This window comes from Nannospalax galili, unplaced genomic scaffold (assembly GCF_000622305.1).
Source record: "Nannospalax galili isolate Female #2095 unplaced genomic scaffold, S.galili_v1.0 scaffold117, whole genome shotgun sequence".
In the NCBI taxonomy this organism is placed as follows: Eukaryota; Metazoa; Chordata; class Mammalia; order Rodentia; family Spalacidae; genus Nannospalax; species Nannospalax galili.
The window spans coordinates 2,588,883-2,646,183 of record NW_008341422.1 but is presented as its reverse complement, the minus strand read 5'-3'; the positions used below and the strand labels follow the sequence as shown (position 1 = coordinate 2,646,183).

The 57,301-nt window shown below is 44.1% G+C and overlaps 1 long non-coding RNA gene across 1 annotated transcript; it reads right to left on the bottom strand.

Moving 5' to 3' along the window:
• Positions 1-10,332: 10,332 nt before the first annotated feature.
• Positions 10,333-43,197, bottom strand: LOC115071026. Its single transcript, XR_003850119.1, has 3 exons — positions 42,655-43,197; positions 11,844-12,014; positions 10,333-11,484 (listed from the first exon to the last, which is right to left on the bottom strand). It is a non-coding gene; the product is annotated as an uncharacterized LOC115071026 (long non-coding RNA).
• Positions 43,198-57,301: the final 14,104 nt, after the last annotated feature.

Here is a 57,301-nt window from a genome sequence, read left to right as displayed (position 1 = left end):
CAGAGGTCAGAAGAGGCTGTCGGATCCCTGGGACTGGAGTTACAGACAGTTGTTAGCTGCCATGTAGGTGCTGGGATTCCAACCCGGGTCTTCTGCAAGAACAACCAGTGTTCTTAACCACTGAGCCATCTTTCCAGCCCCTATATCCTTTCTTTTTAAATATATATTTGTTTTGGTTTTGGGGACACAGTCTCCCTGTAGTCCTATCTGGCCCAGAGTCTGGTGTGTAGATCAGCTTGGCCTCAGTCTCATAGAGATCCACCTGCCTTTGTCTCCTAAGTGCTGGGATTAAAAGTGTGTGCCAGCACACATGACTTTTTAAATGTAATTTGTTGTTATTATTATTATTATTATTATTAGTTAGTATTATTTTGAGACACAGTCTTGTAATCTCAGCTGACCTGGAAGTTGCTATGTAGGCCAGGCTGGACTCAAACTCACAGAGCTCTGCCTCCCAAGTGCTGGGGTTAAAAGAGGGTGCCACCACACCCTACAATTTCTTTTATATATGTCAAAAGATCAAGAGGGTTTGGAGAGAGTCTCAGTCATTAAGTGCACTGGCTGTTCTTGCAGAAGACCTGGGTTCAAGTTCCCAGTACCCACTTGGCAGCTGACAACTACCTGTAATTCCAGTTCCAGCATATCCAACACCATCTTCTGGTTTCCATGGGTATTGTATGTGCATGGTACACTTACATACATGCAGGCCAAACACTTGTACACATAAAATAAAAATAAATTAATTTAAAAAATTTTTTGTCCTTCGGAGGCCAGTTCCAACTGGCCTGGAACCTGCTTTGTAGACCAGGCTGGCCTCAAACTCACAGAGATCCACCTGCCTCTGCCTCCCAAGTGCCAGGATTAAAGGCATGCGCTACCAAATAAATTTCTAAAAGATCAAGAAATGTGTAAATCCTTTCATGATAGTCTAAAACTTCTCCCTGTGTCTTTTGGACTTTGATGGTTGTGTAATATTCCATTGTTAATACTCCATAATTTGTTGTCTTCCATCTCCAGCTACTAAACATTAGACCCCTTCTAGCATTGCGTATGTGTGTGTGTGCGTGCGCACGTGTACACATGTGATCATTAGTGAGAATCCTGCAGCTTTGTAGCTTTTTGCTTCTGTCAGATGGTTTCTTTAGTATAAACCCCAAGAGAAGGATTAGTGGGTCAGGTGAGTGCATCTTCTGATTTCTGTAACAAATGTCTGTACTTCTTTGGTGAAGAATTACACTGATTTAACTCACTGCCCATTACATCTCAGTCTCCATTTCTATGCAGCCTGACCATCAATAAGGGTATTATTTTGTTAGAGACAAAGAAATGTTACCATCTCAAAATTGCTTTAATTTACATGCTTATTTCTAGCAGAAATGAGCATTTCCCCCACTCTTTTAGGACTATTCATTAACAATGTTTTAGGGTCATGTTTGGGGGAGGAATGGGGGGACCACCTCTTCCCATGGCTGGAAGGGTAGGTGGCTGTTGTGGAGGAGTCTCCCTGCCTACGACTTGAGTCAGCTTCAGGGGCATGGAATGTCTGTGTGGCCACCTTCCCAGTTAAAAACAAATAGATAGCTGTCACTTCTGTGGGCAAAAAAGACAGACCTGCAAAGCAACGGCCCCCAAGAGGGCGCACGTTTGTTGTTCCTGTTGTCCTTGTGGAAAGGTTTGAGGAGCTGGCTGGAGTCGCTAGCTCAGGTCTTTCCACACTGAGGCCAACGCATGCCTGCAAAGTGCATGATAAGACCTGTCTTCTTCACTGCATTTGTGCCCTCTTTGTGATTTTCATGTCCTTAATCACTGGTCTGCTACAGACAAGCAGAAGAGGTTTGATTTTGTTTTGTTTTGAGACAAGATCTCAGGTAGCCCAGGCTAGCCTCAAACTTGTTAGGTAGCCAAGGATGACCTTAAACTTTTGATCCTCCTGCCTCTACTTCCTGAATGCTGGAATTACAGGCATGTACCACTACTCTGACCATTTTCTGGGGTGCTGGAGATAGAATCCAGGGCTTTCTGCGTGCTAGGCAAGCACTCTACCAACAGAGCCACAACCCCAGAGAGTTTAAGTCTCTACAAACTCAGGCCCTGAAAGTCCCAGCCCTACTCTGCTGGCCTCCACTAATGTGAATGACAATGTGAAAATTTTGGAATGGGATGGGAAAACACAGAACTCCACCCTCTTTAGGCTGGAAGCTTTCTCTGTCTGGTTTCTTATCACTATGCTAATAAGTCCTTTCCTGCTCCTCTGACTCCCCTCCCCCGCCAGGGAGGCAGGCAGGCAGCCAGTGGTTATATAACTCTGACTTAACACCGTGGCCAAGTTGATCACTTGCTCAGTTCACTGAGCTGTGGAAAGCTGCTTCTGTTCTCCTGTCCTGCTCTTGCCTAGGAAGAGCACAGTGAGAGGGCAACTCACTGACTTGAGTCACAGAAGCCTCTGCACGGGGCTCTTTGAGCCTCTGTGAGCTACAGCAGCACTGGGAAGCTAGCCAGGCACAGTCCAGCCCCGGGACTGAAGTCAGCTGCTCTCAGGTACCCGGTGGAATTCTAGCAAGTAGAGCCCTGGCTGTTTGTGGTTTTTTACTTCCCCCTCATAGGTGTGGTCTCAAAGGTGACAGCCAGAAAAGCTGCCCAGGCTGCTTGGACATGCAAGTTCAAGGGAAGAGGAGTCCTCAACCACAAAGTCGACAGCTGCAAACCTGCTGAATTCACACTCATCTGGAGCAGCACTGACCACGAGAGGGAAAAGATGGCTTCAATTCTCCTGACCCCACCCCAGCACAAACAGGCCAGCCTGAGCACCCCACATCCTGAGCACCCCAGACCTTCTACACACTTAAGCAGCATGCAAAATGGGTTATAGTATTGGCCTGCTGAATCTAAAGGACTCAGCATGCCTCTTCCCTGAATTTGTAACATTTTTGCATATGTATGTGTACTGTACATGCATGTGTACATCCATGTTCACATGTGTGCACATGGAGGCCAGAGGATGATGCTGGTGTCTTCCTCAGTCACTCACCACTTTATTTACTGAGGCAGGATCTCTCACTGAATCTGGAACCCACCGATCCCTCTAGTCTAGCTAGCCAGTTTTCTGGGATGGGAAAAATCCCCTGGCCCAGTGGAGCTGCCCAGAATTTATGTGGGTGCTGGGGATCCAAAATCCCCCAATTCACGATTGTGCACCAAACACTTTACCCACTGAGCCATCTCCTCTACCACCTAATCTTGTAACTTTTGAGAAATGACTTATGCCTTCTAAGATTAGGGTTCCCCTTCTATAAAGTGGGCACAATAATAGAACCTATCTAATAAAGTTATTAGGAATATAAAATGAGACGTAGACCCAAAAGCCCTTGTAGGATTGTATGACCCATGGTAAGATGCAAATTTAAAAGCTTGTTTTCTTGTTCCCTAACCTCTCCCTCACCATTATGAGGACATATAATAATATAATATATATAATTAATATAATATTAATAATAATATAATGGGTACCATTACCCTTTAGGTACCATGTCCACTTCGTGGCTAGCATGCAATTCCCAAGGCACAGGGTACCCTCACCTTAGTGGATGGACTGTTTCGTGGATGTAGACAACCCATAGAGTGGCATAGTTTTTGTTTAGTTGTGTTTCTACTTTTTTCATTTTCAGTTATTTCGGGGTCTGTGATCTATCTCTGCTCAACCATCAAGCAAATTATTTTGAGTCCATTTCAATAAAAATGATAATGAAGGTTTTTTGTTTTAAAAATGGTTTCTTATATAAAGTCTCAAATAAAATCAAATTCCTAACTGAACAGTTGTGCTGTTGCAAGCAATTGCCCAGGGAGAAGCTTACCTGGTGGGTCCTAAGGAACCATCTCTTCCCCTGATGGACAGCATGCCTCTCATGTTGCTGTTCACCGGCTGCACTCTGTTCTGTAGGTCAGTCCCGTGGCTCCCAGGCCTGTCTCCACAAAACAACTGACTATACCCCAGTTGCAAAGAGCCAGATTCAGTACAGCTCAACTAGACAGGAGTTTGATGTTGATAGTTCACTCATTCTCTGTGCTGGGGAGATTGCTGTTTGGATCCCAGTTCTCCAAAGTGACCCTAACAAGTAGATCTGCCAGGCCAAATCTTTCCATTCCCTGTATGACAATTAATAAAAAAAAAAAAAAAAAGAAAACTTTCTCCCTCTGTTTTTCTATAAATTCCTTATGTTCTCGGCAAAAACTCCTCCTCCCTCCATCTTCCCACCTAACGCCACTTCAGGTGTGTTCTGTGAAGTGTGAGTGCCGTTGCTTCCCAGTTTCTGAGATATATAAAGATTTTCTTGCAACCCTAATGAGTTTAGGAAAGATACGTTGTTTGTTATGGATAAGGGAAGGCTGAAATCCGAGTGTCATTGCTCTTCAGCTGAAGCACCCTCCCTGGTGCATGTGAGCCACAAAGATAAATCCATCCAGGTCTCAGTTGACAGTGCCATGACGTTTCAATCCACGGAAAGGATATACAGGATTATCAGTTTAAAGCAATTCCTGGGGAAAAGATAGAACCATTTCCAGGTCACGGGAAGCGCCAAGGCTAGGGTCGGGTTGAAAAAACCTTGTACAGTTTGCTACAAAGTGAGTAGCACCTTGCCTTTTGTAAAAGACACATGGACTACTAACATTACAAACTATTTTTTTATTTAAAAATTTTTATTTTTATTTTGTGTATGAGTGTTTTGCCTGCATATATGTAAATGCACCACATGCATGCGATGCCTGAGGGGGCCAGAAGAAGGCATTAGATCTCCTGGAACTGGAGTTATGGACAATTGTTAGCTACCATGTGGGTTCTGGGAACTGAACTTGGGGCCTCTGCAAGAGCAGCCAGTACTCTGAACTACTGACATCTCTCCAGTCCCAGAAAACTATTTTTTTTAATCTCTTAATTTTTTATTTTTGGTGTGTGTGGGCATGTAACTGTAGTATATGTATGTGTCTGAGCAGGTGTGTACATGCATGTGGGTGCATATGCCCATATATGTGCATCCATGGAGGCCAGAGGTCAACAGGTATCTTTTTTATTGCTTCCCCATTTTGAGACAGGGCTTCTCAAATCTGAAGCTCACTGATTGGCTAGGCAGGCTGGCCAGTGAACTTCGAGATCCACCTATCTCTGCCTTTCAGCTCTGAGGTTACAGACACATACTAATGAACCCAACATTTTTACGTGGGTAATGGGAATCCAAACTCAAGTCCTCATACTTTTGTGGTAAGCACTTTACTGACTATGCCACCTCCCCAGCCCTAGCAAACTAATTTATGTAATGAAAATTTACAAAATGAGTTGGTCCATTAGCCAGTCTCTCTCTCTCTCTCTGTCTCTCTGTCTCTCTGTCTCTGTCTCTCTCTCTCTCAATACACACACACACACGCACACACATACACACACACATTTGTATGTATTCATATGTTATTTGAGCCACACCACACTCTTACAGTCCTACCCTCCTGTCTTGGCTACAGGTATACTGAATGACCAAGTTTACAGATGACATACCTATTAGGCTGGTCAAACCCAGGTCTGCATTCAGGGCGCTCTTAGGCAATAAGCAGGAAGCCTTGGTCATCTAACTGACCAGTTGCGAGCCCTTGATCTGCTCTCCTCCTGGTTGTCTTGGAAGAAGGCAATCCCTTGAGACTGGAAAGCTACGAAAAGGTAGACATGGAATCAACCTGGAAGTGACCATATTAACCACTGTAGGCATACCAGGCAGCTCTCTTCCTGGTCCTATCATGGTGGTGGGGGACTGACTACACACAGAAATCCAGCTAGCTCATGCCTTCCTCCACATAGACTTGAAGCAAGTCACACAGGCTCCCCACCTCACCATTCCCATCTATAAAATGGAACTAATTCATACCTCACACAGTGTTGAGAGGGGGAATTGATTAATTAATGTTTACAATCCACTTTGAACTTGCAAAGACTTCCCGGGAAGTTGTTATTAAGTCTGTATCATTTTTACTTTGAGTTCTGGGGATGTCTGAACCTGAAACTCAAAGGGATTCTGCCAGACTGTCACAACTTCCCCTCTGAAGGAGAGTAAGAAGTAATAAGATTGATGCCCACACTCAGGAGAACATGGCTAGCCTTCCACCAGTAGGCAGGGTGCTGTTCATGAGACCCTAGACAAGGGACCGCAAAGCAAGAAAAGACCGAGAGTGACCAGCCATCTTCCCCAAGCAAAGCAGGAAACATCTCTTCCAACTCTGAAGGGCTGACCATAGGCAGATTCTGTTCTTTGTTAAAGAAATCCATCAGTTCTCAGAAAATTCAGCATTGATCCTTTGCCTTTCCTTAAGTCAGAGTCTGTGAGGCAGAAGAGTTTAGGTGTAAGGCACTAAAGAATATTCAAGGCTGAGGAGATGGCTTGGTTTGATAAAGTGCTTGCTGTACAGACACGAGGACCTGAGTTCAGATCCCCAGAACCCATGTAAAGAAGCTGGGTACTTGTAAATGCAGCACTGTAGGTGGAGACAGATAGACCCCTGGCACCAGCCTGTCTAGCCTAATGGGCCAATGAGAGACCCTCGCTCAAAACTAAGGTGGGTGTCTCCTGAGGAATAACGCCCAAGGTTGTCCTCTGGCTTCCACACCACCAGTACACATGTACACATGCTCCTCTATACATTATAAGCACCTGCATGCACACAAATGTCATTTTTTTTAAAACAGAATATTCAATATAATTTTACGTGCAGCTCTGCTGGTTTAACCTGTTTTCTTGCAGTAGTAAGACAGCTAGAAACGTAATTGTCCCCAGCCTGGTAATTGGGCTGTGTTCTGGTTTAGGTTTGACACATCACCCAAGGGTATGCATGGCTGAGAGGCCTTCACGGAAGGTGGCTCTATGGACCTGGAGGTGTTTAGTTTCTGTCTGAATGTGGAAACAAAGGTATAGTTCCTTCAGCATGGGGAAAAAAATCACAATAACCTAATTTCATTAGAGAACCATTACAACTTATGCAGATAACAAGCTAGAGCCTAGCTCTTCAATAAGTCAGATCCAAAAATTATTAGCCACTTTGATCTCAGAGCACTGACCATTCCTACCAGATGCAGTTTGGGATAATTGTTTCTTACTGAAGAATCGCCTAGCTGTGATGTGTATTGAACACCAGGCCTGCACGGTGGGTTAGATTGTTCTCGCCCGAGGCAACGGCTTGAGTTTTAACTCAGTGGAGTCTATACAACAGGAGTATGTATTGACTATTGGATTAAACAGCGAGTCAATTTCCTTCCCTGGGTTCAATATTCAAGGTTGCAGGAGAGCAGCGAGACCCTCCAGATGTGCTTTCGTGAGGCCGTGGTAACCCACTTTCGCCTTAGCGATGCTTCCTAAGCCATTTGCAACAGCATCCGCACACCCCTGGCTCAGCAGTTCAGTGCATGCCTCGACTATCACTATTTCGCTCATTTCTCATTTCCTCGAGATGGCTGTTTGATTCTCGGGTCTCCAACTTGGTTATTAGAGATGCACACCTGGCCTCCGCTCTGTGGAGGGGCTCCCACTACCTCGCCTCTTGGTTTAAATGCCTGCTCTGCTGAGTAAGGATGTTTAAATGGGATCTGTCCAGGGCTCTCTGTAACTAGAGGAGGGAGGGGGAGGCAAGAAACACAAGATTTCCTTTAGTTATTATTTTTTAATTTACATTTCTCTCTCTCTTGCGCTCTCTCTCTCTCTCTCTCTCTCTCTCTCTCTCTCTCTGTAGGTCAGAGGATACTTTGTGGGAGTCCGTTCTCTCTTTCCACCATGTGGGCACTAGGGATCGAACTCAGGGTTATTAGGCTTAGCAGCAGGTGCCTTTACCCAATAAACCCACTCTCTAGTCTAGGAAATGCAATTTTAATTTCTCTCCCACAAACCATCAAACTTAGGTAGTAGTGGGTAGTCAGTCAATATTTGAGCTGAATCAAGTTTAACTTAGATGGAGCGCTGAGGCACAGAGAGGCTTGACGACATCAAGGTCACACGGCCAGTTTGTGCTAAGCTGAGATTTCCTCCAGGGTCTTCTGAAAAGCAGGCCAGGGACTTTTCAGTGATATCACAGAGCTTCTTGTGACTTCTGCCTGTTTTCCTGGCTTTGGTTTCGTTTCATGCTTCCCCTTAACTCAGGATTCCTTGTTGCTCTTGAGGACTGAGGTATGCCAGGCCTTTGCTTTTGTGTTGTTCTTGGTTTGTATTTGCTGCTGTCATAAAGGACCTGTGGCGTCTTTAGGGTGTAAGGACTGCTGTGTGGATGAACAACACCTGTTTCTCTGGTTAGTGTTTCCTCAGCACCTGTGACCAACCAACAAGCTAATAGGGATAATTCAGTAAGATGAACAAGAATCTGGGCCTTAGCGCAATTTATATTATTGCAGGGAGAAGACCAAAAATTAGTAATAGACAGAGGTCAGTCACCTAACTGTGCAGTGTGTTAGAAGGTGATACACCGAGGGTATGAGAAAGGGTGAGCTTGGATAAGGGGAGGCGGGTTTCAAGTTAAACAGAGTGGTCAGGACTGGACTGAATGCCTCCAGAGCTGTTAACTAGAGTTATTGATCCGGTGACTAGGTAGTGGTTGGCACAGATAAAAACTCCTATGCTCTGGCTGGAGCAGCAGCTATGTGCTTGCTGCCCAAGCATTAGGACCAGAGTTGAGATCCCTCAAACCATGTAAATGCTGCGTGGTGGTAGAAGCCCACTGGTAGTTTCAGTCTAGGAAAGTAGTGACGGGGGACTCTCTGAATATGCTGAGCAGTAAGACAAGGCGTATCAGTGAGCTCTATATTCGATTGAGAGACCCTACCTGGATGAATAAGCATGATTAAGGATGATTCCCAAGATCAATCTTGGACCTCCACTTGTATGCGTACACATATGAAGACACCTCCACACACTTGTGCCCACACACATACAGATTTGTGCACACACACACACACACAGAGAGAGAGAGAGAGAGAGAGAGAGAGAGAGAGAGAAAGAAAAACAAATCATGAACTCACAATAACTACCACTCACTCCTCCGAACCTGGACTCAGGCCTCAGAGTCATGCTATTTGTAAGGAACAGAGCTGGTCTCACGCCCTCGTGTCTAAGCTCAGTGTCTTAACCCAGGGATGTACATGGAATTTAACTCACATGTGAACTCTGTTGATTGGTAGTGACTGCTTGAAGTTCTGTGGTGAAAATTTGGGGGCTGCATTAGGTATTAATTGGAAAGAATCCTATCTGTGATCAATTATTAATGTCTGCCATGGATTTAGGAGACCCAGACTGGGGGATAGGACTTGTTCCTGTTCACCTGCACTGAAAAGTAAGCACATTCCCAACTGAACCCAAATTTTATGCTTTGATTTGGGGCTTTCCCCCCATCAGGAGCAGGGAGAGTGGGGCTGAGAGGGTAGGATTTGGTCTAAAGTAGGTCTAGGAAGACTAGCAAGGGAGGAAGAGGAAGATAGAAGGGCACTTACTCCTGGAGGCAGGCCTGCTGTCTTGGCAGCTGTCTCAACTCAGTTCTAACTGAGCCAGCAAAATACCTTGCCCTGCAACAAAATTTCAGGTTCCCATTGAATTGCCTATAGAGATGAAGCCACAGAGTTTAAGTTGAACTAGTTCACATACAGGCATTGCTGACATCTGCAGATCTGACGCCTCCTGGGGCACTTAGGGAGAGATGGAGGCAGAGGGCAGAGAAGTCAAAGCCCACAGTAGGAACCTGTTCCCCTGCAACATCTATTCCATAACGACCCAGCTGTGAAAGGACTGGGTGCTTCACAAGACAATTCTTCATGTCAGTAATTTGAAACCTAAAGAGGTTTGATGGCCCATGAGCATATTCATCTTTCTATGTTTATTAAATTAAGCTCCCCACAAATCGGCAACAACATACTGTTCATTAATAGGACAGAGAGAGAGAGAGAGAGAAAGAGAGAGGGAGAGAGAGAGAATTGTTCTCCTGAGGGAATATGTTGACTTAGATTCGATCATAGGTAGGCATAACTGCATTGTGTGCATGCATGTGTGTGTGCATATATACATCCTGGGAGTGTGAAAACACAGGGGATGACATGAGTAACAAGGAAAAGCTTACACTAGAAATATCCAGAAGGATTTTTATCAGAACTAAGCTTGAGTAGTGCTGGCAGCATGCCTAGCAAGATATTAGTTTTTATAAGGATAAAAAGAAGATGGTAATTGCAGTGTCTCCATGGGGGGCCGGGAAACAGATCTGCTCAGGAGAACGCACACACAAATTTTAAAATGGCTTACATATAGGAAAATGAGGGTGTTTTTTTTTTTCCCCTCTTCTAGCAACATTAACATAGTCAAACAACTGAAGAGAGAATTCTATTAACAAAGTGAGCCCCCGTCAAGTTAAAGCCTCGTAATACTGCCATCGGGCCTCAGTGGGGAAGCTGATCATTTGTAGCTTGGTCTAGAATAATATAGAAATCCCATCCATTCAGACTCATGTTACTGCTAGGGCTGAAGGCAGGTATTCTGGAAGCTGGTTACAAGTGGAGGGAACTTATGAGAGAAAAACTCAGAAGAAAGAAGAGAGTAAACCGGTTTTGGGCAGCCACATGATTCATAGCTGAGAAGCTTCAGGGGTGTGGGATGTCTCAGGTCCCACAGACATCTAGTTTCAGGGACAACATGCTTTTTTCAGAGAAGGTTACAGTAATAGACTCCAAATATCAGTCACAAAGGAAGTTGAGGGAATGCATTCAGTAATCATGAATTGATACTGTAATTACCCTAAATTTTCAGGTTTCCACTTAAAGCCAATGGTTGTTTTGTAACAGAATCTAAGGAACATGGTTATCATGTGGCTTCTACCAAGAGAAAGTTTTCAACCTCAATTCTTGTGCTCAGCTTTAGTATGAAAATAAGATCTCTGTGTTGGGGGTGGAGGTAGACTGGAATGTTCTAGAAAAAAACCCACAGATGACATCTGTCCATTCTGAGATACAGTGACAAAGGAGGCACATCTCAGATATTTCAGGGAAAAGAATAAAAGATAAAGACAGTAGTAAGACATTTGAGTGACCTAGATATGACATATCTCTTGATACTTCTCAGGTGCTACTAAGACAGTGGCTTAGTGAAGAAGGGAGGAGAAGCGAGAGGGGCCACCTCTGTTCTTGGAGCATCTTCCTTTACTAGAAGCAGTAATGCTCACAGCCACCTAGGGAGGGATCCTTGGGAAGAAATGTGCCATGGAATTCAGGGAGGATGCTGGGACTTCTTCATTCCTCCAGGGCATCTCTTAAGAACCTCTCCGCATGAAGCAGCTTCCAGAAATGGCTTTTGGCCTAGGCAGATTCTCAGATGGAGACAGCACAGAATGGGGCTGTGTATTGGATGGTGACTGCTAATGATTTCCTTCATATCGATAGATCCATGCAGACTTAACCATATACCCTGTTGAAATCCATTTGGTCCAGGGAAACTGTGTGGTATGAAACAGAGAAACACTCCATTTAAAATCTCCAGAAATAAGCTAAGTAAATAGTTCCGTTGGCAGTGTTTGCCTTATAATCACAAGGACCTGAATTCAGTCCTCAGAACCAACTTTCAGAAAGCCAGACAGGTGGTGCCTGCTTATAATTCCAGTGCTGGGGAGGCGGAGACAGATGGATCTCTGGGACTTTCTGGTCAGATAGCCTAGCCAAATTAGTGAACTCCAGGCCAAGAAAGAGACCCAGTCTCAAAAAATCAAGGTGGAAGGCAACTGAGAAATAACACTCGAGGTTGACCTCTGGCCTCCACACACACATGAACACACACACAAAAGAAATTTCCAGATACCTTGGCTGTGAGTGTTCACCAGTTCCTGGACTCTGGGTCAGACTGAAGGCACATTCTGATTATCAAAGGACCTTCAGCCATGTCCCCTCTTAGTGATTTTCACATTGTAGCTGAACATCCCTGATTTTCCTTCCCCTGATGGCCATTTCATAAGTGTTCAGGATCGTAAACCTGGAAGAGAAGAGGTATTTTGATGAAAGGGTGCTGCTATCGTCAAGGCTTTACTCCCCATTGCGTAAACACCAAGCATGCTCCTGAAAACAGCGCTCTCAACTCTGCATTTGGAATGTAAATCTGGTGGGCAGATGGCTCTGAACATGTCCAGAGCAGCAGCTGGCCTGACCTCCCTTGGGTCTTTATGTCTATATGATAGACCTAAGCTAGCCCTGAGACCCTGAGTCTGGACTCTTGTCATTGCCTGACCTCTACCAAATTCTGTCTCGTCTCTCAACTGCGTGTGTACAAGATGGGGAGTTTTTTCGCTCTCCATTCCCACCCCTTTGATGATCAGATTCCCCTTCCTCTCTTTCTCTAAAATTTTTATTTATTTGTGTGCCTGCACATGTGCACAGGCATGGTTGTCAGAGGACAATTTACAAGTACTTACTCTCTCTTCCCACCAGAAGGGTCCTGGGGATTGAACTCAGGTTGTCAGGCTGGGCAGTGAGTACTTTTACCCACTGAGCCATCTCACTGACCCTGGTAACCGTATAGTATTGCATACCTGAGATGTTATTCAGTGAAGTAAATTTCAAAGTAAATGAGTGTTGATGGCATACATAGAGTATCCCGAGTAAATTTATGAATTTGATAATTATGGGTATGAAAGAGAATATTCTTATTCTTTAGAAATGCACACGGAGGTATTTAGGGTTAAAGGACCTTACTACATATACCTGACCGACCCTCAAATGATTCAGAAAAAACTGATGGATAGACAGATAGACAGACAACATTCCATAAGTAAATCATTGTGAACAATAACCCAACACCAGGTGCATAGAGAATGTCATCAAAGTTCACCATAGATAAACTGAAAGCCAAGTTCCTGCCAGAAACCTGTGTTCAATGCTTGTCAAGATGATCAAGGCCTTATCTCCCAAACTTCAGGTGCAAATGAGCCGTGCAGGGAGATTGTCAGGGAGCAATAAACAGGCCCGTCCTTGAAGGCCAGAGAGTTTGGGTCTTCCGTTTTCGTCAAGGAAGCTAAGTAGAACTGGTAACCCCAAATATGGAAGGATTCACCCTCCTGGTGATAAAGCAGCTCTAGGGAATTTCTTGGAGGGATTAATCTTAATCGACAATTAAGATAAAGTCTGGGCACATGCTAATCCAGGGTTTATTCGAGGACATTTTAATGTGCTGCTGTAGTGAGGATATAAGATCAGGCTTCTACTAATTGAGCTTGGAATGTGAGTGTGAGGAGAGAGCACATGGCTGACCTGCAGACTCAGTGACAGGAGTGCTGGGCAGTGCTGGGAGGTCAGTACAGACCCCAGGTCCGGCACATGGGTCAACAGTCACCCTACCATCTTCACTGTGGGGCAACAGGAACCACCATGGAAAGCAGGTTCCTAAGGCTATGTGCAGGAGGCTTCTTGCTTCCCAGTCTGTTCTAAGTCCCAATTCACAGGGTGACTCCTCCCATAAGGTGTGGGCATCCATATATGGAAAAGAAAAAGACAAAAGGAAATGTTTTCAAGTTTTCAGAGAAAGAGAAAGCTTACACCATTCCTCTGTTGTTTCCCGCTTAGAAAAAAAAACTTTTCTACTGTTTTGAAATTCAGACCACCATGCCAATATGGTTGGCAAGAGGTATTTCCCAGGGGCCATGACACAGCACCCCAGGTTAGCAAGAGAATCCCACCACCTGCTCACCAGCTGCTTTGCTCGCTGTCATTTTTAAGTCCCTCCTGGTTAGCCGTGATTTAAAGAGTTGATGCTGCTGTTAGCCCTGAAATTCTCATTAGAAAGCTCAGCATCTAGTTTTAAATGGTACACACTTTAGAGAACTGTGTCCCATATTCCTGTCTTCATAGAGAATGCACTTCAGCCACCAGATGCCTACGCTTCTGCAAGACAATGTATGTCCTCAGGATCCTCAGAAATGACGAGGTGCTGGGCCTTCCTTCAAAGGAGGTACTGAGTGTTAGGGAGAGGAAGTGCCTTCTTCACATGATCTGACCTTTGGTTTTGTATTCACGGATCTGTGGGAAATAAGCTGGGCTCCTACACTGGTCATCAGATGTCTGTCTTCCCAGTACTGATGATATGGAGGAAGTCCTGAGTCATCTTCCCGAAATGCAGGAGGAAACACGTGTCAGAAAGCTAAAGCTACCGTCATAAGCTGCTTGTTGACAATCAAAAGTTGCTTTCATTTTATTTTTACATTTTAATATTTATTTAATGAAACAGGGCCTCATGTAGTTCAGACTGGCCTAAAACTTCTAACTTAGTTGAGGATAACCTTGAACTTCTGATCCTCCTGCCTCTGCTCCCTAGTACTGAGATTATAGGCATGTACCACCATGCCTAGTTTACATGGTGCTATGGCTGGAACCCAGGGCTTCTTCCATGCTAGACAAGTGCTCTACAAACTAAGCCACATCCCCAGTCCAAGAGTCCCCTTTTAAATCACTAGGAACTTTGTGATCACCAACTATAGAAATGGCCTAGCCCTGGACTCTGCACACGAGGAGCCATGAGGCAAGATGGCTGCTATGTAAAGGCTGGTGTCCTCTGAGAAGAACAGAGGATGCAAGTGAAATGCTACACACAGCTCTCAGAAGGACCTCTACTCGTACTGGTGCATGGTCCACACAGAAGAGTACTGGAGCAAGCCGTTGCTTCAGGTTGGATGTTCCAGACGGCCTCCCTGAGGAAGCAGTCTTGAGCAATCTAGGGAGAGAAAATGGCAAAGAAATGGGTCAGATGAGAGAATAACCCATGCTTTGTGAGGGAGCAGACTTAGTGCATATGGAGAAAATAAGGCAGAAAGACTAAAGTCATCAAAAGTGCCTCAGATGTTCAAACCTGTATCCATCTGTACTGTGCCAAAGGGTGTCAGAATGCCACATGGAAATACAGGATGGCAAGTTAGCTCTGGATTCTGAATAAATAAAAGGCATTTTTTTTTCCATTTACATATGCCTCAAATATCGTACGAGGCATGCTTACACAAATGATTGTTTATTGTTTATATGAAATGCAAAGGTAGTGAAACCTCTGTGCTTCGTGTGTTATCCCTGACTGTGGCGCTCAGGAAGGTTTAGGGTAAAGGAGTCCCATGGAGCTAAATCTTTCCCAAAGCAGAGTCTGAGACTCAGAGATGAGAAGTGGGAAGCCTCCCTCACCCTGTGCTCTCCTTTGTGGGAGAGCTCCCTGGAAGCCTCATGTCCCATTAAGGGGTTCCCTCCTCCTTAAGGACATATAAGCTAGTTCTTAGACAGATGCTTAATGTGAAAGAGGCATTCCTCACAGTCACAAATGAAGCAGGTGTCCCCAGGAAGGCTGATTACTGCAAAGCTGAACTGGGCTTTGAAAACATCATTTCTTACAAACCCCTGGCTTCTAGACCTTCCACACCTGCCTACATGGCTGGTCAGTCAGGACACACAAAGAGAGACCAGCCATCATAAGTATGCCATAAGAGGCCTAATAGGGCATTTATATTGGTCCGCTATAATTTTCATTAAAACCTTTTTTCTCCAAGAGAAAAAAAGTAATATGTTTGAACATTTGTAATGTTTTAGAATTTAAATGGGCAGCATTCAGAAACAAAAAAAGCCCTTTAACGAAGGTGTAAATTGTGCCTTTTGAAAATGACTTTTCTTCCGTGTCTGGTACCCACAGTAATGAACACTCCTACCCAATCAAAATAGGAAAACAAAATTGGAGCTGTGTCAGCAACTTGGCGGCAAATAAAACTCAAAACAGGTTACAGCACATGCTAGGAATACAAAATAAGGTTAGGGATGATGCTTCAGCTGTGAGTTCTTCAGGCTGCGGAAATAATAGAGCATAATTTAGTAGAAGAGGAACGAGAGAGTCAGCACACATGGGGGGCATAAAAGAAGCAAGAAAGATGCAGGGTGGGAGACGGGGTGGAGGGAATTGGAGGAGGACAATGATGTGGAATCACTGGAGAAGAAAGTCACAGGCTGGTCAGAGGAGGACCCAGAAAGGACAGGGTAGCCAGATTGAGTTTTATATAAACCGTTCCTCATATTCAGTTTTCAAGGTGACTATGTGGACATCCAGCATTGGAGAGGTAAGCCCGCGGCATAAGCATTTGTAACAATGGCCGACTTCCAACAAGACCAGAAAGCAGGATCCAGGGACCCTAGCAGTCTTTTGTTACCAAATGACCAGAACGTTCAAGGACAGTTTATTATTCGGCAACAATCCCCTAAACCCCTAGCCAAACTTGCACGGCATCTCCGTTATTATCCTGGCTTACAGGTACACCTGCCAGCTCACAAGCTTCAACCAAATGGGTCCTTTTACTTTTGTCTTTCTGTAATTTCATCGAGATATTACCAAGTCTGCATTCTCTCTGAGTCTGGGAAGAATGCTTAAGCCTGGTGAATGACAGAAGAGACAAAAACCTGAGCAGGTTTTCTGCCTCCTATTGTATCTGCAAGAAACCTATCGAGCCAGTTATCGCAAATTCCATTTGGCACGTTTACTTCCACTCTAACTCAATTAAAGAATGTTTTTCTTAAATATTTATCACGGAAGTTAATTTCCCTTTGTACTTTACTTCCTGGGGGCTAACAGTTAAGAACCTGTGATTAAGGGATAGGGGTGGCCTTTTTTCCTACAGCTCTGTTCACACTGGGAAAAATAATTCAAAAACGTGATTTTTGCCCATTCACCCATCTTAAATAGGGCACCCGTTGCCTGATAGAACAAGTGAAGTTTCAGAGGCCATCTTCCCTGCTCACATTTTAGAAAGAACCACCCCTGCCGTGCACGCTCCTCGAAGATGTGTTAGAAATGAGAAATGAAGGCACGCATACTGAATCACCTCTCGATGTGTGTCCCACAGCCTCTGCCCCTGTCTCTTCTCTCGAAATAATCACTTTAAGAGAAGCTATGAATTCATTGCCAACATCAGCTCCTCCCTCCCACCTGGTCAGTTCTTTCTCATTTTCTGCATGTGATGGGTTCATTAGAAAATAAAATTCTATTTTATTAGGCCTGCCTTCCCCTCCATCTGTCAGAATACCTCGTGTCCTGTTACCATTTTGTATTCAATCGGGAGACAGATCTTAAGCTTAGGCCCCTGGTTTGCTTCATTCCACACTCCAGCGGCTCTGTATTGTTTGGTGTTTTAATGAGGCCTTCAGTAGGTAGCTGCAGCAGCAATTGTTTTACACTTTCAAAAACTGTGTCAAGGTGGAGAAAAAAAACTGAAAGTTCAGCTGAGGCCCAGTCAATATTTGGGGGGTGTCAGCTTCCCCCACCTGGAGGCTCACCCCTGGGCAAGCCCATTCTTTTAGGCAGGTCCATAAACTCTCATGAAATTGTTCATGTCTTAATTCACTTCACAGCCTGGCCATGATAGTGCAGGGAATGTACATCGTTTCTCGTTACCTATTTGATGTCCAGCAATTTTCTGGTATATCTTAATGTCTGTTTTTAAGACAGGGTCTCACAGAGCCCAGACTGGCCTCAGGTCACTAAGTATCTGAGGATGACCTTCAACTCCTGATCCTTCTGACTCCATTTCCAGCTGGAAATTAGGTGTGTGCCACCACATTCAGCTAGTGTATTTCAAATTAGAAATCCCTCGAAGCACTTATTAGTATATTGTCATCTGGAAAAAGAGGAGTAAATGACAAAGTCCCATTAAACAGAGAGTGGAGTGTGGTGGATAAGTGCGGGTAAAGGCAGGCCTTGAGAAACAAAACGATAATGTTGGTGGAATGTACTGTCCCTCTTCCAATTTGATTATACCTCCCAAGGACACTCAGAGAGAGGTGGCTCAGGTCCCTCCACCAAGAAGGTCACCAGCAATGAATACTTCCTGCGAGTTCCTCAGGAATTCGGCTGGGCTTAGGGGATAGAGCAATGAGGTACTGCCTTACCTTTAAGGGCCTGGCAGTGACATGCTGGAATCTTGCATATGGGCCTTTCCTATGGGTGAGACACTGGGTTAAGAAACAGGCTCTAGGGGCTGGAGAGATGGCTCAGTGGTTAAGAGCACTGGCTGCTTTTCCAGAGAACCCAGGTTCAGTTCCCAGTACCTACATGGTAGCTAACAACCATCCATAACTTCAGTTCCAGAGGATCCAAAGCCCTCTTCTGATCTCTGTGGGCATTGCAAACATGTGGTGCACTTATATACATGCACACAAAACATTCATACATATAAAATAAAAAAGAATTAATCAAAAAAAATTTAAGAGACTGGAGAGTTGGCTCAGTGGTTAGGAGCACTGATCTGCCCTTGCAGAGGACCCGGGCTTGAATTCCAGCACCCCCATGGCAGCTAACAACTGTCCATAACTCTAGTTCTGGGAGATACAATGCCCACTTCTGACCTCCACAGACACTGCATGACATGGGTACACTTCCATACATGCAGGTAATACACTCATACTCTAATAAAATATTTACATTTTTTTAAGAACAGGCTGCAGAAGCTCTGAGGTCGGAGTTTTGGATGTGGGGGTCACATGAATCCTCACCTAGAGGTTAACAAGCCTCCTGGGTCTTTCAGGAGGAGTTTTCAGGTACCGAAGGGAAAATGGGGAGAGAGAGCCCTGAAAGCAGGAGCAGAAGAAGCAAACAGAAGCAGGGATGAAAGGGTCAGTGTAGCCAGACTGGAGCAGAGCCAAGCCCAGGGGAGGGTGGGATGTGAGAGGGTGCCTCTTGTGCCCTTCCCAGAGTCTCCTCACATTGCTGGTTCAACACCCAACTCACCTACTCCTGAGCAAGGCACTTAAAAACCTAGGACCTCGATCCCTCTGCTGACATACAGGGTTTTAGAATCCCAGCTTTGTATTGTCATGAAAATCAAGTGGGAAGACAGGGCTGCTATGTATCCCCTAAATTTGCCAGTTGTGATTTGCCTTTGTGTGTGGCGTCCTTAACATAGGTCACAGACTCAAAAGCCCAGTGGCCCAGCAGGTAACACAGGAATATCAAGAGAGCTAAGTTGAAGGGACTCCATGGTACCCATCACACAGCCCACGTTGAGAAAGAACATAGGCCTGTTTGCACCCGGCCCCCATGGGCAGGAAGCCCCACACAATCACAGCTTTCTGAGAAGTTGGAGGTACAGATTTCTAAGTGAAATTCCTCCAAGTTTTCTGATCTGATATTAAACACAGCACAGGCCCTGGCAGTCCATGTCTCCATGTCTGTGGGCCAGGCCACATACTACCTGGGGGAGGCCAGGTGACAGCCTTTGAGTCTCTCTCCACCCCATGCCATGTTTGAATAGGGCAGGGCTGTGGTTGCTCCTGCTTATCAGGGCTGGCTCCTGGCACATGCCTTGCAGTTGGGGGGTACCAACTAGTCACATACAGACACCAACACCAGAGATGAGGAAAAGCAAGCCAACAAGTTAGGTGTTCGACTGCAGAATTCAGAGTGACCCAATGCCTTCGCACAAACCCAGGAATGAAAACTTTTCAAACTCGGCCCCAGCTAGAAGCTCCTGGGAGAGAAGCAGATCCTTAGGTGGGGTGGAGGGGGGGGGGAATGTGCAGTCTGTGAAGGGCAAGGTTTGGCAATCTATTAAACAGCAAGCTACAATAGGCAAGTGCAGAGATCACAGAGGCAGGGATAAATGTACACACATCTATACGGGAGACTTTGATGCTTTCAAATGCCTCCTCGGCATCTCAGGACCAGGCAGCAGGCATCGCCTACATATTTCACAGCAGTCGACCTGTCTGGGTGTTTGGGCTCGACAGCAGGAAGCTCTTTGAAATGAGGCTGAGGCATTTCAAACACTTCTGTTTGAATATCCAGCTTGTATATTCTACTGATGCCTTAAAAAATAAAAGAAATTGCCTTTATTTTCTAAATTTTTTAAAACTAATTTAGAAATCTCTTAAGCTGGAAGTCTACAAAAGAGCCAATTAAAACGCTAAGGTGCATTTTGACTGTCTTGAGTGAATTAACACACACACACACACACACACACACGCACACACACACACACTGGCTGATATCAGATAGCTCACACACTACCCCATGTAACAAGGAAGGAGAGAAATTAGATTCACAGATCAGAGCTATGTCCACCAACAGCCCAGTTAAAAGTGCCAAATGTTTGAACCATTTGACTCCTGCCCAGATTATTTCATAATGGTTTAGGGAGGGATGTTTACAACTTTCTATGAGTAATAAATAATTTAGAAGCCATTCATTAAAGCCTTCTAAATTACAGACACTGCAGGCAAATTCCTTCTTTTAAGGAGGAAAGGGTGACCTGAAAACTGGTCCCCGGTTCTCACTGTCTTCTCTTTGATTCTCTTCTTTGCTGTTTCTTACTTAGTAAGGAAGGAAATCACAGTTTTAGGAACTTTATACCACCATAAATCCTTGGAACCATAGGGCAGGTAGACATGAAGCAGGGGCCATTCTGGGAGCACACACCTAGAAGCCTAGAATTCAGGAAGCTGAGTCAGGAGGATCTCTGGTTCCAGCTAACCTGTGCTACGTAGTGACATTCTGTCTCAACCCTTCCCCTATCCCCAAATGAGACAGGGATACCCTGGTCTGTTGAATCATGAAGTGGAAACTTGAAGGTAAAAGGCTAGGGAGATGGCTCAGCCTGTAAAGTGCTTATTGTGCAATCATAGGAACCTAAATTTGAGTCCCAGAACCCACGTGAAAAGGTTGGGTGTTATGGCACGCACTTACCATCTCAGAGCTGTGGAGGTGGAAACAGGTAAATCCCTGGGGCTCACTGATTGGCCAGCCTGGCCTATTTGGCAAGCTCCAGGCCAATCAGAGACCCTGTGTCAGAAAAATAAGGTGGATAATTTTTGAACAACATCCAAAGTTGTCTTCTGGATTTCACATACATGCACACACATGCAAAGAAACATGAAGCTCTTAGTTTTATTCTCTGGTACACCTAGGTCTTGCTCATCCTCCCTGTTCAACTTTTGACAGATGAAGCCAATGTCCTGGCAATGAGAAAGAAAAGGGGATTGTGGTCTGTGACTCAGGCCTTCAAAGCTGCCTTATAGACGAGGAGGAGGAGGAGGAGGTGGGGGGAGGAGGAGGAAGAAACAGTCTTCTTTTCCAAATGTCGCTGGAGGTATAGTAGCTTGGCTATCTCTTGTAACACCACATTGATTGTGGGGTGTGGGTATCTTATACAAGACCTAACCAAGCCAGAGAGGATTAGCTTTCATTTCATTCAAAAGCTGTAAGGAGAAGGAAAGTCTGTCAGTGTCCTGAGGCGATGCACAGGAATGAGAAGGACAGGACTGGGCGTAATAACCAGGATTCTAAGCTGATCTCCAGGGCTCCAGAGCCAGACTCTGGGTGCATGTTGAACTTACTTTCATTTGACTTGGTGGGGGATCCTGAGAGCAAGAAGTACTAGCTTGGTTCCTAGACCTGATTGAGAAATCAAAGTGTTGATGTGAATCAAAGTTCCCTTTCACAAATAGCCTTCATGGTGGGGAAGGGGAAGGGAGAGAGGAAAGTGAAGAGGGTTTAGAAAGGTGCCATGGAGGGACTAGGAAATTGCTCAGTGGGTAAGATCCTTGCTCACAAACATGACGACCTACGTTGGGATCTCCAGCACCTGCATACACCCACATACAAAGTTGGGTGCAGTGAAACACACTTGTAATCCCAACAATACAGAGGCCAGTGACTCTCTGGGGCCAGTCATTCTAGCTGAATTGACAAACTCCAGGTTCAGTGAAAGATTCTGTCTCAAAAAATAAGGTGTGTATACCCCCACTCCTGCTATACACACACACACACACACACACATACACACACACACACACATATGCATACACACAAAACAAACAAACAAAAAAATCCCTTGGATTCTGGGATCTTCCCAATACAAAGCCTCTCAGAACCCTAAGGTGGCCAATTCTGGTCCTCAAGGATTTGTCTCTCCCCTGAAAACTTGTCACCAATTTTCAGGCTCGGGCCAAATCAAGGCAACACACAATGCTGTTTTGGGGGCTGGTCTTTTCTCTTTAAGGCATGCCCCCACAAGGGGACACACTTCTGATGCCAGAAGCAGGCACCATCACCAGTTAAATGACCAGCACATTTTTAAGTTGTCTTTTTGAGGTCCTTCTATCATGACAAGGCATTTTAAGCTCAATGTGATAAAGAGACAGGGCACAAGTGCTGGGGACGGAAAGGGAGGTATTGTATGCAGGCAGGGTGTCAGTGCAGTGCTTTATCAATGAGTGGAATTTCCTGTAAGTAGGAAGATAAATGAATTAGTAACTCAGAGTAATTTTTTAAAAAATACATATCCAGATGAAAGCTGGGATTAGTTTGATCGTTTTTAGCCAATGAAGTATGATCTCTAATTAGGTTTCCACGCAGACGGTGCGGGCCCAGAGTACATTTCTGAATCTAGTTGACCTTTTCAGCTGGAAAAGCCAAATGATTTCCATTCCATGATCTTCAATACTGGAGGAATTTCTAATTTGTTGCCAGAGATAAAACCTCACTGCAAACAGGAAAAAAAGTTTGAAGTAGTCCAGAGCTCCATTTATAGAAAGAATATTAAAATTTTAGAGCTGGGAGAACCCTCAGAGACCATCTTCTTCGAGCCATTTATTTTACTGATAATAAAACTGAGGACCAGACAAAAATCAAAGACTTGTCCAAGGTCATGGTGGACTGGAACCCAGAGCTCCTGCTTCCTACCTCAGACTCTCTGCTCAGCTGGCTTCTCAATTTGCCTACTGGGCTTTTTTTTTTTTTTTTTCCACTCCTGCTATACACACACACACACACACACACATACACACACACACACACATATGCATACACACAAAACAAACAAACAAAAAAATCCCTTGGATTCTGGGATCTTCCCAATACAAAGCCTCTCAGAACCCTAAGGTGGCCAATTCTGGTCCTCAAGGATTTGTCTCTCCCCTGAAAACTTGTCACCAATTTTCAGGCTCGGGCCAAATCAAGGCAACACACAATGCTGTTTTGGGGGCTGGTCTTTTCTCTTTAAGGCATGCCCCCACAAGGGGACACACTTCTGATGCCAGAAGCAGGCACCATCACCAGTTAAATGACCAGCACATTTTTAAGTTGTCTTTTTGAGGTCCTTCTATCATGACAAGGCATTTTAAGCTCAATGTGATAAAGAGACAGGGCACAAGTGCTGGGGACGGAAAGGGAGGTATTGTATGCAGGCAGGGTGTCAGTGCAGTGCTTTATCAATGAGTGGAATTTCCTGTAAGTAGGAAGATAAATGAATTAGTAACTCAGAGTAATTTTTTAAAAAATACATATCCAGATGAAAGCTGGGATTAGTTTGATCGTTTTTAGCCAATGAAGTATGATCTCTAATTAGGTTTCCACGCAGACGGTGCGGGCCCAGAGTACATTTCTGAATCTAGTTGACCTTTTCAGCTGGAAAAGCCAAATGATTTCCATTCCATGATCTTCAATACTGGAGGAATTTCTAATTTGTTGCCAGAGATAAAACCTCACTGCAAACAGGAAAAAAAGTTTGAAGTAGTCCAGAGCTCCATTTATAGAAAGAATATTAAAATTTTAGAGCTGGGAGAACCCTCAGAGACCATCTTCTTCGAGCCATTTATTTTACTGATAATAAAACTGAGGACCAGACAAAAATCAAAGACTTGTCCAAGGTCATGGTGGACTGGAACCCAGAGCTCCTGCTTCCTACCTCAGACTCTCTGCTCAGCTGGCTTCTCAATTTGCCTACTGGGCTTTTTTTTTTTTTTTTTAAATGTCATCCATATGTTACTGAATCAAACGTCCCTTGTTGAACTCCACCAACAGACCTGCTTGAGGGGAACTTCCACAGACCAACACCTACCCTCTTGCTTTTCTTAATTTCTTTTGGAAATTCTCTATTCTCTCACCTTATTAATGTTAAAACAAAACGGGTTCTTTTATTGCCACAGGCAGGAGGAAAGTTAAATTCTTGATGGAGGCAAGTGTCTTCCCTTGTGAGAAAGAGTAAATTAGTTCTGAGGTCCTCTCACTCACCACAACTGTAATGAGAGAGACACCAGCCCTTCTTCATTAATGAGATGCCAATCACAAAGGGAGAAGTCGCAAGGAGCCTTTGGCGGGGGGCACTGGGGGACGACTCTGATTGGTACTGGGGCAGGAAGGCAGGAAGCAGAAAACAAAAGCCCTGGAGGTTGGGAAACACTTCTGGATGGTCTTGAATGGGAAGGGCAGATCTGATGGGAGCTCACTGTGTGCCTGAATGGGCAAACAGAGTAGTTTATGGAAAGTATCTTTGAAGGCAAGCAGGAGACTTGGGGAGCTACCCTGCCATGCTTTTCCATCCAAACTTGCAAAGGCAAGCTTATGTAGACTCTCGGTCCCACATGGGGACCTCTCTGATCCGTGACAGTTGGGGTTGACTAATGATTGGGTTCTCCGGGAGGACGGGCAGCAGTGTAATTCGTCTCTCCCCTGCTTTGCATCTTGTCAAAAGTCTAGCATGCTGGGTGTAACCTCTTAAACTTAGAAAACTTTCTGAAGACAGTCGAGGAGGGGCTTAACTCCTGAAGAAGTCTCGTTGTGCATGAAATAACTTCCCTCACAGAAGACACTGGTCTTAAATTACGGCCAGCTAATTCAAGGACCATGGGGCCAGGACAGTGGAGACATCTAAGCCATGTGTTTAGCCCTTCCTCTCAAAAGTGGCTTGAAAGTAAATTCTGCCCCTGCCAAGATGTGCTGGCCACCTTTCTCTCTCCGCTACAAGATCTGTGATTGAGCCTTGTCAGGAAAGTTTGGGAACTTCTCTGCATAATTTTCCTGATACAGTTTTCAATCTCTGCATCCCACTTTTGTGCTGGTAGGTTGTGCATTCTAGAAATGAATATGTCTTCCATTTGAAATTAAATGCCTTTTCCCCCATTGTCTCCTTTGTACAAAGACTGGGTTTTTGTTTTTGTTGTTTTTTTTTTTTTATGAGAATGCGTCTATGTGAAGGTTAAGAGACTTTCAGCATTCAAAACAACTTAATAAAATGTCTGAGCACACAATTAAGCATGCTTATGTCCTTCAAGAATCAGGTAGCGGAAGTTCTAATTGGCAGAGCGGCATCTTGAATGTCATTTTCTAAACCCATTAGACCATGTCTAACAGAGAAAGAGGAGAAGCAGCCGTAGTTTACAAAATTCACACAGTGTCCCTCCTGGAAACATAACTTCAGGGTAGCACTTAGGTGGTATTAAACTTGTATATATAACAAAATGCAGTTGCAAACCCACAATTGCTTCAAATAAAATGAGATTCCTAGGAGTGTTGTAGATGCATTTAATTGTGAACATGTATGCGCTGTGTGTGTACACACACACAGACCCACATGTGAGTACAGGCCCACATGTATGTGCAAGTGCATGTGGAGGCCTCAGGTGCTATCCACAACTTTTGGCTTTGAGACAGGGTCTCTCACAGGCCTGGAACTCTCCAGTTAGGCTAGGTTGACTGGTCAGAGTGTCTCAGTCAGAAGCCTGTCTCTTCCTCCCTGGCACTGGGATCACAAGCATGTGCTATTATACTCTATTGTTTTTAACTTGGATTCTGGAGGATGGAACACAGGTCCTCATGCTTGTAAAGGAAGCACTTTACTGACTGATCCCATGATGTACCTTCTTAAACACACACAGCCACAGTGCAATAAGGTATTCTGTTCTCTCTAAACTTGTGGTGGCCTGTCTACTTAGGCTGGACAATGCCAAAGACTACCAGGGCATCTGTCTTCAGTTCTCCCAGCACAGTAGCACCATCTCCAGCTTAGATGTTATTGGGCTTAGGAGCATTCCAATTAAGAACGGAGAGCTTTGGTAAATCCCTATCAGAGTTGAACATCCCAGAGACTTCAGCTTCCTGGCATCCCCGCATTCCAGGTAGTCCTGCTTTGGAAAACACTGACAGGACTTATCTAGGAATTCTGTTCTTTATTGAAAGCCAAAAGAAAGAATCACCACAGAGAATCAAAGTTCAGACATCCACCTGCATGTTTTTAAAAATGTTTTGGTTTTGCTAGAAATTTGTTTTTAAAAACTTAGTTAATGGAACCTTATTTATATTTTTCCCTCCTTATGCTTTAGACATTTGAGTCTTTGAAGAAAAATTCTTACAGATGTTTTGGATTATTTTCAAAAGTACCCAAGAAAGTACTAAACTCTGTGTGTGTGTGTGTGTGTGTGTGTGTGTGTGTGTGTGTGTGTGTGTGTTGCTGTGAAACAAACCCTTGGCCTTATGGATGATAGGGAAGTACTGTCCATTGAACCATACTTCATTTCATCCCTATTTTTCATTATTATTAACTTCCATGGTCTGCAAGAATGTGGAAACCAAGCTGGAGCCATATCACCCTAAAAACAGTGGCCTCACAATGCTCATTTGCACACACGCACACACACATATAGACGCACACATATCTACATACATATAAACACATACACATACACACAGATATATACACAGGCACACATATGCACATACACATACATACACAGATGCACATGCACATACATATATGTACAGGCATACATATACCCCACATATCTGCACACACATACACACGTACATGTGGTTGCACATGCACATACACATTCACACACATACCACATACACACAAACACATATACAGGCATACACATACACCACACATGCACACACATACACATGTACACATGCTCACACATACACACACAAATATACACATGTACATACACATTCACACACATATACACGCATTCACATGAACACACACACATATACTCTCTGGTTTTAGAATTGTTAAAAATAAATAAAGCACAGGTATACCACCTGTTTCTTTTTTGTTTTTGAGACAGGGTCTCCCTGTAACCCCAGCTGCCCTGGGCTTCACTATGTAGACCAGGTTGGCTTTGATCTCACAGAGAACTGCCTGCTTCTGCCTCCTGAGTGCTGGGGTTAAAGGTGTGTGTCACCATGCCCTGCCCTGATTCATACTTTAAAAAAAAAAAAAACTTTGTCAGCTTTTTCAGGCCAGGCTTCTCAGAAGCTGTAAATTTAGCAGTATATCTAAATGGTTGTAGAGAAGGAACGGCAGTCTATACCAGAAATGGCTCATGGGCAGATGAGGGAATTGTAGTTTAACCTACCCATGCGTACTATATAACAGGTACTTCTCTGAGCTGAAATATGCCCCATTTTTGCCTAGACTAGAAACATCTGGGGGCTTGAAAAGAACAACAACAAAGCCTGGGATAGAAGATGATTTCTTTTTCATATTATAAAGAAGAGTGCCCAAAACTTTCTCAGCCAGGACTTACTTCCACATACTTACCATAAAGTTATTGATGTTTGTATTGTTGACCTTAAGGCATGACAGGATCCTAACGTGCCTTCTGAGTCATCAAAAAAAATGACTCATTGCATTCTGGGTGGTTTTCTTATTGAGAGTATTTTATTGTATACTAATCCCTTTGAAAATGGCTAACACACCTATGATTGGTACAAGAGGTTTGGAATCAAGAGTATATACCCATAGGACTAGGAACGCAGCTCAGTGGCTAGAGTGAGGCTAGCAAGCGTACCGCATAAAGACAGGTGTTGTGATGCATGCCTGTGATTCCAGAACTTGGGAGGTAGAGACTGGAGGACCAGAAGTTCAAGGCAGTCTCAAAAAAATATAAAAGTCTATGACCTTGTGAGAGGGAGCTTTCTTTGGTGGACATACTGGCTGCCACCCCATAGCCTCCATTCTGCTGCCTCAAGAGTCTCTGCTGCCCGTGGCATCTGCAGAGGTTGATCTCTATAAAGGTGACATCTAGCTCCTCTCTCTCCTGCTCAACTTGCTGGTTGGAGCCCCATGAGCAAAGCATAATTCTACATCCCCAACTTGCTGTGCCCCAAAGGAAAAGAGCCACCAGAAAATTGGAGCAACCCAAATTTACATAAAACTATATGACAATTCTGATATCTCACCACCTTTTAATCTACAAATCCAGCAGCTTCGTAGTAATAATCTCAATGGTTACAAATTTCAGGCACCTGTACATTGCAGATAGCATGCATATATCATGCAGTAACCTAGTAGACTAGATTAACAGGAACAACACCCCGCCTCCCAGACCCCAGGATCTGTAACCCCCTGGCTTGTTAGGCAAATGGCTTTTCTTCCTTTGCTGTCCCACAGCTCTTATCCAGAACTGAACCCCTGTGTTTTCACAGCATTGCTATGTATTAGGTGAAAATGCCTTCTCCTTTCTTGGTACGCTCTGTTTATATTTTAATGCTGTTTACAGATGGAATATTCCATAAATATTCATGCAGTGCTTGTACAAAGGAAAGACTTGGAAGGGCTCTTTATTAATAAGCTCCCTTACGGAATGGTAACTATGGTAAGGGGGCTTTAATCCATGCTCCTGAAGTTCTCATAAGAACCCAACCACCACCCTCTTTACACAGAAAGTCAGGGTGACCTGGGATTTACCAGTGAAATTCACAGCCAAAAGTACTGGCTAATGAATTATTCCAAGTCAATTAACAGACCAAGGAAATCCTTTCTTAGTCCCATGCCAAGGTTCCTTTCATGAGCAAACACTCTTAATGTGGGTGATGATCAGCTGGGTACCAGAGGGTGCTTAGCCCACATTGAACTCCCCCTCACTAGAAAAAGAAAAAATAAATCTCAGAGAGCTTGTAATGAAGCAAATTGAAACCGTGTTTTAAAAAGATTAAACTTTCAAAGTTGGTTTCAAATTTGGAACTATAAGACACACATACACATTTAAACAGGTTTAAATACTTAGTTATTGGGCTGAAGAGAGAGCTCAGTCAATAAAGTACTTATTGTACAAGTACAAGGACCAGAGTCCCAGCCCCAGAACTCATGTAAAAAATAAAATAAAATAAAACAGCCATGTGTGGTGGTTTGCACTTGTAATCTTGGTGCTGGAGAGGCAGAGATGGGCAGACCTGGACTGGCTGGTCATGCATCATAGCCCAATCAGCAAGCTCCATAATCAGTGAAGAGACCTCCCCTCCCCCAATGTATGTGGATAGATAGAAGAAAGCACCTAAGATTCACCTCTGGCCTCCACATGCACACTAACAAGAGAACGCACTCATACACACACACACACACACACAGACACACACACACACACACACACACACACAAAAAAAAAAAAATCAAACAAACCTGGGGCAGCAAGATGCCTCAGCAGGTAAAGGCACTTGCTGCTGAACCTGATGACTTGCGTTTAATTCCCAGGACCTCGCATGGTGGAAGGAGGGAACTGATTCCTGCAAGTTGTCGTCTGACCTCCCCACACACCTGGGCACATGTGTGCCAACACATGTCCACATCACACACAGACAAATAAACAAATGCTTTAAAAAAAAAACTGAGCTATTGAGTCACAGGAGAATCCAAGATCATATTGAATAAATATAACTAATTATATTTGTTTGAGAGAGGAAGTAGGATGGAAAACTATGGTTTCCCTGAGTCTTCGCATCACAGATGTTGAAATCTTCACTCTCAGCAGATAGCCTTAATCGACACTAACATTTGGGGTCCGAGAAGGGCACGGGGAGAATGAAGGCGGCAGGCGCTGCAGCCACGGGGCACCATGTGGCAGGCTCTTCGTGGAGGCCTACCCAGAATGGGTTAATCGGAGAGCAGAGACGATGTCAGATTTCCTTCCAGGAGGGTTTCTTTGTGTGGGGGGGCAAGTCTGAGCTGGACAGGGTTTCAGTTCTGGAACTGTGGTTGCACGCAGAATGTGATCCCGAAGGTGGAATGCTGGCTTTTCACCCTTCCAAGTGCTCTGCTCCCTCTACTTTCCTTGTGGGAACTGTGGTTGCTACTGACTCAAAGTTGCTCCCCTGCCCACATTTGGTGATGTATTCCTCACTAGAAGTAGCCCCAGGTTCACCTCAGCATAGATTCCAGCTGAAGATCCTGCAGTGAAAATTCAATGAGTCTTAAGAGGAAGTCCAACAAAGCCTTAAAGGGTTATAAGCCTTGAAATGCTGTGTATATATTTACGTTGTGTGACTCTGGCCTTCCCACATAGTTCCTGCTGGCTTCTGTGGAGTGGGATTTTATGCATCCTTTCAGACTTTCCTAGGGAAATATTTCTTCGTAGAATGGATTTTTGTTACATGAGGCCATAACAGCATGCGGCCACGGAACCAACTGTTGACGTCATCAGTTCTTTCCAGTGATCCTGATGAGAGTTCACGGAGTATGAGACTGGATGAGGATAGATGAATGCAGTCCAAATGAATCAAGCTATAGCTAGGAGAAAAAGTCCTGGATTAGCAACATAAAGACTGGTGGGTACCAGTCTCAACTCAGCTGTGAACTTGTTATGTGACAGTCAAATCTCTTGACCACTGTGAACCTCAGTTTCCTTGTCTGTCAAATGACACCTGTCTAGCCGCTATTCTAAGTCAGCCTTCAAGGGGTTTTAATGAAGAATAAAGGAGCTGGGGGGTACGCAAGCTCATTAATCCATATGAGCTACCAGTTAGAATTTTATTATAGTTAACTGGCAGAATGCTACCAGAGGTAACTTGAGAATGACTTTGTGGGGAGCTTCTGGGGCCCAGGTATGTCCAACCTGTGGTCCACAGTCTGCACGCAGCCCCAAACAAAATCATAGACACCTAAAACATGATTTTTTAGATTTTTTTCTTCTTCTGTTACTCAATTGCATGGCTCTCAAGCAGGAACTTGGAAATGACAGTGTTGTGTGCAGTAGCGAAAGGTCGGACATACCCCAGGCCAGACAGTAAATATTGCTTTAATGTATCAATGGCAGGGTAAAAATGAATGAGACAGATCAGTTAGACACACTCATGACTACTTTAAAATGATGAGTGAAAATCTTTGGATCATAGCAAATCTTTTGCACTCTCTGTTGCCACAGGGATGAAAAGGAAAACTTCTACTTGCCTACCCCTGCAAAAAATAATTGTTCTTGAAAACAGAGAAGTCTAAAGGCCTGGAACAAAGTTGTAGTGAATGGACAAAATGTCCTAGAATGACACTCGAGGTGTAAATAAATCACTGGGACTGATGGCATCCACCCAAGAGGTCTGCAGGAACTCAAGGGTGAAATTGTGGAGCTGTGGGCCAAAATGCATAACCTGTTACAAACGGGTTGCTGTGCTCCGGACCTGGCAAATTGCCACCTGACTCTGAAAGAAGAGAAGTACAAATAGGTGAGTCTGGCTTTTGTGTCTGGCAGGCAGGGAGAGACTATCAGTAGCTGGTGTTACCCAAATGCATGGCCTCTTGTTCACGGAGCATTCACTGAGCATTCACTCTATCCTAGGACTCTGAATGGAAACATCTAGAAGATGATTTGGAAAAAGGTATCAGAAAACCCCAGTGCTGTGGATAGATTTGGGAAGTCACTGGCACAAAATTCAGAGGAAGCCAGCCTTTCTGTGGAGTGATAGCTCTGTCAACTTATAGACCCTGCCTGGAGCATCAAGCATACTAGGAATAGACTACTTTGGAAAGATCACTGGGATCACAAGAGATGTCTACCTGAGTGATACTAGATGTTCTTACCTGCCATCTCTGTAAGAACATTGAAGTTCCAAGAGTGGCTTTTTAACTCAGGGCAGGGGATGTGAAAGGGAGAGGAGCTTGAAAGACAGAGCAAACATTTAATGGGGTAGGGGTGGGGAGGAACAGCAAATGAGGCTGAAAATTTTGTCGTTTATTTATGACAAAAATAAATTTATCTGTTCATTGATTGAACCATTAAGCACAGAGCACTTTCAGTGTGACTGGCCCCATTGTAACCCTGGATTTACATTCAGTAAGCAGGCAAGGCTATCTCCTTTAGAGCATCAAGAAAAAGTCAGGGAATAATACATACAACACAAGAAGGGGCTGCAGTAGAGGGCTGGGTGGGCACCTCAGCAGATTCGTCAGCTGTGGAGGAGCTGGATCTGAACAGAAGGCCTCAGCCAGCTATGCAAAGAACCAAGGGAATAGTATTCCAGGTAGGTAGTGCAAAGCCCTGAGATGAGAAAATGGCTGAAAACCCATTTTCCCTTCTGGGGAAAGTTACAACTTGAGCCAAAGAAGGGGCTAGGGCTGGGGAGATGGCTCTCGGTAAAGTGTTCACTTTGCAAGCATGAGGTCCTGAGTTCAAGCCCCAGAACCAACATTCAAAAAAAGCTGATCATGGTAGTTCTCCCTTGTAATATCAGCACTGGGGAGGAACAGGCAGGCAGAGCCCTGGAGCTCTCCCATCGGTCAGCCTGGGCTACGTAGCCCTGCCTCAAAAAGTAAGATGGAAGGCGCCAGGGAAATGACATTTGAGATTGATTTCTGGCCTCCATGCACAACACACACACACACACACACACACCACACAAAGATGGGGGTAAAGTAGAAGTTTCTGGGGTCTGCCCACAATTGACTAGCTAGCCAAGCAGCAGAGGGAGCCTTGATGAAGTTTATAGATTGAGGGAAATGATGAAGTGATGAGGGAAAGATTGACAATACAGAAGAGAGAAAGATGATCAGTGGGGTTGAGAAGGGCATCTGTCTTGTAGAGGGAAGACAAGGGCAGAGCGGGATCTAAAAGCCTACAGCAGCCTTTCCAACCACTCTTAAATTTGTGAACTCATTTCATAGTAATTTATAGTATTTGGATATTTTACTCATCTAATCATTTTGCATGTAAATGCAAAATGAAGTAATTTAGTGTTTTAAAATATATGCCATTTTAGATAAGTATATATTAAAGTTTTTATTACAAAATTAATTGAATACAATATTTACTAATATTCATGGATTATAATAATAAATTTTGAATGAGCTTCATCTAAAAGTGATGCACATGGCTTGATTTACTTTAATTATATAAGTAATGACAATTTATAAAACACTGAAAGCATCATCTAATAACATACTTGGTTTGGAAACCAAACAAATATTAAACTTTGGGTTGGTATTTAATTCTGTAACATAGAAACAAAAACAGGCAAAAACTGACCAGTGTGCTTTCAGAACTCGGCAAGAAAATCTTATATTTGGGGTCAAATAAAAACTTGATGTATTCTTATTCTTCAAGATTCATTTGGATATTAGAAACACCAGATTTTCTTTTGTTAACATTGTCATTTTAACGGCAAAGAGATCTTAATGGGTTACATGAAAGGTAGAATTCTGAAATCTGATGACAAACGTTTTCAAGTATGGGGATGTAGCAGTAGCTCACTGGGCGACGTGTTTGCTGTGTAAGCATGGGGACTGGAGTTTGGTCCCCAGTACCCATGTAAAGCTGGATGCAGCAGCAAGCATCACTAATCCACGCATCCTTACAGTGCGCTGGGAGGTGGGGACTGAAGCACAAAGCACACAGGCCAGCCAGCCTGACACACAGCAGTGAACAAGAGACTGTCTCAAGCAAGATGGAAGGCTAGGACTGGCAGTGAAGTTGTCTTCCAACCTCCACATGCAGCATGTTCACATCACATACAACACACAGACACACACACACACACACACACACACACACACATACACACAGACACCACTACACACGCACATTTTTGGACACATGCACATTTTAAGACAGTTTTCAAATAGAGTTGTGCTTCCACAGATTCACCCAACCACAGACTGAAAATATTTAGGGGGAAAAGTTGTATCTGTATAAAATATATACCAAGTTTTCAACTCTTGCTTCTTGCCTTTGTTCCTTAAACAGTGCCACATAACAGATGTTTGCAGAACATTAGTAGGCACAGACATTGTCTAGAGTATCTTACATAAAGGAGTTGAAGATCTCTTGGATCCTGGAACCCCTCACTGACAATGCCCATGGTGCACTGCAGGTCTGCAAAGTTACTGTCAGGACAGCCTTGTCAAATTTTCATTTCAGAAATCTTCTATTTGCCTTTAACAAAAAACTGTTGTCAGGGACAATCAGACAACTTAGTCAGTGAAATGATAAAATCAGTGACTGGTACCATTCATTGTATCTTCCTATAGTGGAGAATGAGCAAGGGGCCCTGAGCAACAGCTTTGAAATCTAGTCTGCCATTCACCAATGTGAATTGACATAGTAATTTAATGGCTCTGAGTTCAGTTTCTTTATCTGTAAAATAGGGGTAGTAAGACCTCTGTTTACAGTATAGTTCTGAGATTTAATTTTTAATATGTGTGTGGACATACAAGTGTAGGACAGAGGCCAACCTTGGGTGTCATCATTAGGAACATCATCCACCTCCTTTTCAACAGGGCCTCTCATTGGCCTGAAGCTCACTAATTAGGCTAGACTGGCTGGCCAACAAGCTCCAAGGATCCTCCTGTCTCTTTCTCTCCAGTGCTAGGACACTCTCAGCCTTTTACCTCAGTGCTGGGGATCTGAGCACAGATCTCATGCTTGCCAGGCACTTTGCTGACTGCGCCATCTTCCCAACCCTGGTTGTGAGCTAGAATAACAATCATGGATGAATGGTAGAGAGGTCAGCCCCCTAACTCCTGATCAAGGGATGGTGTGGGAGTTTTCATCCCCCCGCAAACTGAGATTTGAGCTCATGGGGCTGAGACCACTGAGGAGGTATTCCCAGCAGCCAGTGTAGCTCTGAGACAGATTAGTGTTCAATAAGTAATTGTTAGCAGGATGGATGAACAAAATGAATGGATGGGTAAACAGCAACCATGTAAGAGAGATGAAAAACTGTAATGCCCACCTTGATAGGTAAGAAAGCCAAGTACAGAGAATTGGACAGTGACTATCCAAGGTTCATGGCAGACAAAGGTTCATGTCAGACAAGATCTGTAACTAGGACTTACACAGCCCTCCCCTACCCCCATCCTGCGTCACGCTCTACTGTAAACCTCTAGCCTTTGGAAGCTTCCTGGTTGCATTTTTCTGAGCAGTTGTCACATCTTTTTAAAAATACCGCAACCAATATTTATTTGTCTCTGCTTTTTATGATTGGGGCTCCCAGAGTGAAAAGTCAGCTCAACTTTTAAATGGTTCGTTTTTAAAAGGGCCATAAAGCAAAGCCAAAAAAAAAAAAAAAAAGCCATAAGCCAAAAGCTCAGATATCTTTAGTTTAGATCACCCTTGATCAGCTGGACATCGTCTTGGAGAATTCATTCGATGGAAGCCGTCACCTAAAGGTTGTTAGTATTTGCCTCTGGACACCGGAAGTGCTCTGGGTTGGTGACTTGCCACAGCTCCTGGACCAGGCCTGGAGACAGCGCTTCCTATTATTTGCTGTGTTCCTCTTTCGTTTACAAGGTCAGACTGGATGTTTTGGTTGTTTTCCCAGCAGCGCTCTACTGACCGACTTTGCTCTAATCCCCTGATGTCACTTAAATCAACTGGAGGCAGGTGGGGGTTGGGGGACCATCAGAGAGCTCCAGTGATTGCCTACTGCTGTTGTTCTCGGCGGCAAATTAATTTGATGCTGTTATGTAAGTGTAATCGTCCCCTCTAATCACATCACAGGACTGGGAGCTGCCAGAAATAACAGAAGGGAACATTCGAGATATCAAAGGGGAGCCACTAAAATAGATTGTTTATTTAGGTACCGAATCGAAACGCTATTATTGGGAGATGGAAAACAACCCTCGCCACACTTCCCTTTCACACATCCCTGTGTTTTCACATACTGTATCTCCAAGAGACATGAAATCAGGGCTTCCCATGGTGCCTTCGGAAAGGAAGTAAGGCGAGCTGGGGATGTCTGAGCGGCAGTGGGTAGTTATGGGTGCCTGCGTTTTCTCTGAGGTTTCTCTCTTGCCCCAGAGCTCTTTCTTTGTACCTGCCTCACTCTCTTTCTACTCTCCCCACACTGTCCAGTTGCCTTCCTGCCTTCCTCTTTATTCTTTCAGCAAGTCAGAAGTGTCAGCCTAGCTGAAATGTTGCTCATCTCATGTGATAGATCCCGGGAGAGATATTCAGTGTTCACAGATTCCTCAGCTTCTAAGGCTTGCTGTCCTTCTGATTTCTCTTCCCCAAACTCTTTCCTGTTCCCTCCTGGACTGGGAGTCCCAGTATGTCTCAAAGCGTGGTCCACAGTGTGGTGTGCAGTGGTCCAGACTCCTGGTGCATGTGCACGTGCGTATCTGCAGGCCAGAGGTTGATGTCAGGTGGATGTCTTCCTCAATTACTTCTTCACCTTGTTTTTTGAGGCATGGTCTCTAGTTGAACCTGGAGCTCACTGATTCAGCTGGACTGGTGAATCTCAGGAATCTTCTTATCTCTGCCTCCCCAGTGCTGGGAGGACAGGTTTATGTGCCACATAGCCTGGCTTTTATATGGACTCTGAGGAGCCAGACTCGGGTCTTCATGCTTGCATAGCAAGCACTTCACATGCATCTCCTTCAGCCCTGAAAACCATGTAGGCAGAACCATTTGAACCATGGGCAGGGTGGTTGGGGTGAGAACTTCACCTAGGGAGAAGGTGAAGGAAAAGGTGTCCTTTTTCTTTCTTCTCTGTGTTGACCACTACCTGGTTTGAAATGCCTTCCATGAGCTGAATCTCTATGTAAGAATGAAATGATTCCCCATGTGGAGACAAGGCCAGATCCATGGAAAGGGGACAGGAGGCCCAAGTCCTTCTCTGCTCTTTACCCTTGGATGGCTTCGTTCATGGGCTTAGAAAGCTTTGTTCACACAACACAGAAGGCAGAGGTATGGGCCATGCCATCTACCCACACAACATGGCGGGGGTATATCCAATGCAACCTAGAGTATCAGCAGAGTCCCCCTTTCTTAAACAATGACAAGGTCTTTAATGTGTCTCCTCATTACCTTACCTGAATGGGATACAAGACTTTTTAAAATGAAACAAGAAAATTTATTTCTAAAGATGTTTTCTGCATGCTGTTCAGAGTAGGAAATAGATTATTATCCATGGGTATCTTTTGTGCTTTTTAACCTCTAGCCTCTTTCTGAGATTCTCCCTTCCCTGTAGTTTGCATGCATAGTTATAGTTAGTCTACACAACACAACTGCTCTTTCTGTCTGGATAGAATATGAACTGAGCTCCCAGTGTCACATTCCAGTAGGACTTAGCTTGATGGCAATCAAGTCACAAAAATATGTTTGCAAAAATATATTGAAGCTAAAGTTACATTCTTGAAAGAAAATTATTTGGACAATTATTCCCTGTACATTGTGTCTTTCAACATGAATTTTTCAAGCTGCAAGTTTTAACTTGTTTCTGCCCAATATAAAGGAACCAGTGGAGGAGTGACCAGGGTCAATGTACACAGCAAGCCCTTTCTCTGCGTCAGACACAGCCTAGGTTTCTGGGGTCACACTGTGTCACTCTTTAGCTGTGACCATACCATCCACTTAACCCTCCTTGAATCTTAAGTTCCATCATTTATAAGTGTGTTAGCAATAGCATCTATCTCCAGACATATTAATGGAGACACTTTGAATTTAAAAACAAAGAACTTGGCAGATAGAAAGAGCTTGATTAAGATTAGGTATTATTTTATTGTTGTTTTTATTTAGATCTTTAGATATATAAACCACAGAGAGGATTTTGTCTATCAGGTGTCCCTGATCTCAAGAGACTGTGTCCAAATGTGCAAACAGACACTCTGGTGCATTATCTGGGAAATGCAGTCTACCTCTGCCTTATCCCGCAAAATTCGGCCTACAAAGGTTACTAAAATTGGTTATGAACTCTATTTTCCCTTTCTTAACTAGTACAGAAATAGCCTTAAAATTAACCTCTGAAACAGCTAAAAGAGTTCAATATTTGACTATATTTCATAACTCTCCATCACAGAATATTAGTTAGAAAAAGCAAGCATTCACGGAGAGCTCATTAATTCACATTTCGCTGCTGCTTATGGCAATTTGTGGCAATTCAATCTGGATCAGGCTACTTTAACTTTTACATCCATGTTTTATAGATGTAATTTACTAGAAGAATTAATGGAGCAAACAAGATAGGAAATACACTCAAGTTTTTAATGACAGCAAATATTTTATAACAGAAATGGTCTAGATGAAAATGAAACTTATAATTCACATAGGGATGCAGTGAATATCTTGAGCAATGGTTTTCAGAATTGTACCCAGTAGAAAGAATCATGGAGAGAGAAAAGTTCAGGAACTCTGAACTACACCCCACAGCTTCTAAGTCAAAATCCATCAAAGTTAGCTATAGGAATGTGCATTTTAACAAGCATCATGGGAGATTCTTTAAAATATTTTTGATTTATTTTATTTTATGTATATGAATATTTTGCCTACATGTATGCAAGCGCACCATGTGAATGCAATGCCAACAGAGGCCAGAAGAGGGCATCGGATGCCCTGGAACTGTGGTTACAGATGGTTCTTAGCCACCACCTGGGTGCTGAGAACTGAACCTGGGTCCTCTGCAAGAGCAGCCAGTGCTCTTAACCACAGAACAATCTCTCCAGTCCCTCTCTGGGTGATACTTATGTTTACTAAAGTTTAATATTTTTCTTTTTCCAGTCCTGAGGATCCAACCTGAGGCTTTGCACATGCTAGACAAGTTTTCCACCACTGAGCTACAGCCCCAACCCCTACAACTAAAGATTAACTAAGCTAGGTGTGGTGATGCGCACCTGTAATCACAGTACTCAAGGCTGAGGCAAGAAGATTGTCATGAGTTCATTACCAGTCTGGGCTATTTAGTGAGTGCCAAGACTGCCAGGGCATCTGGTAAGACCATATCTCAAAAACGAACAAACAAAACCATGGAACATTGACAACTGCTTAGACCTTGGCTAAAGTCACCCGGGAATATCTTTTTAGCAGTTAGCTGGAGTTCCTTTGTGCTGGAGAATGCAGGCACCTCCTCTTGTAAAATGTTCTAGAAGTTAAACTAGTCCTCTAACCTTCCTGCACTCATGGAGTGGTTACGAAATCTGCCCCAACTTCCCCAACTGCGTCCTAGATCACAGCCCCGCAACGCTCAGACATCCTTATGGCCTGAGACCATGCTGAGGCGACTGGAGCCAAGGCTAAAAAAACAAGTTAAGTCCTTCAGAGGCCTCAATACAGAATCATTGAACCTGGCTCGGTTTCTGGAGCAAGCTTAGTCTAAGGGTCAGGAGCCCAATTATAGTGCTTTAGTTTCATTTCCATTCTTGTAATAAAACTCTGACAAAAAGCAACTTCCGGAAGAAAGGGATTTATTTCAGCTTATAAGTCCAGTTTACAGTCCATCATTGTGGGGAAGTGAAGGCAGGAACTTCACACAGCTGGTCACATCACATCTACAGTCAAGAACACAGAGAGATGAACGCATGCATGCTTGCTGGCTCGTTTGCTTATGACCAGCTCCGTTTCGCCACCCATATGGTTCAGGGAATGGTGCTACCTGCTTAGGGAATGGTGCTACCCAAACTGGGCTGAGTCATCCCATATCAATTAACATAATTAAGACATTCCCCCACAGACATGTCCACAGGCCAACTCAACGTAGATAAGCCCCCATTGAGACTTGCTTCCCTGGTTACTCTAGGCTGTGTTGAGTTGGCTATTAAAGCTAACATCACACATAGGAATAAGGCTTAAGACAAGCCAACCAAGAGGCCACCTGCACACTCCACTCATAGGCTGACATATAAACCAAAGAATCACATCCAACAACTACATGAAGAGGGACCTCATTATTAACATACGAGTTTTGGAGGGGAGCAAATTGTCTCACCTGTAGACTAATTCCCTTGAATAAAACAATCCCTATGTCTGAGGACAACTTAAACATCCTCCTGCCTTTAAGAGCCTTTAGTCCAGCATCCTTGATCTGAAATACAATGTTTCAGCCTTCAGAGTTTTTTTTGGATTTGGGACTATTTGTAGGGACTTTACCCTAATCTGAAAATTCAAAATCCAAAATGTACCAAAACCTCAAAGCTTTTGGGTGTCATATCAGTGGTCAGAAAGTTTTAGATTTCTAAGTCTTTTAATTTGGGGATTTCTGATCAGAGTTGTTCAAGTTTTGATAATTGTACCCACATTGGATTAGGAACATCTTTCTATCCATTTTCCATGCATTCTGTATCATAAAGGTGAGCACACCGCATTGCAGCTCACCACTTATATATACACGCCTAAAATACTTTAAGCCAGGCTTTGACTTTGACTCAAAAGCAGATGCTTTCATTTCACCTCATAGTGGCAAGGACTATGCAGCTAACACAAAGCTGACCCAGAAGTTCACTTGTGCTACTGTTTTTCAGAGATTAAGACCATCGGGTGAGCAAGTTTGCTTGTAAGGAAAGCATAGACTCTTGGCTATTTGCAACATTTTAAACTTTAACAAGTGGACGATGCAATATAAATGATGCTTTAAAAATTTATGCATAGGGTGGGAATCTATATTAATTATAAAACAAAAGGCCAAGTCCTCGAAACAAAGAAGCATTATTTTTTTCTCTTCCTGAGTTGCTTTACAAAGAATAAGATCCCTAAAGGAAAAGCTCGAAACAAGAAAGATTCTGCTTACTTGATATGGGACTTCCCTGGGAGTCTAGGGCAAGTGTTTCAAGAGCCCACTATGGCCTATTTGCAGATTCTGCTCTGTGTCTCCTAGCATGTCCTCAAGGAGTCACCTACTGTGTGTCCAAGACCACATCTTCCCATGTGCAGTGTCATTCTATGACCCACAGGCTAAGCCCTCACCTATTCCAATATCCCAAGATGGTGGAGACCATCCAAACCAGAGGGCGTTTATAAAGTGTCTCTGGCAAGTGACTGAGTTGAGACATTTTCAACATTTTTCTTTCTTTCTATAGTAAAATATTTGTAGCAGCTAGTGATGGAGCTCAATGGTAGAGGCCTTATCCGGTATACACAGGGCTCCAGGTTACATGCACAGTACTGCAGGGGAAAAAGTATGTATTTCTGTACTTAACAGGTCAAGGTTAAGGAAACAGCATTTTTTAAAAACTTACCCCTTTATTTTTGGTCTACTTCCATCCACTCAACCCTGTACCACAGTTATCCTTACTTCATCTCTGAGGGACTATTCCAATGCTTCTTTGAAGCCAGTGGGTAAGAAGTGCTGAACATCACGTCTCCCAATTAAAAATATCTCCCTCTCCAACTTGCCTTGAATCCAAGGATTCCAGCTTTTTATTTTTACTCTCCTTTGGGGTCTTAAACATTGATGTTATCTGAGAGATGGGCCATATTTAGCTCTTCTCTCCTAACAGAAATTACTTTATTGGTTTCTTAGGGATGAGAGCCATGAGTAAGTCTTAGTCTAAGCAAGAGAATTTAGCATCCTGGGAGATGACTTAGTGGGTAAAAGCACTTTCTCTGTAGGCATGAGGACCTGAGTTCAAATCCCCAGAACTCACAGCAAAAGCTAACATGCATACAGGTGCCTGCAACCGCAGCACTGGGCACTGGAGATGGGCAGATGAAGATGACCTGGCCAGGAAGCTTAACTACCACAAGGGAATGAGATGGAGAGGAACAGAGGAAGACACCTAATGTCCTGCCCTGACTTCTGTATGTGCACACACTGGCAGGGGCACCCACACACTGCTGTATATGCCCTACACACACACACACACACACACACACACACACACACACAATGGATTTTTTTTAAAAACAGAGCCTAGGGGGGGGAATTTTTCATTCAAACCATCACACACACACACACACACACACACACACACACACACACACACACACACAATGGATTTTTTTTAAAAACACAGTCCTTGTCAGCATGAGATGCTGTCAAACTTTAACAGTGGGTCCCTCCCGTTGGGAGAAAGAGATGAAAATCAGTGAGCAGCAGATCTGAGGGCCTGCAGCCAGTTCACAGTGTGCTCAGGGTTGACACTAACCAGTATCAATCTGTGAGTTGGTACTTACTATTTCGTTCAGAGTAATTCTACATGGAATTCCACTCATTCTCAGTAGACATCAATCAAACCCTAATTCTTTAGGGTTAACTAAAAATGTGCATAATAAACAGCATGGAATTGACATTATTTCTCAAAAATCTGAATCACTAACTTGGTGTGGTGTCACAGGCCTTTAATCCCAGCACTCAGGAGGCAGAGGCAGGCAGATATCTCTGAGCTAAAGATCAGCCTATTCTACTCTAGTGAGTTATAGGCCAGTTATAGGAGCTACAGGGAGATCCTGTCTCCAAAAAAAAGTCTGAACTACTGGTGCAGTGGAGACAGCTCAGGCTCAGTAAAGTGCTTGCCAGGCAAGCACGAGGTCCTGAGTTCAAGCCCAAGTCCTTATGTTTCAACAAAAATGAACTTGATGATACACACTTATATCTCAGAGTTAGGGAGGCAGAGACAGGCAGATTACTGCAGCTTGCTGGCGGGCAAGCTCCAGTCCAGTGAGAGACCCTATCTCAAAAATCAAAGGGACAGTTCCTGAGGAACAACAAAGAGGTTACCTTCTGGCCTTGATACACACACACACACACACACACACACACACACGCACGCACGCACGCACACACACAGAGATCTAGAAATAGAAATAAATTAAATGGAAAATTATGTGAATTATTTTTCAAAACCAGTGAGGGGAAGATATCTTATAGCCACCATTTGAGGTGGTCTATGCAGGTCTCTGTACCCAGTCAATCATACCTCCTTCATGTTGTCATTGCTGCCCCCTCTTGACCTTAGCAGGCACCCAAGCATAGTGAGTCCAGGCCTGGAGTCATTTCTTCCAAGAAGTCAGGGGAAGCGTCTGTCTCTGACTTTCTCTTTCAGAAGGTTTCTGTTTTCTCTTGAGCTAGGCGAGCAAGAGTCTTGATCACCGATCATGGGTAGTTTCAGGACAGAACACTTTCTCGTGCTCTTTCCAAGTTATAACCATGTTTACACAGAGAATTCTAAAGGCAGAATGTATGACTCTCCAGACTCTTAAACCACGCTCCACCCACCAGTTAGAATGTGACCATTCTCATCTGCAGGGCACACCCATCTGAAAATCCACAGCTGAGTAACACACTGGAAAATCAAACTCCCATTCATTAAAAAAAAAAAAAAATCCCACGTGGCCCACCACCTCTGACAGCTGCCAGCCTACAGCATTCCAGCTGCATTTTAACTTAACACCTTTTGAGTTTCTATCTGCCAAGAGGATGTATTTATATGCTTTTCAAATCTGACTTTTGGATTAAAAAAAATATGGAGCCCAAGGACTGTGTTGGACACATAAATCCATGAAGGCTTAGTGTACAGAAGGCACAGGAAATACAATGATATTTTGGAAAAGGTCAAGTTTCAAGGATTCTGTAAGGCACTCAGCAGGTTGTAATTATTTCTTTTATTTAAAAGCCCTCCAGGTTTTTTTTTTTTTCCAGAGGGTCTGCAATTGGGGGTAGTCCACATTTTTTTCATACTGCACATTCTTTTTGGCTGAGTGCTGGAAATATAGAGGAAATCAAGAGGTTCGAAGGACCCAGCAGAGGCCAGGCCAAGCTATGAAGTCACTGGGGCAGGATGGGAAGTCTCCAGGTCTGCAGCACCAGGTTTTGGCTGCCTCAGTTTTTTGCAGGAAGGGAAAAAATGAAGCAGGTGAACGAACACACTGATCTGTTGTGTTTTAACAGAAACCAAATGTCACCGCGTCCACAGGCAGAGAGCCCAGCAGCTGGAACTACTCAAGAGGTTTAGACACAGGCTGACAAGACATATATGCTGAGGTGACCAGGAAGGGAGAGAAGAGTTGCTTGAGCCTCATTCAAATTCCTGGTGGTGTGCTGGACCTGGTTTTGTGCTGGCCTGGCTCAGGGCAAAGACACAACTGGCCATGCCAAGGCCAAAGAAAGAAAGCAGACTGGTTCCTTGTTTTTCAGCCTCCAATCTGCTTCTTAGGAAAATCCGTGAGTCTTGCCTCATACGGGGGGAGTAGGTGAATTGTAGAAAGGCAGACAGACAGACAGACAGACAGACAGACAGACAGACAGAGACAGAGAGAGAGAGAGAAAGAAGAAAGGAGGAGAAAGAAGAGAGAGAGGAGAGCGAGTGAGCAAGCGAGCGAGAGAGAACAAGGCTTTTGGTTGAAGCTACTCAAAACAAAAGGCAAGGACAGATCTTGACACCAGAAGCCAACACCTGTCTAGCCTCCTCTCCATGGTGTAGTAAAGGTCTTGGAAGGAACCAAGCCTAGAGGAAGAGAGTTCTGAAGACCCCATAGGCTCCTGGCTCCACCCTTACCATCGCCTCTATGACTGAATAAGATGCTGTCCTGGCTGCAAATCTGGAGTGTCCACAGTTTCCACTCACCACTGTCTGGCTCAGATTCTTTGGGACCATAGTGGACCGAGTAGGGTTAATGTTGAGCTAAAAGGAAAAGAAGTTCAGCCAACATGAATAAAGCACTCCTAGAACCAGCCACAAAATGGCCTTTCAGAAAGAGCCGTCCATTGAGATGCAAGCCAGGAAGTGAAATCACCCTCCACACAGGGCGCGGTGGTTGGGCACTGGCCGGACTCTGGGGAACCCTGGCCTGCACCCATTACACCCTCCAGCATTTCCACTGAATCAGCTCTGGGTGAAGTGAGATTGGGAAATTGTCCAGTTCTCAGCAGGTTTCCTGGGACTGAGTTTGTTTCTCCCCTGGCTCCCAACTCAGAGAACATACCAGGAAGAGTAGAGAAGAGTCAATGTTATCCGTGGGCAGAATCTCAGCCACCCGTTACTAACAATGGCTATGGGTGCCTGCATATTGTACTGTAGGAGAGGTCATAGGAGGCCATGGTATGGGTGATTCTACACAGTCTACAAGGTCTTATGGTACCTGATTGATCTTCATAGACATCTAAGACACAGACAGATACTGATTGTCATTATACCCAGTTGATTAGTAAGCACCCTGGTTTCAAGAAGGTTAATATTCTCTGATCCACACAGCCAGAAAGAGGGAAAGCCAGAACTCAGACTCAATAATTCAGCTTCCTGATTCAGAGTTTTTGAGCTATGATAGGATACCTCCTTGAACATAACCAAATCTATTACCTACTAGACATGGGTCCCTAATCTCCAGAAACAGAGAGCCCACTGTAGATGCACGGGTGTTAACATGTAACGTGTATAAAACAGCTGCTGGGCTAGAGATGTGGCTCAGTTGGTAGAGCACTTGCCTAACATGTCCACTACTACATAAACCAGGCATAGTGGTTCATATCTGTAATCTCAGTGCTGCTAAGAGGCAGAAGCAGGAGGATCAGAAGTTCAAAGTCATCCTCAGCTACATAAGCTTGAGACCAGCCCAGGCTACATGAGACCCTGTCACAACAGCAGAAACAGCTGTTTCATACCTCCAATGTTTCCACAGTATCATTTCCAAAGAAACATACTTGGAGCTGGAGAGATGGCTCCATGGCTGTTCTGGCAGAAGACCCAGGTTCAAATCCCAGCATCCACATGGCAGCTAACAAACCGTAACTCCAGTTCCAGGGAAATTTGATGCCCTCTTTCATCCTCCGCAGCCACTGCATGACAGGGATGCACTTACATGCATGCAGGCATAGCACTCATACACATAAAATGAAGTTTTAAAAATTATTTTAAAAATAAAAGACGTACTCAATTTCAAAAGGAACTTAAAAGCAATGCCTGCCCGTTGTGTGGTCCTTCAGAAATGCCAGTGATGGAGCTCTGTCTCAGCCTTCCAGCAGATTTTCTGAAGTATCTCGTTCTGTCTCCTCAGGACCCCTATCCCACTATAAACTTGATCACTCCCTTCCTCAAAAAAAGGAAGATTTATACATACAGACACAGATACAGACACACACAAACACACACACGCACGTACACACACACACACACACACACACACACACACACACGGAGTTTTTCTGAAGCCTAGTGCCCTCTTATTCTTATCTATTCCTTACCTTCCAGATTTTGGGTTTCTCCTTCATGAATCTGGGGTTTTAATGTAAATCAATCAAGTAGTCTAGGCTTCTTTATTGGTCTCTGTCCCCCAGTCCACTGTTCTGATTGAAACTCTAAGGCCCAGGATCAAGTTGGACTAAGGTTACATTTAGCCTAAAGAGCAGGGCCCAAAGAGAAGCGACTCATAGGCACGTGGCATAGGGACAGTGCCCGAGGCGGTCGAATCAAGGCAGCCTTGCAGCAGAGATCACTGGTGCAGACTGACACTTCACTGGGGGCTAGAATTAAACGAGTACTGTGAGGACACAGGGAGAGAGATTGGCATATTTGCTTACCATGTCTCTTCTACTTGCTTGTCATTTCTAGTCACTCCCCTGTGCTAATGTTCCTGCCTTTACTGAGAGCATCACTGTCTACAGAGCAATGATCATGGACTTGAACTTCATCTCTCACTTCAAGTATAAACTTTGCTTTCAATCTGTTTTCTTAGTCTAGCTTAAGGTTTTCCCTGTATTGTAAAATGATCCTTTCATAGTGGGGATATAAACAGGACCAATAAATGAGTAGTTGTTTCCTCTTCTCTGTAGAAATTAGCCTTAAAGATGGAGAGATGGCTCAGTGCTTAAGAGTGAGTATTACTCTGTCAGAATATCCAAATTTGGTTCCCAGCACCCATGTTAGGCAGTTCACAGTTGCCTATAGGTCCAGCTCCTGGGGATTGGACGCCCTCTTCTGGCCCCTGTGGGAACCTGCACTCACATGTACATCCATACCCACACAGACACCCATGCGTACTCATAATAAAAAATAGAAATAAATCTTTTTAAAAGAAATTAGCTTCCATTTAATTTTTACCTTTGTCACAGAGCAGTATTAGTCAATAGTCAATGCATTTACGTAAGGGACTGTACCACGGTCGTGGTTTCTGTGTGTCTGCACTCCTGTGGTCATTCAGCGGTATACACTATAGCCAAGGGGTAAAATCAACCTGCCTGTCGACACTGAATGGATACACACCCACAGAGGGGAATGTGGTAAATGTGTCCTACTCAATCTCAACATGGAATTCTGCCACTTGCAGCAATGTGGGTGAACTTAAAATTATTTTAAATGAAATAAGGTGAGTCTGGTAATTGCTAGATATCATATGGAAAACACAGGTGAACTGGATGGCAGGCAGGCTGTCCCTCAAACTGCCTTCTCACAGGGTGCATCACCCTGTCAGGTGAGTCTGGTAGATCTGGTAAAAAACAGAGATTGACCAACAGGATTCTGGTCACACCTTCCATTTGGTCACAGAACCGCCACATCTATTATATGGGGGCTCTAATACAAGTGAATAGTTAAGGGGTTGGAAATGTCTGGGCTAGTAAAGTACCTACTGTGCAAGCATGAAGGCCTGAGTTTGGATCCATAGTACTCACATTGAAAACACAAACAAAAACCAAAACAGATGTGGTAGTATGTACCTATAGTCCTACTGCTGGGAAGGCACAGACAGGAGGATCCCAAGAGCTTACTGGTAAACTAGTCTTGCCAAATTGGTAAGCCCATAGCTCAGTGAGAGACCGTGTCTCAAAAAATAAAGTGGAAACTGTGCATGGCAGCACTCATCTTTAATCCCAGCACTCAGGAGGTAGAGGCAGGAGGATCTCTATGAGTTCAAGGCCAGCCTGGTCTACATAGTGAGTTCTAGATGAGACCAGTTGAGCTAAATAGTGAGACCCTGTCTCAAAATTTTCTTTTAAATAAAATTAAATGTTTTTAAAAGGTAGAAAGTGGAGCTGGAGAGATGGCTCAGTGGTTAAGAGCACTGACTGCTCTTGCAGAGGACCCAGGTTCAAATCCCAATACCCACATGGTGGCTAACAACTGTCCATAACTCCAGTTCCAGGGGAATCCAATACCCTCTCTGGCCTCTCTGGGCATTTCACACATGTAGTATACTTGCGTACATGCAGGCAATACATCCATACACATTAAATAAAAGTAATAATAAATAAAATATTTTAAAAGGTGGAGAGTGCTAGAAGACACCTAGCATCAACCTCTAGCCTCCAAATGCATGCACACATAAAGGCACACACTCCTACACACAGAATCATATGTACAGGTATATACCACACACCATACACACCACACACACACGCACACACACACACACACACACACACACACACACACACACACACACATAAAAAAGAGTAGAACAGTTCAAAGAAATACATTACTTCAGCCTGCACATATACTTAACCAATGCTATTTTTTTTAAAGAAAACAGAAACCTCAGACTTTGACACCTCAGAGTACCTGCCATTATTTCATTTAAATCAGTGCTGAGAGAAGAGGCCTTCCTAGGATGGTTCCCACTGTTCCTCTACCTGAACAGCCAGCTCTTTGGTTTTCAACATGCACACCCTGAAGCTCGGAGTTTTTACCCTGCCTGCTCACAGGGAGCCATCTCACACAGAGTCAGCTTTCAACACAGCCTGGCCACCATTGTCAGTGGTGCCTTTAATGATGTCTTAGGCTCAGGTTCACATGAAGGACTGTGTGTCTGCAAATGAGCCAGAGTGTTTGCAATTTAAACAGACAAGCAACATTCACATGCTGTCTTCACCCTTCACTCTGTGCACCCCCGCCCCCGCCCCTGACCTGGGGTGGCACTTTGTGTGTGAGGTGATGCTTTTTTCTTCTGAATTGGGGTGCAGTGAGGGGAAATGGGAGGGTAGCCCACACATTGTTTGGGTTTAGAGAATCCTTTGGGAATTAACACAGTGAGCCAGGAACTGAGAAAGAATCCAGAGGCCTTTGTTGCAGTGAGCTGATAGTAACTTAAAAAGTAAAGCCAGAAAAGGGGGTCTGCTAATCTCAGGTATCTCTGCTAGTTTCCCTCCTCTCTATCTTTTTCCCAGTAAAGAAGAGGAGTCAGGTGAGGGGAGGAGGGGCCAGTTGCCTGAGCACATGGACGAGCTTCTTTCTTCCCCTGTGTTGTGTCATCACTTAATCTCCAGGGGAATAGGGATGTTTCTCAGAGTGGAAGAAAAGTTAGCAGTTAGCGTGGGAGAATGTAGGAAGAGCAGATTAAAGGGAAGAAGAGTTTCTTTCCTCAGTTCTGTGAGAGCGCCACAGGAAAGGGGAACATTCAACAACCAGGATGGGATGTGTGGGCTGGACTGAGTGAGACCCTAGGAGAGGGCAGATTCAAGCTGATGCTCTCCCTGGACCTGGAAGAAGTAGGGTCTGGAGAGAAGTTAACTTTTCCTCACTGAGTTAACTCTCCTTGACATGTGCGTGAATCCTTTAGCACTTTCTATAGCCGACTGAAATAAGAGAAATGAATTTCTCTTTCCCTCAATACCTCCTGAGCTTTACCTTATATCTCCTCTTGGTAAAGACATCAGAATGTCATGCCACCTGCAGAATCTACAGGGAAATCTTGCCCAGTGGGCCCAGGTCAGGGCCCGTCATGTGCTGAGGTGTATTCCCATTCCCCAAATGGATATGCTGACATCCTGATGCCTAGTACTTCAGGATATAACTGTACTTAGAAATAAGGCCATCCAGCACACACAGTTATGTAAAAATGAGGTCAGTCTATAGTAAGGTAGGCCCTCCTCACTGTAGTAGGGAGGAGCCTGAAGACAGACATGTACACAGGAAAAATGAAACAGGAAGTTTAGAGTCAAGTTCCTGCTATCATAGACAGACCTTGGAGAAATCAGGACAGAAGCCTGGAACAGAGGCTTCTGTACCACCTTCAGAGAAAGCATGGCCTTCCAACGACTGCACCTTGAACTTGCAGCCAAAGATATATGTGGTGATACATTCTTGTTGTTTAAGCTGCCTGGCCCGTGGCACATTGTTATAATACCCCTAGGAAATACTGTACTTTTAGGAACCCTGTGAATTGTTTGGTTTGAAACCAGAAGGAAACATGAATATGATCATGAAACTCAGACTGAATTCTATTTATCTTTATATAAATGTAGTCATAAAATGGTGTATGTGTGTATGTGTTTATGTGTGTGTATGCACATATAGATGTATGTGGCAGACCAGAGGTCAACCTCAGGTGTCATTCCTCAGGTGCTACCCACTTTGTTTTTTGTTTAAGAGACAGGGTCTCTCACTGGTCTGGAGTTTGCCAAGGAGGCTAGGCTGGCTGGTGAGCGAACACCAGGGATTCTTCTGTCTCTGCCTCCCCAGTGCTGGGATTACAACTACATGTCACATGCCCAGCTTTGTCACATGGATTCTGGAACACACTCAGTTCCTCATGCTTGTACAGTAAGCCCTTTCCTGACTGTGCCAACTGCCTAGCGCTACAAATGCAGTCATACGGTGGTTTGATTCTGTATTTAATGGAGGAAACATTTTGTGAATGCGAAAGTATCCTGGGTCCCCAAATATATGATGGGTCGCTAAAACACCAAAGCAGTTTAGAAAAGGCGAGAGGCCTTGGTATCTGTGGTTAAGGGGGTGGGAATCAGCTCAGATTCCTAAAGAGCAATAAAGAGACCAGAGGCTGGTGTGAAGGTGCTGAAAGACAGTCCTCAAGCCACATTGATTCTTCTCCTTCCTCTATATGGAAGCAGCATCGCTGCTTTTGATTTCTTTGAAGACAGTCTCAGAACTTCTCTGTCAGATGCTTGCTGATGTTCTGATGTTTTTGTAAAATTTTTGTTACATTCATTTACTCTGTGTATGTCTGTGTTTGTGTTTGTGTGTGTGTGTGTGTGTGCACGCATATCACAGTGCACAATGTGGACGTCAGAGGACAACATGTGGGAGTCGAGTCTCTTCTTTTATCATGTGAGCTTAGGGGATTGAACTCAGATTGCCAAGATTAGCAGGAAGTGCTTTTACCTGCTGAGCATCTCGCTGGCCCCAATGCTCTGATCTTGCTGAGGTACCAAACCCATTGCTGTCTCAGCATTTCCCTTGAAGAATTGCTTGCTTCTCTAAAATAAGAAGGTAGAGCTTAAAATCAAGCCCGAGTTCCCTCACCCAACTCTAGGTCTTTCTCCTCACCCATCATTTCCCTTCACTTTCAAAGGCTAAGATGACTTATTTATGATCCAATCCAGTAGAAATAATATACACTTAACTTGCGTTTGTAACTGCTATCCTATTAATTACTCAGTGAAAACCCGTAAAAGTAGATGACTGTTACCAAAGAATCTGCTAGAATCCTCACAGAAAGGAGCAGCTCTGGATAAATTCACTAATTAGGATCTTGACCTTACATAGTTCTAAATAAAATGACCCAAGCTTCCACAAGCCCAGTGTCCCATGAAGACTGTGTCTTGTCATGTCCATTAGAACAAGCTATAGAGTACACATCTTTCTGACAAGTATTAATAACCAGGAAGTTAAGGTCAAATTCACAGGTGATGCTAAATCACTGTCTCATATGTTTACACGGCCCTCCTAGACCCCTATTCTGTAGATCTGTGGTTCTGAAACCCCAGAGGAAACATCCTAATCCCATGGTGGGCTTGTTAAAAGCAGATTGCTAGACCTAACCCCACACTTTCTGGTTCAGTGAGGGTAGGGGGAGATACTACCAGTGTTGCAGGGTCAGGGACTGTCCTCTGAGAATTACTGATCTAGATATTTTCAATTGGTCTTCATTGCTAGGTGACAGAATACCATCCTGCAATCTTAGCAGACTGTAAATAGGAATGGACTGCGTGAAGTCACTCAACCTCTTTTCCTGGAAATAGGAGTAGAGCCATCACCCTTCTTAGAGGGCTCTATGCAGTCTGGCTGCAAGAACATACAATAGGATTTACATGATTGTACCATGTGTGTATCACATGTAAAATGCATCCCCCCTCCCTACAACATGGGTATAGCAGGGTGTTCTAGGATAAAGGCTCTACACGGGTTTAGGTTTTAACTGCACTTGGATGTCAAGATGCTTACAAAAATCTGGAGAGGTGGCATTCAAAATGGTCCCAGAAGGAGAAGCAGCATGTAATAAAGGCATTGCTTGACTCCTGACTGATGCCTTCGGCATAGCAGGAAGAACTTGAGTTTTCACTGTTGTGCCTTTTCAAGCATGAACGCCTCCCCTGTGCAAGGTTCTGTGCTGGGTAAGGTGAAGAATGCTGAGACAGTTCACCTAGTGGAGCTGGTGTGTTGGTAGAAGAGAGAGAGAGGGAGGGAGAAAGAAGGGAGGGAGGGATAGAGGAAGGGAGACAGGTCCACACATCACTGTACTACATGGTAGACAGGGCCACAAAAGCAGACTCATACTCTTTAAGATGCTCTTGAGATCACCATGCCTCAAAGACAATTCTCTTTCAGGAGGGAAAAAGGTCTATCAGATCAGTTTGTTCGATCAGAACCCAGAAATTGAAGCTGGAGGTCTCAGACCACATACTGCCTATGCAAGGGTTTCCCTCTGGGGCCTGGAGTCCTTCTCCTAACACTACTGAGTGCTGAAGAGGCTGTAGTCATGTTTCACTGGGAAGGAGAGACAGTAGGAGTCAGGTTTCAAGCCTTTTTCTTTGATACCTCTACCCTATGTCAGGCTGGCAGCACCTCTGCTCACTGCCTCGGGTCTCTAGATCTCTGTACAGCTGAGATGTCCTCTCTAGGAGCTTGTAGCCAGACTAGAAAGTAGCATTTCAAGATACTTAGGAACCTTGGGGATGGTGGAAGAAAGAATCTGAGCCCTATACTTCAGCAGTGAGTTGGAGTCCTTATTTACAATCTCCAGTCCTCACAACCTGTGCAGTGCCTTCCTCACACTCAAATCATCATGAGTCTTGCCTCACCCACAGTGAGTCATTAGGTAAAATGCAAGCAAGGTAATGACAAGGAGGGAAGTATATGAATACACCTCGTTTACTGTTTTTAGAATTGAGGATGGAAGAGGAACTTGGGCTGAGATGCTGAGTCACTCTGTATCTTTCCACTGGTGGTCCGCTCTTCTTGAGTTAGACTTGACTATTTCCCAATATTTCATTCCCAAAGCACCAAGTCTTGAACCTGTGTATTCATCTGATTGTGTTTTCTACCAAACTTGGTGAAATTTTACTCACTAGGTTAAGTTTCATCTCTTCTGTGTGTTCCTCCGACACATTTGTCTGCACATGGCCCTCTCTGGACATAAACATTTTGGTACCAAAGCTCTGTTTATTATGTCTCTTCTGGAGGCAGGAATGGTAGGTATTTAAGATATTTTGTTTTGCTCTTATATTTTTTTCATTTCTTCCCTTAAGATGCTTAGCATCCTTCTAAAGATGGTAGGCTCCCAGTAGTGCAACTGGTTTTTATTTTAATTAAATAGCATTCATTTCCATCCCTAAGTAGCAAATTAGGGGAGGGGGCGGGATTAGGAGTGTCACGTGCTTTCCCTGGGCACATATTAGAATGATACCTGCCACAGATTTAATAACACTTGCTGGTCTCTCTCATCTTAAAAGAACTACAAAAATAGTGTTGGACAATATTATATAAAATCAACCTTTTATAAAGTGAGCTATGTTTAGTTAGGGGTCAGCGGACGCTTTGTTCAGTATGTCTTGTCACAGATGTCTTTTATCGTAAGCAACAAATCTTTCTGTGTTGGTGAGCATCTCTGAGGCAGATGCCCTGTGACCCAGGATGGAGGTTTATTCTTTGTTCTGTGATATATTTGCCTTCTCTCCAGTAGCAGGCTCAGTGACTCAGCGTCTTTTCTGCCTCTGAAGGGATGTCAGTGACTGTTGTTTTGCTCTCTGATGCTTTGTACCTCAGAGTTCTGCTTTTGTAAACTGACTTAGCCTTGCATGGTGAAGGTGCCCACCTTAAATAACACCGTTAAATAACTCCCTTTTATACCCAACTGTGCTGCCCATGGTTATCTGCATGTTGAGTCTGTGTGTGCATAGCAGAGAGAATGAAACAATAACAGCAAAGTAGAAGCAAACACCTGATAGATGTGTTAGAAAATACAAGAACACATCTAAGCCATTGCCAGAGTGTCACAGAGACTTCTGGTCTCATCTGTCACCTCAAAGAGGCTACACAATTACCATGACGCTGCAGGCAGCGCTGAACAGCCTTGGGAAAGAGTGGTCGGCAGCATGTTACTTAGGCAGAGAATCTGTCTTAAATAGTGAAAACCCACTTTCCTCTAAGTGTTAGAAGATGGAGATAAGTGTTCTCGGTGCACAGTGACCCTAAAACAAGCAGTGGAGCTGTTGGATCAGCGCACCTCCCGTCAGCACAGACCAGCACTCAGCTCCTCACACTCAAAAACTTGTTTAATGTTCAGAGTAGTGAAGACAGATTCAAATCCCCAAGCTGCCAAAACTAATGTATAAGATCAGAGCACTCCTGTGTTTATTTAAGAATAAAGATTTCTCCAGCTGTTTCTTCAGAGGAATTCCAGATGTGGTAGTTGGCTGGTGTTTAGGGAAGTAATTCTCAATCTTTATCATGCATTAGAATCACTCTAAGAGCTTGTTCAAACACAAATCACTTGGTACCACCCACGAGTATCTGATCCAGTGGGATGGGTAGACGATGATGCACGTTTGAGTTTCCAACAATGTCTCAGGTAGCACTGAGGTAGGTGGCTTGAGGATTCTCTTGAACCTTGGTTTAAGGTCATGGAGAATGGACTGTAGCTGGGATTCAACACTTAAAATCACACTAAGCCCAGAGCTGTTCATCTCCTGAGAGGACTGGGATTTGGGGTGGATTTAAGGGTCAGCAGACCTGTTATTCCACCTCCATTTCATGCTCTTTCTTCGCCCATTAGCTTCTCCCTTTCCTCCTTCCTTTTCTTATTCCTGTCTGTGTGCAGATAGCTGAGTGCACACAAGTTAGATGTGTCAGCATCCCAGCCACTGACAGCAATGGACTGGGTCCTCGTGCTTAAAGATCCCTGGAGGATCACTGCTCACACTTGTCTCTGCGATCCTCGGTTCTCTGTTTCCATGTCCAGACTTGATACACACATACACACACACACACACACACACACACACGCACGCAAACACACACATACACATGCACACACACACACACACATACATACACACACACTTGTTTTTATACATATCTGTAAATTCAAGCAGGTTCCAGCTGCATTTTGCTTTCTAGAAGGTTCTGTAAGATATCTTTGCATATCTCTGCCATTACCTTTTGTGTGAGATCACAAGGGTTAGCTTTCAGATGATGGTCTTTTTTCTTTGCTACTACTCATTCTTGGGGAATACCCCCTATAATCCCCAAATACTGACTGTTAGTATTTGCATTTTAGTTAAAGTCTCAAGATCCCTTCTGTAAAATCTCACAGGACACTGTTCACTTACAGCATTATGGTAGTTGGCTTGGCCACACAAGCATCCTACTTGCCCATGGGGCCTTACCCATACACTGACCATTCCAAGAATATTTAAGTTTAGCATTTGCTCCCTCACTTTCTTCTGTTTCTCTCAACGGAGCATCCTGTTTACGGTTACCACAGTCAGCAGTCTTAGTAATGGAAAGAGATCACCCCAAGAAAGCAAGGTGGGGGAGACTGAGAAATGAGGAGGCTGAGGACTTTGACTAATGCATTTCTTTATTTAGCGCTATTTCCTAATTTAGGGAGCTCATAAGAAGCGTAATTGAGTCTCCTACTTATAAAAGTTCTGAGCCACAATTCCTCCAGAGGAGCAGGCTAATGCCATCTTGGCAATAAAGGGGCCGGCAGCAGACGAGGCGTGTGCTTATTTCCCATACAGTCCCCAGGGCCTGGTGTTTATGAGACAGTCCCTTTAGACAAAGGAGATTTCTATCAAAAAAAAAAAAAGTCATTTTTTGTTTAGACTAGGAAGAATGCGATGGGAGAGGGGAAATACATTTGAGTCTGCTTCTTTGGGGTTTGATAATAAGAAGCTCAGACAGTACACGCATATATGCATATGTGCATGTGCACACATGTGTAAGTGTTCATGTGTGAGGGTATGTAGGAATGCAGGGGTACAAGCGTGTGAGGGTAAGAGAGAGGAAATGAAAGAGAGAGAGAGAGAACGAACAAGAGAGAAAGAGCAGGAAGGGATCTCTCAGACAAGCTTACTCACAGCCTTCCTCTGACAGTCAAACTAAGCTGCTAAATCAGGTTAAGGATATATATTTTTTTCCTTGATTTTTCTGAGGAGGATAAATTCTACATTGAAACTCTCTTAAGTTTCCTGGCACATTCCGGTAGATAGATTCTCCAGTGAGTAGGGGATCCAGAATGCTGGCTGCTTCCTGTGAATGGCCACACTGCCTTGTGTCTGTCACCACACAGGAGCTTGGAAGGTGCTGGCTCACCCTCACCTACCTGCCATCTTAGATAAACCAACATCTTAAAGTTCACATCCTCTTCTTGTCACAGTCTGTTTTCTTTGATAGTTGCAGCACTTTAAAAGCTTGATGTTGTAAGCCAGGTATGGTAACTCACACTAACAATCCCAGCACTGGGGAAGCCAAGGCTAGCCTAGGCCATATAGTGAACCGCAAGGGTCAGTCTGGGATACAGCATAAGGTCCTGCCTCAAAAAAAAAAAAACAACAACCAAACCAAACAAATAAATAAAACCTTATGCTGTGCTTTTTTTTTTTATTATTATTCCTTTGACATTTGCAGTTATATTCAGAGACTGTATCCTCCAAACAAGATATCTCAAAGTCATACCTCTATTAAATCTTGGGAATTCAGTGTGTGGAATGTTTACTAGGAATCCCTCTGTTCCACTGAATAGTTGGTTAGATATAAATAATGCAAAATGGACATGTGCCACATACTGAACTCCCTCAGGCTCCAGGGAAGCAAAGCCTTTGCCGATTCTCAGTTTCTAGCCGGGTGTGGAAGGACCCTACTGCAGTGGCTCGGAGGACCGCCTTTTTTCCCTGAGTTATGGCCTCCTCTGCAGATACTTGGCTGAAAAAGAACCCGGACAGCAACTTTAGGCTTATGCAATTCGCATCTACTTGTGAAATTCAAACTGGTGGTTGGTAATAATGGTGTTGGTGACTCCAGAGACTGAATGACAAACTGGATCTCATTTTGGGCACCAACTACAGTCAATTGGTGGTGGCTGCCCAGAGTGCTGAGTGCAAAAGAAATCTGAGGCTGAATCCTGGTTCAGTGAGAAAGAATGCCACAGTTGATTCGTGATGTCTGTCTGCCCTAAGCAGAGAATAGCTGTGTGAGTGTGCTTACTCTGCTGTTTGCCTCTTTAGTCCACAAAAAGAAGCCAGCTACCTGAATGAAAGAAAGAGAGAGAGAAATGGAAGGAAAAGAAAGAAAAAGAGAAGGAAGGAAGGAAGGAATGAAGGAGGGAGGGAGGGAGGGAGGGAGGGGGAAGGAGAGGAAGAGAGGGAAGGGAGAGAGGAGAGGACAGAGAGAAGGG